The sequence below is a fragment of the Capsicum annuum genome, chromosome 10 (genome assembly GCF_002878395.1).
Source record: "Capsicum annuum cultivar UCD-10X-F1 chromosome 10, UCD10Xv1.1, whole genome shotgun sequence".
Taxonomy (NCBI): Eukaryota; Viridiplantae; Streptophyta; class Magnoliopsida; order Solanales; family Solanaceae; genus Capsicum; species Capsicum annuum.
In genome coordinates, this window is record NC_061120.1 from 187,203,862 (window position 1) to 187,275,950 (window position 72,089).

Below are 72,089 nucleotides of genomic sequence, written 5' to 3' on the forward strand. Positions count from 1 at the left end.
TCACTGCATCGCACCACTGAGCAGTTCCCCAATTGTCCAAATCTAGTAAAGGACCGGATCCTGGGGCATCGCGCCAAGGCTAGAAATTAGGCTCTAGTTCTAGAATTTTCTCAAGGGTATTTTGGTCGTTTCCACCCGTTCTTACCCTCTGTGTATATATATCCAAATAGAGAAGAGAAATTCATTTCTCTCCAATTTCTTTCCAAGAACATTCAAGAAGCTAGCGTCTTCTCTTAACCCAAAAATCCAATCTTCTCCAAGAAAATTCAAGAACCTTCCATAAATACCTTTAAATGGTTCAAGATTTAAGATATCTAAGTCAAGGCATCAAGAAATTTAGTTCAAGAGTGCAAAAAAAAATTTCCAATCAAGTTTCTTCATCTCAAAAATCATAATCAAGGTATGTGGGGTTTAAACAAGGACACTTCTTTCGTTCTTGTGCCCAAAGATTTAATTTTTATAGTTAAATTTCATGATTTTGCAAAGTGGGTTTACACCCAAATTACTTTATCAATGATTTATGAGAATTGAGCTATTCAAGATTAATACATATGACTATTCCATTGTTTTATTTCTTAAATTGATATTTATGCTATGAATTATATATTGATATTATGAATTGATGATTTCCAAGTGATAAATGATAAGAGTCATGATTTTAAGCTTTTCCATGAGAAGTTGATCATTGAATATATATTGACATTTAAGCTTGAGAGTCAAAAATGAGTCCCATGATATTTTCTCGAAGATTTTGATACTTGATATGATTGATAAGAAAATGTACTTGATGATGAGAAAGATTATTTGAGATTGAGTCGAGTTAGGAATATCCAAGTTTTTATGATTTACAGATAAGATATATATTTATGATTTTGGTCTCTATGATAGACCCTTGAGTTGATTGAGGTGGATTTCCTAATGCGTTCTGAGCTGAGTCTTAGAGGAGTATTTAGTATCGAGCGGGAAATGTGGTATCTCCCTAAAACTATGTGCCACCATAGGATTGATATTGATAATTGTGGGCCAGAGGCCAAGTATGAGATTGTGATCACGAAGTTGAGGTTTTACTTCCTGAAAAGATTACGACGCTCCCGCCAATGTGGGGTTCTCTCTTTAGGAGGGCAAAAAGTTGGACTCCATGCGGCTCACATGGTTTAGTTTATGTTGGTTATAAGAAACTCCCAAGTTCATAATAGTCTAAGTTTCTTGAGTTACCGAGTCACTCTAAGTCATGAGTCAAAGAGTTTGAGTTGAGTCCAATGATTTATGAGATTTATGAAGCATGTGTTACTGTTGATGATTTATGAGAAACTATAGTACCATTTAATTCAAGCGAAGAGAGTCATTATTGTCAGTATGTATGATTTTATTTTACACTTATAATATTATTAAAAAATATTGCATACACCCCCACATACTTAGTACATTCCCAAAGTACTGACCCTCATATATTTCTAAGCTACAGTGTCTTGTAATGTAGGTGCAAGTTGTAGCACAGATACCACATTCAGTCAGTTTGCAACTTTCAGTTAGCAGGTGATGAGTTCTTTTGATTCAAGGGCTTGAGTTAGTTATACAGTTCGAGAAGTATTGTATTTTCTTATTTTAGTCATATTGAGCTTGGATAGTTTGGAGTCATGACCCGGCTATCTAAAGTCAGTACCAGAGAGGCTTCATAGACAGTTAGTCAAAGTTAATGTATTCAATTTCAGTTTCATTTTGTAAAGGTAGTGTTGTAATCTTGTAAAGTTCACATTTGTATTGATCAAGTTCTGAGAAGTTCTATGTTTTAGCTGATTGTATAGAGATTTAAGCATTTTATTCAGGTGCTTATGAGTTATGCTAGGAGGAGGGTTAGCTTGGGGTTACTTTTGCCCCTATGATCGTGTGACATGTTACAATGCTCTACAAAACTGAGAAGTAAATTGAGTACCTCTATCCGAAATGATAGACAAGGGAACTCCATGCAACTTGACAAACTCTTGGATGTACAACCTAGCATAATCCTCAGCTGTATAAGATGTATGCACGGGAAAGAAATGTGGGGACTTAGTCAGCCTATCTACAACAACCCATATAGAATCATGATGATGATGTGAAAGAGGTAAACCAGTCACGAAGTCCATATTCATCTCTTCCCACTTCCAAGTGGGTATACCAAACTCTTACATCACACCACCAGGTCTTTGGTGCTCTACCTTAACCTATTGGCACGTTGCACACTTTGCTACAAACTCAGTTATATCCTTCTTTATACCATTCTACTAATAGATTTCCCGCAAGTCATGGTACATCTTGGTAGCATCGGGATGAATGGAATACCATACGCCATGCTCTTCAATCATAATGCTCTACCTTAGATTCAACTCCCTCTAGGTAAACACATACTGTAGGCTCTTATGATCAGTAAACACATCAACATGGACACCATAAAGATAGTGTCTCCAAAATTTCAAAGAAAAGACCACAATAGCTAATTCAAGATCATGGTTGGGTAGTTCTTTTCATGTGGCTTCAACTGTCTAGAGGCCTAGGCTATAACCTTACCTCTTTGCATCAAAAAACAACCCAAACCACCTCTAGAGGCATCATAATACACCACCAAACCATCTGTACTATCAGGCAAAGTCAACACAAGGGCTGAAGTAAGTCGAGTCTTCAACTCCTGAAAACTCTTCTCACGAGAATATGACCACTCAAACTTAACTTTCTTTTGGGTCAACTGGGTCATGGGAGATGCTATATAAGAGAAACCTTCAACAAAAAGGTGGTAGTATCCAGCTAGACCCAAGAAACTTCTAATGTCAGACGGGGAAATTGGTCTAGGCTAATTTCTTATAGCTTCTGTCTTTTGGGGATCAAATCTAATGCCTTCGGCTGAAATAATATGACCCAGAAAAGCTACTGATCTTAGCCAAAATTTACACTTACTGAATTTGGTGAACAACTGGTGATCTCAAAGAGTTTACAAGACAATTCTAAGGTGATCTGCATGGTCGTTCTCAGTACGGCAGTACACAAGGATGTCATCTTTGAAAACAATGGCAAACATATCAAGATATTGCTTGAACACTTGATTCATGAGGTCCATAAAGGCTGCTGGGGCATTGGTTAGCCCGAAAGACATGACTAGAAACTCAAAGTGACCATAGCATGTTCGGAAAGCTGTCTTTGGGATATCACATTCCCTAATTTTAAGTTGGTGATAGCCGGATCTAAGGTTTATCTTAGAGAAATAATTTGCACCTTGCAACTGATCAAATAGGTCATCAATTCTCGAAAGAGGATACTTATTTGTAACTGTTACCTTATTAAGCTGACGATAGTCAATGCCCATACGCAAAGAACCACCTTTCTTTCATATGAATAAAATAGGTGCGCCCCAAGGAGAAATACTGGGCCTTATGAAACCTTTGTCTAAAAGATCTTTGAGTTGCTCTTTCAAATCCTTAAGTTCTGTAGGTGCTATACGATAAGCTGGGATAGAAATAGGCTAAGTGTAGGGAAGAAGGTCAATCCCGAATTCTATCTCTCTATCGGGAGGTACCCCTGGGAGGTCTTCTGAAAAAACATCAGCAAACTTATTAACAATATTGACTGCCTGAAAGTTGGAGCCTCAGACTTAGTGTCTTTAACTTTAACTAGGTGATAGATGCAACCTTTGGATATTAGCTTTTTGGCTTTGAGATAGGAAATAAAATGGCTCTTGGGAGATATCGAACTCCCGGACCACTCAAGAACTGGTTCATCAGGGAACTGAAACTTGACCACATGGGTATGACAGTCTATAGATGCGTTACAGAAATAAAGCCAATCCATACCCAGAATAAGGTCAAAATCCGCTATGTCTAACTCTATCAAATCAGCAAATATGACTCTATGAAGAATAGTAAAAGCACAATTTTTGTGTACTTGCTTAGCAACCACTGACTCCCCTACTGGTGTGGAAACTAAGAAAGGATCAAGAATATTTTTGAGACTCATTTTAAAATTCACAGCGACTAATGGGGTCAGATAAGAGAAACTTGACCCGGGATCCAACAACATATAAACATCAAAGAAAAATACATGGAGCATACCAGTAATAACATTGGGAGAGTTCTCCTGCTCCTGATGGGATGGTAAGGAATATAATCTATTCTGGCGCTGACTGCCAGTAGTGCTAGATGAAGTGTCCTGAACAAGGGCGGGATGAGGTACAGGAGCTGGTGCACTAGTAGTTTGTGCCTGAGGTCGAGAATCTCTATTCCCCTGCCTAGCATGTGAAAAATCTATAAGTTTGTGTCCCATCTTGCCACAACCAAAACAAAATCTCTGATCTGCTAAACACTCACCGGGATGATCTCTACCACACTTAGCACAAGGAGGATAGCGGGGTATGTTACGTACACTGTTCTGCGACCTAGACATAGAAGACTTGTTCCCTTGCACCTGCCGGCCTCTAGGCGCAGGAGCACTAGTTGATGAAGGCACTGGTATAGATGAATGACTCTAGAACTATGGGGGGTTCCCTCCATGGTACCTAGCCTGACTATACCTATACTGCTCAGATCTAGTCCTCTTGTTGCCCCTCACTCTATCTCTTTCCCTTATCTTATCCACCTCTATCTACTATGCATGCATCATAAACTTAGCCAGATCCATATTTCTATTCAGCATCACCGTCCTACACTTTTTCAGTACCAAACCAGAAACACCTGTCACAAACTTGCTCATACTAGCTCGGGTGTCAAAAATCAAATCAGGAACATACTTGGCCAACTTGTTGAACTTCAAGTAGTACACCTTAATAGTCATGGAGTCCTGCCTTAAGTTCATAAACTCCTCAATATTTGCTTTCCTCATCTCAAGCGAAAAGAACTTGTCCAAGAATGCATCTTGGAACACCTTCCAAGTCATAGGAGCAATACCCTCACCTCTAACCTTCCTCCACGATACAACCTAGTCATAAGCAATATCCTTCAACCTGTAAGATGCTAGCTCAACACTTTCTTCCTTAGAAACATACATCACCTGTGTGATCTTTCTCACCTCCTCAAGATATAACTAGGGCTCGTCGTCAGCCTTAGACCCATAAAACTCTGGCAGATTCATCCGCATAAAATCACAAATCCTAGCAGCAGGTAAATCACCTTCCTGATGATTTGCAACTGCGGCCTAGTTATTTTCCTGAATATTAGCGGTGACTGCTTAAGCTAACGCCCGAAACTCAGCATGAGACACTTTCTTATTCAAGGGGTCAATGGGCTGGGGTTGCTCATTATCGTTTCTGTGGACATTCGGTCTTTGGGGAGATATTTTCTGAAATAAAAGAGCATGAATTATTAAATAAGAGGGACAACTATAGGCATGATAAAATCTAAAAGAAAGAATAACTTTTTCCTAAAATGTTTTGTAGCCTCTTGCTCATAGATGTGGTGTGCTATACACCAATGATCAAGATTCTACTCAATGTGGCTTGTCAGACACCTTAGAACTCCTTAAACCTTAGGCTCTGATACCAAGTTTGTAACAACCCAAAATTAACTCCCGGGATGTCACACGGAGCTTAAGGCTACAAGTATCCCCAAGCTAACCCTTTGAGCCTATTACTACATATAATAACTCAATTCGAGATGAAATAAAAAATACTGGTACTGTCATATCAAATGATAGCAAAAACGAAGAAAATACTCGGTCTAAAAAACCATAAAATAGGAAATCTCAACATACTAACAATCTGATAACTAGTCTGACAAAACCTCTACTAATCCATGAACTAGAGAGCCATTGGGACAGGTCCCTAACTGACTCAAACTTAACTGAAAGCAATAACATATCTACTAAAATATAGAAATGTTTGAAGATAGGTCCTCGAACCATAAGGACTCACCACTTTGGAGATGTAGACAAAGGTACTCAGAAATCACTAGCAAGGCTGGGACTGAGCACCTTAACCTACATTATAAGATAATGTAGCACATAGACATATATTTGAATCAGCACTTGGGAATGTGTTGAGTATATGTTGGTGTATGCATTTACAGGAAACAATATCCATACTCCTTAATCAAATCATCTATGCAAATATAAATGACTCACATAGCTTGAATACGTCTACAGTATAAAGCTTATAAATCATGTAGAATGAAGCATGTAACACAAATCTCGTGAGTCATTATACTTTAGCTTTAAAATCTGAACTCTTCTCTTATTCTCATTACTCGAAGACTAAACAAATCTTTAAACAATACTTTCAAACTCATGCTTATATCTCATGGAGAGTAAACTTCTTTAATGCTCAAGAGCTTCTTCTTCGGAAAATTTTACTTCAAGAAACTATTTTGAAAATCTTACTATTAGGGAAAATCAATTATCTCAAAGCTTTAGGGAAAATACTCTATCTCAAGGGAGGTTCTCTTAACCGACATAAACCATGCGAGCTACATAGAGTCCAACGTCTTGTCCTCCTAAGAAAGAAACCTCACATTAGAGAGAGGTGTCATACTCTTGCCAGGGAGTATAACCTCAACTCAGTGATCACTTATCTCAGCCTCGGGCCCATAAATCTCAATCCTATGGTGGCATGTAGTTCTAGGGTATAAAACCGTAGTAACTTACCCAACTCAGTGCTAAATACTACCCCCTTTAGTTAGCTACGCTCATCTCATGGAAATCTAATTTTTAAAATAATATTGTGGGTCATAAAGTACCCAACTATAAAATTTGTAATCTCATGTAGTAAAGTGGATTTCAAAGCTACTATTACCATTAAGGTCAAAAATTTCTCAATAATCTCAAAGTACTCAAATCATGGGTGCTTATAGCATAAAAGTTAATGAAATTGCCAATCTTATCAGGGCATTAAAAGGGAAAAGACCCAAAAGATCCTTTTAAAAATGATTCTAAAATACTGAACGAGATTTGTGATCGTTGGAGTGACGGTCCGTCAGATCATCCATTGCATGTTGGTCAGAAAAAGGCTACACTGCCTTAGTTGTGACGATCCTAGCAATAGTTCGTCGCTAGCTTGATGGTATGTCGTCTTGGCCGTTGCACTTGGTCCAGAAGAGGGAGTCACTGCCTTAGTTATGACAGTCCAAGCGATGGTCCATTACAAACTTGACGGTCCATCAACCTGTTCGCCGCACCTAGGTAGTTCCAACAACTCTCAGTAAAATGGCCATAACTCCTCACCCCGATACCAGATTGAGACAAAACTGGTATCGTTAGGAAGCTAGTTCAATTATTTACATGACAAAAAGTCAATATTAGTGAAATTCTACACGGTTTAAAATATTTCTCACTTAGAAAGTTAGCCCTTACTCTTCTTAAAGATGAAACTCGACTTAAAGAAAATCTGGGGTATTACACATGTCCTGATCACGCTCTTCTTCTTTCCTACGCTACTCTACTGACATTACACTAGACCCAGTATTGCTTGCTACCTCAGAATCCCTAGTATGCTAAGCTCTATTTGTCTTCATCATTCTTTCTAACATCTCCGCAGCCTAAGTAAAAGTAAACTCCATAAAATTTCCTCCTGCAGTATTACTATAACACCCCAAGAGTACACCCTTGGCGTTACATGGTGCTTACTGTCCCGAGGGACCACAAGCTAACCCACAAGCTGGTACCTGCTGTGAGCACTAAATAATATAATAACATATTTAGAAGAACAACTGATAAGCCGTAAGGTTTTAGTAACTGAAAACAATACTAAATCATGAATCTAAAAATGTCTGCTAGAAACAACTCTCTGAAACTAATGAAATAATAACAAAACTGACAGACTATTTGTACCAGTTTGAAAAGCTTTTACTGACTGACTGTGGAGCTGATAAGACAAACCCCCAGCTAACTCCTTCTGAATAGAAAATACTGAACTAATGAGATAGCTGAGATAAATAGACCATGTCCTCAAAACATGAGGACTCACCACTGCTATGACTAAAAATCTAGAATGTCTATGCATAATTCGGGAATTGAGCATCCAAACCTATGATATGACACATCACAGTGCAAGAAATATGTATTCAATTAGTACTTTAAATGTACTAGTATGTTAAATAAGGTAGGCTGATATATATGGTTTCATGTGCATGAATAATAACAGACTGAATAAATAGCATGAAATACTGAATAGAACATATGAAATCTGTAAATACTGAACATGCATGAAATTTGTAAATACTGAGAATGTGTGACTAAGCATAAGTATATTCTGAATATAATTTGTAAAATAAAATACTAAAATCTGATAACTAAATTACTGATAACTGTATGCTATGGTCAAGAGGTTGAAACTAAATTACTGAGTTAATTACTAGACTGAGACTGTGGAAGCTATCATCTAATCGACATGCCCCAATGAGCAATTTAGGGCTGAACCTGTGACCCCAGTTGGAAGGGTGTCAATACTATGCCACGGGTACTAATACTGGCTGTGTGGATCCACTAAAGTATTGTCCTAAAGTACCTACACTGATGGGTAACCCCTATGAGGTAGTCAGTGTAGGTAACCCCTATTAGGTAGTCAAGCCTAAACTGACGGGAGACTCCTCATATCCTACGCTGGATACATAGTTTTGGAATACATGAACTGCTATAACGACTCTGCCTATCTGACAGGGAAGCCTCCATCCCTGCACTCATTCGGTGCTAAATCCTACTCCTAACTGAACTGACTCAAAATACTAAATTGTTCTAAGTTTAACTGATTATGATGACTGACTGAACTGATAATGCTCATAACATATTCTAAAACTATTCTGAAGATACAGAGACTAAGTAAATAACTAATTTTTCAGGTTTTCATAACCCCCAGGACTCGTTATCAATAATAGCAAAATAGTACTAGAACTTTGGGGACATAATATGAAAGTATTTATTCAAAATTTCATTCTTGTAGGCATTTCATCAAACACATAATATGCATAGTGTAAGCTAAGCATGGTAATAGTGTAAAGCTTGTAGAAATAGCATGATTTCAACACCAACATCACCAATTATGAACTAAATTAGTGAATAATAACATTAAAACATGTGGGGTTTAATAACAGCAACAATTTCATATAAACATGGTATAGAATTACAATTCATGGAAGTTCATGATTAAAATCACAATTTAAAATCATAATAACTTGTAAAGATCACAACTTGAAATTTAAAATTTGGTACTTGGGCTCCATGGGTGAAAGGAACCCATAGATGAACACTTAACATACCTGGGTTAATGAATTCGTGAGAATTGACAGTGAATTCTTGAGATTTGATCTTAAATTTTGAAGGCTAGGGTTTTGTTATTGAAAGATAATTAATTTCTTAAAGAGGATTATAGAGTAATAGGGCACATAATTCCCCTTTAGGGTGTTAATTACGTGTTTTGGATGGATTTGGGGCTTTGGGAAAAGACCAAATAGTCCCTAGAATTTTAAGTCACGGATTGGAAATCTTGATTTTGTATGCCGGAGCAATGCGGTGCTTATCGCATTGGGCCACTGGAAAAGGACAATCCCCATTTTTTTTAATGACTCAATGTGGTACTATCGTGTTGTGCCACTGGAAACGGACAACTGTAAACTAGAAGTTTTGCGCGATGCAGCGCCATTGTGGTACCTAACTGAATGTGAATTTGACCCTTAGCATGACTCAGTGTTATCGCAGTACTCCACTTAAGAAGGACGAACGTGAAATTATCCATCCCCGCGATGCGGCCTTATCACATTGGGCTACTATTTTGCACTAAAAGTGTCATAACTTCTCACCCGAGTATCGGATTTGGGAAAAATTGGTATCGTTGGAAAGATAATTCAATTTACTACCATTTAGTGGGTATTGAGTTGGAAAATTAAGAGTAGAGAAAAAGATATGCTTGTTTGAAATTGACTAAAGCAACATTCTTATCAAAAATTCAATCGGCAAGGAAGATTTTGGTTCGTCTAATAACTGGGAGTTATTTGATGCCTTAATATACCTCAAACTCACTCATAAAACTGTCAAAGATCTATAATGTACTATCCATCAGCTTGAAACATGGAGCTAACATTGGTTTGGATTTTTGGGGTATTACAATTATCTACAACGTGTTTTAGTCATTCTTTCTAACATCTTCACAACCTCAGTAAAAGTTAGCTCCATAAAAGATCCTCCTGCAACATTATCTACAATAATCTTTGCGAGTGAATTCAAAGCTCTGTTGAATATTTCCATCAAGGATTCATCAGTCATCTTATGGTTTGGGCATTGAGCCAACTTCATTTTATACCTCACCCAAGTTTCCAACAAAGCTTCATTAGCCAATTACCTAAAGTCAATGATCTCATCACTCAACTGTAAGATTATAGAAGGCAAAAATAACCTTTCTAAGAAAGCTCTTTTCAATTGCCTCTAGTTTGTTATAGAATCGGGTGCCAGCTCATTCAACCATATAGTTTCCTCCCATACAGAGACAGTGAAAACAATCTTAGACAAATAGCATTTTGTCCCACTCCAGGATTATCAAACTACTTACAAATGTTGATGAAATTCACCAAATGCAGATGTGGATCATCACCAGGTAATCCTCTAAAGAGTCCTTTCAAGTTAAGTAGTTGGATCATAGTACTGGTGATATTAAATTTCACCCCTAGAGCTAGTGGTGTTGGAATAATTTCCCTTGTAGCTCCAGCTCCATCCAAATCAACATCATCCTCATCATCCAAAGAAAAATACACTACAGGTTGTTGGTACATTCTACCTCTTGCTTCTCGATTCTGATTTATTAGTACAACATTCTCAACACACTGCCTATTTACAGGATCAACCAACTCATCATCACCCAAATCCTCATCATTGTCATTGGGCACACACCGGGGCAATCCAAAATTCTATTGGTTGATTTGAGCATTACCCAAAACAGCTAATCTTTTAGCTTCTTGTTAATCAGCCATTCTCTTGATTAGTTGAGGTTCTGGGATGACAGGTAATAAAGGTTCTCCAAACCTTCTAGTTCGCGACATATACAACAAAGAGCCTATAATGATCATAAACAACGCATAAAAGTAAAATTAGAAAACTTGACCAAGAGTCAATTAACACACATATACTTAATTGACAACCGTATTCCCCAGCAATGACGCCAAAATTTGATACTCCCAAATTACAACTCTCTTATAAGAGTGCAAGCAGTCTTTGTCAAATATATAACCCCACTAGGTTGGGATAGAATCCCACAGGGAATATGGTGTTAATTAAGTTGTATGCAGATTAGTTGACTTTTAATCATTTGTTTCCATAAAACAAAAGGAGGGTTTGATTCAGTTCACAAGTTTATAGTTTCATTTTAAACAAGATGAGATATGTGCAGTAGTATTTGAATTCAGAGAAATAGCAAACTGGGTTTATGTCTACCTTTTAGTTTTCAATACTTTCTAACTATGGGATTTAAGAATTCATATGTGCATTGTACTTATAGAGAAATGTATTCAATAGCTTATTCCAAACGTTTCTCAATCATCAAGGACTAATTCGCTTTAGCTCTCTCGAATAAAAAATGTTTATACAATTATACGGAGTCTCCAAGTTGTTAATCCTATTAGGGAATTAACATATGAAATAGAGGTTAGAAACCTTATTTTCTTATCACTACTCTCTTTTTTGAACATCAACCTTTCTATCAAACAAGTTGAGTTTTAATGGCACATTCTCTATGTTTGCAACCATGAGATTTCAAGATAAACGAAGATAGTACGATATAAGTAAATCAATGCATAATGAATTCAAAACTCATAGTAATAGATTGTATGCTATAAGGCTTCCATAACCCTAACTAATAAACTTAGCTACTCAGGAGTAAAACGGAAATCACAATAGGAATATTCATCATACCAAAAGGTAAAAACGATCTTGGTGGAGATATACGTGAACAAGATGAAGTTGCATTTTTCTCCCTTGTGCTAAGTCGGCAATCTCAATTCAAAAATAATACAAAATAATACGTGAATTGTCAACATGAGTATTTTTAATAACTTCTCTCTCCAATTGCCTTCTAAGTCCCTATACTAAATTTAAATGACTAAATAGTCTTGGACAAAGTTTTTAGGCACCATATTTGATCCAACACGCTACTTTCCCTTGTGTCATCTGTCATCCGCATTCCATAGTACCATTATGTCTCCATCTACCTTATTAACACCGAAAATCATTTTAATCACCTAGGTTAGCTCAATTACATAAAAGTAGAGTAAAAACATAAGAAACTAAGAACTTTTTTCTCAAAATTTAGCTAAAATATGGGTAAGTTATGGTGCTTAGGCGTATAAATACACCCAAGATCACCACCCCACACTTAAATCTTTGTTCATCCTCGAACAAATATTTATTTATGCATACTACACAATACCTAACCCTTACAAAGGAAAAATGAGATGCTTAAATTAGGCTCACACAACAATTATGCACAAAAAGTAGATTTATGAATAATTACTAGAAAAGACCAAACGTCAAGAATAGACTCATTAAGTTGGAAAACTTATGTGTACCGTTTAAGCAAAGAAATCATATAACTTACTCAACTTTCATCAAACATATGCCCTCACAATAAGAAGTTACCCATAATTACTCACAATATCTCAATTTCTAACAAGATGGTTATAAGTCTACAATCGCGCTCGCTCTCACAAAGAATTCTCAAATTACAACTGATGACCATATGTTTGCCCTTAGTATAGTGCTCCACTAATACCGGAATGTTAAGATTAGGATAAAATAGGTCTTTTATGGGTGTAATGTAGGCTAAAGAATGGGTAGGAACTATTTTGGCCAGTAATAGTGACTATCTTCCCTAAGCTCTTTAATACACAACATTATGCAATTAAAACCAATCTCTAACAACCAATTTTTACCTCTACAACCTTCACAAATTTATTTTTCACCCCATCTCATTAAGCTCACTCACATATCTTATGGCAGGAGTATTTACTATGCTAACATTATTCCACTTTGAACAACCATTTCTTTCTCTTTTTTTTTTTATTTTTATATCACTCCCAACCACGAATCAAAATTTCTTTTACACACCAATAACTATACTCTCAGGTTTCACTTTCACCTTTTCCCTCTTATTTTCAAACTCCTTACACAATAAAGAAAAACTTTCTAAGGCACTTAGAAGTTTTGGATCAAGTTAAAGTCAACCAAAGAAGGGATTAGACTACTAATGAGGTCCCTAAAGAACAAGCTAAAGGCTCAACGGGGCTAGCTAAGATAATGCACAAAGGTAGGTCAAAGAAGGTATGAACAATGGCTATCAAAGAAATACCTAAATCATCTCCTAATCTCACAATCTTTATTTGCTTTGCACTTATGCTAGGCAAGTTCTACCATCAATTGCAACAAGGAATATACAACAGACTTACACACTTATGGCACTATAACGACTCAAAAATAGGTCCCGAGGCATCACACAGTGCTCAAGACTACGAGTAGTCTCAAGCTAACCCTCTAAGCCTTGTACTAAAGCTGTAACTCATAATACAAGAATCTAAGCATGCAAAACAATAATAAGCTACTGAATACTGTCTGAACTCAACTAGAATTAATTAAGCATAACGTCTGAAATTATTTAACTAGGAAATCTGAATAACTAACACTGTAAGTTTGAAGTATATCTAATAGTCAGACAAGCCTCTAACACTGCTATCTAGAGAATCGCTGGGACAGACCCCAGCTGACTCAAACTAACTAAAAATAACTAAATAAGCTACTTTGAAAAGCTGGAAATCTAATTAACTGGGTCCATGAACTATCAGGACTCACCAACTATTGGGATGTAGATAAAGATACTCGCAGTCAATCACGTTGCTGTAACTGAGCACCTGAACCTACATTATTAAACAATGCAGCACATAAACATATATGTGGATCAGTACTTTTGGAATATATATGGGGTAAATGCATAAGTAAAATAGTGATGGAATGTATATCTTTCTCATAAAAAATGCATGCTAAGTATAAATGGATCACCTTAGCTTGAGTAATTGAAAGATATAATCATAAATCATGAATGAGAAAATATACTGTATGAATACTGTGATCCACCACACTTAGTTCTAAGTCTGTACTTGAAAATCATGCATGCTAAGTGTATGAAGGACTCACATTTATCATATGAAAACTAAAAGTTATAGTTCTGTAAGTATTGTCTTAAGTAGGACCATATCTGAGTAAATTTGTGAGCCTTTACACTTAGTTTTCCAAAAGCAATTCTGTTATTCTATTTTTAAGACTTAGGTTTAAGGAGGTTCTTCTAACCGACATACACTATATGAGCTATCATAGTGTCCAACGTCTAGTTCCCATAAGGGAAAACCTCATATTAAGGAGAGGTGCCATACTCTTGCCAAGGAGTATAACTAGAGCTAAGTGATCACAATCTCTATCTGTCATCCATATACATGGGAGGGATCTAAATCTGTACCTATGTTGGCTCATAGTTCTGGGGCATGTGACCTAGGGCACATACCCAACTCGGTGCTAAATACTACTCCCCTTTAATTTATATGCTTATTCTATAGGAAATGCACTTTAAGACTAGCATAGGGATTTACAATGAAAACCATTTATGCATCAGTTTACTTCAAACTGTAATAAAACTAACTGTGTGGATTCCATATCTTAGTTGAGGATCAAAAGATCAAATTGTGTTCAAAATCCGAATATAAACTAGTCTTAGGGTGCTTAAAAGTATAATCTTCTTGAAATATCAATACTTACACTTAGGGCTTAAAACCCATGCTTTAAGCTCATATCAAATTATCACAAATTCATGCTCAATAAAAATATTTTGAAATTCTTTAATAATTCTAGTCAAGATAATGAAATTCAATTCTCAATCCATAAAATCATGCCACATGCATAAATATGTCAAAGGAAACACACAACTCAACATTTAAATCACTTGTAACTCAAAATCTTTGAACAATGATAATTAGGTATGAAACCTAAGCTGAAATTCTTAAAATTTCATTAAAAAAATCAACTCTAAAACTAGTTCTGGGCACAATAATGAAAGGAGTATCCTTGTTCATAACCCCATATATCTTATTCGATTATTTGGATGTAAAAGATTGAATTTTGAATTCCTAACAATGTTCTTGAAGTTTTTGAACACAAAAACTTGAATTCTTTGTTATCTTGAAGAAGGAATGGTGAAACTTTGGATCTCTCGGACTCAAGGTTGAAGCTTTAGGGTTTTCTTGGAGAGAAATTTGGTGAATAAAGAGCGTAATATGCTTAGAATAAGGTTAAATCATCTATTTTCATGAATTAGGGCGAGAGTAATTGGCTTAAATGCCCTTCTAAAATATAAAATCGCGAATGGAGTCCGATTTTGCACCTCAGCGCGATGCGGTGCTATCACGTTGTGTTACTAGAAATGGACGAGTGTGAATTTGCACTTCACCGCGATGCATTGCTATCGTGTTGAGTCACTCGAAATGGATGAGTGCGAATTTGTACTTCACCGCAATGCATTACCTGTTCTATCGAGATTTTTGGCGTGATATGGGCCAATTATAGTGAGCTACTGGAAAGGACGATTGTGATTTAGGGGCTCATCGCGATGCGGTATAATCTCGCTAAGCTACTGCCTCACACAAAAATGACATATCTTCTCACCTGGGTATCGGATTAAGGCAAAATTGGTACCGTTGGAAAGCTGACTCAATTATCTACAATTTGGTGGGTATTGAGCTAGAAAATTCTACATACATCAAGAGTTACACAATTTCAAAGTTGACCCTAATAGAATCAAACACCAAACTTTGGACAAATCTAAGGTTCTTGGCTTAACTTGGTTCTAAGTGATTTCTATGAATATTCTTCACCTACTAAACACTTCACACACTAGAAGTTGAACTGAACTAGGAAAAGTATGGGGTATTAAAATATCTCCCCCTTGGGAATATTTGTCCTTGAATGAGACTAGTTAAGTTTAGGATACTGAGGAACCGAGACTATATACTAGCGTGCACAATTGTAAATAGAATTGCATGACACAATCTAAAACATAGTGAGTGACTGAACTAATCTGTGAATGCATGAAACGGCATTAAGATAATCACATGGCTAAAACTGAGACTAGAAAAGAAATGAGTAAAAGAAGAGTATCATCTTAGGCTGAATTTGAGTTTGCATAGAAGATGTGAGGATACTTGTTTCGCATGTCTACTTCTGATTCACAAGTGGTACCCTCAACAGACTGATTCCACCAAAGAACTTTGACCAAGGGAACTTTTTGTTCCTTAGTCTACAAATTTTGTGATCAAGAATCTCCACTGGAAGTTCTTCGTATGAAAGGCTATTCTGAATACCTGTGTTGTTTAGAGGGACTACAATAGCTGAATCATCTATACAGTTCTTCAATAAAGATACATGGAACACTAGGTGAACTGATGACAAGTCTGCAGGTAGCTCAAGATCATACACTACCTTTCCCACACAACTTAAGATTCTGTAGGAACCCATATATTGGGGACTAAGCTTTCCTTTTATGCCAAATATCTTTACCCCCTTCATGAGTGAAACCTTTAAATAAACCAAGTCATCAACTTCAAACTCAAATCTCTCTTCCTTATGTTTGCATAAGATTTCTAAAAAATCTGAGCTGCCTTCAATCTCTCTCGAATTAACTGGACTTTCTCCATGGCTTCAAACACCTTATCTGGACCAATCAAAATGGCCTCACCTACTTCAAACCAACCGAATGGTGACCTACACTTCTCCCATAAAGAGCCTTAAATGGGGCTATCTGAATACTAGAATAATAATTGTTATTGTAGGAAAACTTGATCAACGATAAGTGGTCATCCCAACTGCCTTTGAAGTCAAGAACACATGCCCTCAATATATCCTCTAGGTCTGAATGGTCCTCTCTGCCTTACCATCTGGTTGAGGGTAAAAATTTAAGCTGATAGTAATTTAGGTAGCAAGACCCTTCTGAAAGGCTTTGAAAAATTGAGAGGTAAACTGAGTACCCTTATCTAAAATAATGGACAAGGGAGCTCTGTCCAATCTAAGAAGCTCTCTAATATACAACTTAGCATAATCTTCAGTAGAGTAGGATGTGTGAATTGGCAAAAAGTGGGCTCATTTGGTCAACCTGTCTACAATAACCCAAATCAAATTATGCTGACGACGTGAATGGGGTAATCCTGTCACAAAGTCTATGTTCACCTCTTCCGACTTCCAAGTAGGGATACCAAACTCTAACAATGTGCCACCAGGTCTTTGGTGCTTTACCTTAACTTGTTCGCAAGTGGCACACTTGGCCATAAATTCTACAATTACTTTCTTCATACCACTCCATCAATACACTTCTCATAAATTGCAGTACATCTTGGTGTCTCCTGGGTGAATAAAGTAATGCACATCATGCGCTTCTACCATTATCCGCTGCCTCAAATTGTCAACGCACGACACACACAATCTACTTTGGTATGTAAACACACCATTTCCCCTTTGGGATAAAACCTCTACCTTTTGGTCTTTAGCTGACCCCTTCACCTTGACCAAATTAGAAACCTTATCTTGCTTCTTTTTCACTTTAGAAACTAGAGAATATTCTGAACAACTCTGAACCCAAATATTCCCCTCAGCTTAGTCAATCAACCTCACACCCAATCTAGCTAACTGGTGAACTTCTTAATATAATTCTCTCTTATCATTCTCCATATGCGTAACACTGCTCTTAGACAGTTAACTAAGGGCATCTGCCACGATATTGGCCTTACCCGAATTATATAACACACTCATGTTATAATCCTTCAACAATTCTAACCACCTTCTCTAACGAAGATCTAACTCTCTCTGAGTAAACACATATTGCAAGATTTTGTGGTCCGTAAATACATCAATATGCACCCCATAAAGATAGTACCTCCAGATTTTCAATGCAAATACAACAACAGCTAGGTCAAGATAATGAGTAGTCTAGGTCATTTTATGAGGCTTAAGTTGTCTAGAGGCATAGGCTATAACCTTACTTCTTTGTATCAAAACACAACCCAGACGAACTCTAGAAGCATCACAATAGCTAATGAATCCATCTGTACCATCAGGTAGCGCTGAAACTAAGGTTGAAGTGAGCCGAGCCTTCAACTCCTGAAAACTCTTGTCATAGGAATCTGACCACTGAAACTTAACTTTCTTTTAGGTCAATCTATACATGGGGGACACAATAGATGAAAACCCTTTAGCAAAACATCTATAATAGCTAGCTAAACCTAAGAAACTCCTGATGTCTGATGGAGAGATAGGTCTAGGCTAGTTTCTCACTGCTTTAGTCTTTTAGGGATCGACTCTAATGCCGCCACCAAAAATGATATGGTCGAGGAAAGCTACTAATCTTAGCCAAAATTTACACTTGCTAAATTTGGTGAAAAACTAGCGATCTCTAAGAGTTTGCAACACAATTCTAAAATGGTTTGCATGGTCATCCTCACTAGGAGAACAGATAAGAATATCATCGATAAAGACTATGACAAACAAGTCCAAATACTATTTGAACACTCTATTCATCAAGTCCATGAAGGCTACTGGGGCATTTGTCAGCTCGAAGGACATGACTAGAAACTCAAAATGACCATAATGGGTTTTGAAAGATGTCTTTGAAATATCACACTCCTTTAATCTAAGCTGATGATAGCTAGATCTAAGGTCTATCTTAGAAAAGTACTTTCACCTTGGAATCGGTCGAATAAGTCATCAATCCTAGGAAGAGGATATTTGTTTTTTATTGTGACTTTATTCAATTGAAGGTAGTCTATACACATTCAGATAGAACCATCTTTCTTATACAAGAATAGGATAGGAGCGCCCCATGGAGAGACACTAGGCCTTATGAAACCTTTATCGAAGAGGTCTTAAATTTGCTATTTCAACTCCTTAAGCTCGACTGGAGCCATACGATATAGAGGAATGAAGATGGGTTGAGTATCTAGAAGAAGGTCAATATCAAATTCTATTTCCCTATCGGGAAGAACCCCTAACATATCTTTGAGAAAAAATTCAGGAAACTCATTGACTACACAGTTAACTGAACTGTGGAGCCTCAGACTTAGTGTCTTTGACTCAAACTAGATGATAGATACACCCCATTGATATCAAATTTTTGGCTTTAAAATATGATTGAAATGAATCTTGGGAGACACTAAATTACCTTCCCACTCAAAGGATGGATCATCAAGTAATTGAAACTTCACTACTCGAGTGTGACAATCATAGATACATAACAGGAATAGAGCCAATCCATACCAAGAATAATGTCAAAATTGACCATGTCTAACTCTATCAGGTCTGCTAATATGATCTTATGAATGATAGTGATAGGACGCTTTCTATAGACTTGTTTAGAAATAATTGACTCACCCACTAGGGTGGAAACTAAGAAGGCCTTAGGGAGTTTTTCAGGACCTGCCCCAAAATTCACTGAAACTAACGAGGTCACATAAGAGAGATTTGACCCACGGTCCAATAGTACTTAAACACAAGATGAAAGACACAAAGTATACCAGTAACAACATCTAGTAAATTCTCCTACTCCCGATGGAATGGAAAAGCATATAACAAATTCTGGTATTGACCGCCACCGGTACTGGATGATACACCCTGAGGAGGGACTGGGTGACCTAGAGGAGCTAGTGCGCTAGTAGCCTGTGTCTAGGGATGAACATCTATTCTTCCCTTCTTAGCATACAAATACTCTTTGATTTCATGACCCAACTTACCATATCCATAACATCCTTACTATCCCAATAAACACTTACCAAGATGATTCTTACCATATTTAGCATATGAAGGATAAATGAGTTTTCCACCCATATTACTCTGAGATCTGACCATAGAAGTTCTACCCCACAGCTTCTACCTGGTTCTAGATACGGGAGCACTGGTTGAAGATAGCGCTGGCATAGATAAATGACCCTAAAACTGTGATCGATTTCCCCCTCCAGACCTCTTCTAGCCATAGTTAAACTACCCAATTCTAGCTTTTTTATTTCCCCTGTCTCTCCCCTTTAACTTTTCTGCGTCATTCTATTGAGTATGAATTATCAACCTAGCAAGATCTATATTCCCAATAAGCATGGAAGTCCTACACTTATTGACCACTAAACTAAATACTCCAGTAACAAACTTACTCATATCGGACCTAGGGTCAGCCATCGTGTCAGAGGCATACTTAGAAAACTGATTGAACTTAAGGCAGAACTGCACACTTTCGTGTTCAGAGCATTGTCCGAGTGAGAGTACTCATTTACTGACATCAAGACCAGTCTCAGGTTCATGAACTTCTCTACCTTAGAATCTCTCAACTCATGCAGAAAGAATCTATCTAGAAACGCCTCCTGAAATACCTGCTAACTTATAGGAGTTGCATTCTCACCTCTTCCATTCTTCTATATTAACACCCAATCATATGCCATATCCTTCATCCTATAGGATTCCAAATCCATACTCTCCTCCTCAGTAACATACATAATTTGGGTGATCTTTCTCACCTTATCTAAGTAAAATTGTGGGTCCTTACTTGCTTTTGACCCAAAGAACTCAGGCAGATTCAATCTCATGAAGTCACAAAATCTGGCTACATCTAAATCACTATTTTTCTGAAGTGATACTATAGCCTGATGGTTGCCTTGAAAATTGGCAGTCACATCTTGGGCCAGTGCCTGAAAGGCATCCCAAAATTTAGCATGGGTTACATTCTCATTCAGAGGGTCAGCAGGCTGGGGTGGCTGGTTATCATTTTTCTATGCATTAGCTCAGCAAGGAGGAATATTCTACCATGTAAGAGCATGACTTAAAAGTAGATAGAGACATTATAAGCACGATAGATCATGAAAGAAAAAAATGATTTCCTAAATTATTCCATAGCTTCTTGCTCATAAATATGGTGTGCTTCACACCCATAATTAAGACTCTACGTAACACGGCTTGTTAGACTCCATAGGACTCCTTAAACCTTAAGCTCTGACACCAAGTTTGTAACGCCCCAAAAATGGGTCCTGAGACGTCACACGGTTCTCAAAACTACGAGTAGTATAAAGCTGACCCTTTCAGCCTTCTACTAAAGTTGTAACTCATAATACAAGAATCTAAGCAAGCAAAATAGTAATGAACTACTGAATACTATCAGAACTAAACTAGAATTAAGTGAGCATAATGTCTGAGAGTTTTTCACTAGGTAATCTGAATAACTGACACTGTAAGTCTGAAATGTATCTAATAGTTGGACAAGCCTCTAACACTGCTAACTAGATAATCATTAGGATAGACCCCCAACTGTCTTAAAATGACTAAAAATAACTGAATAAACTAATATAAAAGGCTGGAAATCTGATTAATAGGGTCCCCAAACTATGAGGACTCACCAACTATCAGGATATAGATAGAGATACTCACAGTCAATTATGCTATTAGAACTAAACACCTAAACCTACATTATTAAGCAATGTAGCATATATATATATATGTGTGTGTGCGTGCGTGTGGATCAGTACTTTTGGAATGTACTAAGCATATGGGGGTGAATCCATAAGTAAAACAATAATGGAATGCATATCTTTCTAATAAACAATGCATGCTAAGTACAAATGGCTCACCTTGGCTTAAGAAATTGAAAGATAAAATCATAAATCATGAATGATAAAATATACTATATGAAAATTATGAGCCACCCACTTAGTTCTAAGTCTGTACTTTAATCTATTTTCAAATCATGCATGCTAAGTATAGAAAGGACTTACTTTTATCATATGAAAACTAAAAGCTGAAGTTCTGTAAGTATTGTCTTAAGTAGGACCATATCTGAGTAAATTTGTGAGCATTTGCACTTGGTTTTCTAAAAGTTATTCTGTAATTCTATTTTTAAGACTTAGGTTTAGGGAGGTTTTCTAACTGACATACACTATATGAGCTATAATAGTGTCCAACATCTAGTTCTCATATGGGAAAACCTCATGTTGAGGAGAGGTGTCATACTCTTGCCAATGAGTATAACCTGAGCTATGTGATCACAGTCTATATCTGCCATTCATATACATGGGAAGGATCTACCTACGTTGGCTCATAGTTCTGGGGCATGTGACCTAGGACATATACCCAACTCTGTACTAAATACTATTTCTCTTTAATTTATATGCTTATTCTGTAGGAAATCCACTATAAGACTAACATAGGGGTTTACAATGAAAACTAGTTATGCATCTGTTTACTTCAAACTGTAATAAAATAACTGTGTGAATTCCATATGAGTATCAAAAGATCAAATCATGTTCAAAATCTGAATATAAATTAGTCTTAGGGTGCTTAAAAGCATAATCTTCTTGAAATATCAATACTTATACTTAGGGCTTAAAACCAATGCTTTAAACTTATATCAAATCATCACAAAGTTCATGCTCAATAAGAAATTTTTGAAATTCTTTAATAATTTTAGTCAAGATAATGAAATTCAATTCTCAATACATAAAATCGTGCCACACGCATAAATATGTGAAAGGAAACATGTTACTCAACATTTAAATCACTTATAACATCAACATCTTTGAACAATGATAATTGGGTATGAACCCTAAACTGAAAATCATATATTTTCATGAATAAATCAACTCTAAAACTAGTTTTGGGAACAAGGATGAAAGGAGTATCCTTGTTCATAGACCCATACATCTTATTTAATTATTTGAGTGCAAAAGCTTGAATTTTGAATTCCTAACGGTGTTCTTGAATCTTTTTCTTGAAGTTCTTCAACACTAAAACTTGAATTCTTGGTTATCTTAAGAACAAATGGTGAAACCTTGGATTTCTTGGACTCAAGGTTGAAGCTTTAGGGTTTTCTTGGAGAGAAATTTGGGGAATAAAGAGCGTAATATGCTTAGAATAAGGTTAAATTGTCTATTTTCATGAGTTAGGGCAAGAGTAATTAGCTTAAATTCCCTTTTGAAATTTAAAATTATGACTTTCCTATTTTAAAGCTTGGCATGACGCAGTGCTATTGCATTGCGTTACTGGAAACGAACGAGTGCGAATTTGCACTTCACTGCAATGCGGAGCTATCGCATTACATAACTGGAAATGGATGAATGTGAATTTGTACTTCACTACGACGCGTTACCTATTCCACCATGATTTCTGGTGTGACACAGGCCAATTGCGGTGAGCTACTAGTGTAATACCCCAAAAATGGGTCTGATACGTCACAAGGTACTCAAGACTACGAGTAGCCTTAAGCTAACCCTATAAGCCTTCTACTAAATCTGAAGCTTATATTAAAGAAATATAGATATATAATCAAAGATAAAATGTGGAATTCTTTCTGAGCTACACTGAAATTGTCTAAACATAATATCTAAAAATATTAAACTTAGAAGTCTAAACAATCAACACTAGAAGTTTGAATTATATCTTGTAGTCTGACAAGCCTTTACTACTAATAACTAGAGATCCACTGAAACAAGTACCCCGCTAAATCAAACTGACTGAAAAATACTAAATTAACTTCTGTAATAAACTAGGAAATCTGAATGACTAGATCCCTAAACTATGAGGACTCACCAACTGTCGGGATGTAGATTGAGATGCTCGAAATCACTCACACTGCTGAAACTAAGCAACTGAACCTATATTATTAGATAATGTAGCACATAGACATATATGTCGATCAGTACTTCTGCAATGTACTGAGTACAAGGGGGTGAATGCATAATTAAAATAATATCTTAATGTTCGTATAAACTTGTAAATAATGCATGCTAAGTAATAATGGCTCACTCAAGCTTGAGTAATTGAAATATGAAATTGTAAATCATGAATGATAAAACATACTATATGAATGTTGTGAGCCACCACACTTAGTTCTAAATCTGTACTTGAAATCTATTTTCAAATCATACATACTAAGTGTAAAAGGACTCATCTCTGTATCTGTAAACTGAAAGCTAAAATTTAGTAGCTAATGACTTATATAAAATAATATCTGGATTAAATCGTGAGCCTTTACACTTAGTTTATAAAAGCTTTTTTATTATTCTTTACTCTTTTTTGTAGGCTGTAGGGAGGTTTTTCTAACCAATATAAATCATATGAGATAACATGGTTTCCAATGTCTAGTTTCCTTATGGGAAAATCTTACGTTGGGGAGAAGTGTCATACTCTTGCCACGGAGTATAACCTAATCTAAGTGATCACATTTGTATCTGTCATCCATATAGAAATGGGAATAATCTGATATTTGAACCTACGTTGGCTCGTAGTTCTGGGGCATGAGAGCATACCCAGCTCGGTGTTAAATACTACTCCCTTAAATCTGTGTTCTCATTCTGCTGGAAATCCACTTTTTCAAACTAGCATAAGGGTTTATAATGGAAACCAATTATACATCTATGTGTTTCAAATTGTAAGCAAAGCTAAATCTGTTTTTTGTAAACTATAATAAAACTGTAAAGTGGATTTCATATCTTAACTAAGGATCAAAAGATCAAATCTTTATAAAAATCTAAAAATTTCTAATTATAGGATGATTAAAGCATTGTCATTCTTAAAATATCAATGTTCAACTAGGGCTTAAAACCCATGCATCAAATTCATGTCAAATCATTATAAAGTTCATGGTTGATAATGAAAACATTAATAATTCAATTCAAAATCTGAAAACTACAGCAATACGCATAAAAATTCAAAAGTAGACATGCGATTCAACATCTAAATCTCTTAAGATCTCATAATCTTCAAATAGTAATAAGAGGGTATAAACTCTAAACTGAAATTCATATACTATCATATAAAATTCAACTTTAAAACTAATTTAGGCACAGGGATGAAAGAATTATCCTTGTTCATAACCCCACATACCTTAATAGATGAATAGATGAAGAATCTTGAAATTTGAGTTCCTATTTGTGCTCTTGAAGATTGATTCTTGAAGATCTTGAATTGGGAATCTTGAACTTTGGATTATCTTGGAAAAAGAATAGTGGAATTTGGATTTCTTAAGGTTTAAGTTTTGAAGCTTTGGGCTTTATTGGAGATAAATTTGATGAAAAGTACGTATAATGTGCTCAGAATAGGTTTAATTCTGTGTTTTACACGATTTGGGAGCTTGAGAAAAGACTAAATTGCCCTTTGAAAAATTAAGTTCGGAACTGGAATCCTGATTTTAGGCTTTAGCACGATGTGCCGTTATCGCAGTGGCTTACTGGAAAAAGGACAAGTCATTTTGGGGTCTGACGTGATGCGGCGTAATCACGTTGCTCCACTGGAGAAGAACGAGTGCCATTTTGCACTCCATCGCGACGCGGTGACTGTCCCATTGAGAATTTTAGCGTGATACAGGCAAGTCACAATGAGCTACTAGAAAGGGAAGAATGGGAATTTGGCCTTCACTGTGATGCAGGATAATTGCGGTGCTTCACTGGAAATCAAACAATTGTGATTCTTCACCTTACCGCAAAGCGGGGCTACGCGGGGCCCCACTACTTTTCACTAAAATTGCCATAACTTCTCACCCGAGTACGGATTAAGGTGAAATTGGTATCATTGGAAATCTAATTCAATTATCTACACATCAGTATGTCTAGAGCTAAAAAATTTTACTTGTATCAAGAGTTATTAATTTTTTTAAAGTTAACCCTTGACACACTAGGAGTTAAACTGAGTTGGGAAAAATATGAGATATTATAATATCTCCCCCTTGGGAACGGTCGTCATCAAATGAGACTAGTTAAACTGAAGATTCTGAGGGACTGAGGCTATATGCTAGCATGAACAACTGAAACAAAACCGCATGACTGAATCTAACTCATACTGAGCAACTGAACTAATCTGCATGAATTTACATGAAGATAACTATATGGCTAAATCTGAGACTGGAAAAGAACTGAATTAAGGAAGACTGTTACCTTAGGCTGAATCTGAGTTTTTGGAGAAGAGGTGAGATACTTGGTATGTATGTCTGCTTCTGCTTCCCAAGTAGCACCCTCAACAGACTGATTTCGCCATAAAACTTTGACCAAGGGAACTTCTTTGTTCCTTATTCTATGGATCAGATAATCAAGAATCTCTACTAGAACTTCTTCATATGAAAGGCTATTCTGAATATCTATGTTTTCTAGAGGGACTACAATAACAGAATCATCCATGCACTTCTTCAACAAGGACACATGGAACACTGGGTGAACTGCTGACAAATTTATAGGTAGCTCAAGCTTATACGCTACCTTCCCTACATGACTTAAAATCCAGTAGAGGGTGAAGAGATTTTGCAAAAGGGGAAGCTTACTCCCGGTATGTAGGCCCCTACTGGATTTTAAGTCATGTGGGGAAGGTAGTGTATGAGCTTGAGCTACCTGCAGACTTATCAGCAGTTCACCCAGTGTTCTATGTGTCCTTATTGAAGAAGTGCATGGATAATTCTGCTGTTGTAGTCCCTCTAGAAAGCGTAGATATTCAGAATAGCCTTTTATACGAAGAAGTTCCAGAAGAGATTCTTGATTATCAGATCCATAGAATAAGGAACAAAGAAGTTCCCTTGGTTAAAGTTTTATGGCAAAATTAGTTTGTTGAAGGTGCTACTTGGGAAGCAGAAGCAGACATGCATACCAAGTATCCTCACCTCTTCTCCAAAAACTCAGATTCAACCTAAGGTAATAGTCTTCCTTAATTCAGTTCTTTTCCAGTGTTAGATTTAGCCATATAGTTATCTTCATGTAAATTCATGCAAATTAGTTCAGTAGCTCAGTATGCTTTAGATTCAGTCATACAGTTTTGTTTTAGTTGTGCATGCTATCATATAGCCTCAGTCCCTCAGTATCTTCAGCTTAACTATTCTCATTCGAGGATGAATGTTCTCAAGGGGGAGATATTGGAATACCCCATACTTTTCCTAGTCCCATTTAGCTCCTAGTGTGTCAAGGGACAACTTTAAAAATGTATAAATCTTGATACATGTAGAATTTTCAAGCTCTAGACCCACCAAATGGTAGAAAATTGAATCAACTTTCCAACGATATCAATTTCACCTTAATCAGATACTCGATTGAGAAGTTATGGCGATTTTAGTAAAAAAAGTAGAGCACCGTATCGCGGTGAGGAGTAGAATCACAAATGTTTGATTTCCAATAAAGTATCGCAATTATCCCATATCATAGTGAAGTCCAAATTACCACTCATCCTTTTTCAATAGCTCATCGTGATTGGCCAGTGTCGCGCCAGGTATCGCGGAGGAGCATAGCACCGCATCGAGGTGGTGTGCAAACTGGCACTCTTTCTTTTCCAATGACACAATGCGATTATGCGGCATCAAGCCAGAGTGCAAAATTGCACTCGTCCCTTTTTCCAGTAAGCCATCGTGATAAGCACCGCGTCACAGTGGGGCCCAAAATTAGAATTTCAGTTTTGAGTTAATTTTTCCAAAGGGCAATCTAGTCATTTCCCAAGCCCCCAATTCAAGAAAAAAATTAGACTAAACCTATTATAAGCATATTATGATTACTTTTCATCAAATTACTCTCCAAGAAACCCTAGAACCTCAAAACTTAAACCTTAAGAAATCCAAATGCCACCATTCTTTTTCCAAGATAACCCAAAATTCAAGATTCCCAATTAAAGGTCTTCAAACATCAATCTTCAAGAGCACAAATAGGAATTCAAAGTTCAAGCTTCTTTAATTATTCATCAATTAAGGTATGCAGAGTTTTTCAACAAGGATAATTCTTTCATCCTTGTGCCCAAAATTAGTTTTAAAGTTGAATTTTATATGAAATTATATGAATTTCAGTCTAGGGTTTATACCCACTCTTTACTATTTGAAGATTATGAGATTATAAATGATTTAGGTGTTGAATTGCATGTCTATTTTCATATTTTTATGCGTATGACACTAATTTCCAAATGTAGAATTGAATTATCAATACTTTCATTATTTAGCATGAACTTTATTATGATTTGACATGAATTTGATGCATGGGTTATTAGCCCTAGTTTGAATGTTGTTATTTCAAGAAGATTATGCTTTAAAGCATCCCATGATTTGTTATATTCAGATTTTGAACAAAGATTCAATCTTTGATCTCAGCTTAGCTATGGAATCCACTTTACAGATTTAACTACAGTTTACAATAAATAGATTCACAGGAGGTTTTCATTGTAAACCCTTATACAAGTTTTAAAAGTTGGATTTTCTATAGATTAAGCATACAGATGAAAGGGAGTAGTATTTAGCACCGAGTTGGGTATGTTTACATGCCCCAGAACTACGAGCCAACGTAGGTACAGATTATCAAATTATTATCCTTTCTATATGTATGACAGTTACAGATAGGATCACTTAGAATAGGTTATACTCTGTGGCAAGAGTATGAAACCTTTCCCCAATGTGAGGTTTTTACCATAAGGGAACTAGACATTAGACTCCATGTTAGCTCACTTGGTTTATGTCGGTTAGAAGAAACTCCCTATAGCCTACAGAAAAGAGAAAAGAATGAAAGAAAAGCTTTCATAAACAAAGTGTAATGGCTCACATCTTTATTCAACTATTACTTTACATAAGACATTAGCTACTAGATTTCAGCTTTCAGTTTACAGATATAAAAGTGAGTCATTTCTACACTTAGACCACATGATTTAAAGATAGAATACTAGCATAAATTTTAGAAATATGTTTTATGACTCACAATATTTAAAAAATATAGTTTATCACTCATGATTAATGATTTTTAGCTTTCAATTATTCTAGCCAATGTGAGTCATTTATACTTAGCATGCATTACTTTACAAGTTTATATGAACATTGAGATATTGTTTTACTAATGCATTAACCCTAATATACTCAGTACATTCCATAAGTACTGATCCACATATATGTATATGGGCTACATTGTCTTATAATGTAGGTTCAGGTGCTCCGTTTCAGCAGTGTGAGTGATTTTGAGTATCTCCATCTACATCTCGATAGTTGGTGAGTCATCATAGTTTGGGGAACCAGTTATTAAAAATTTCTAGTTTATTACAGTAGTTGATTTAGTATTTTCTAGTCAGTTTGAGTCAGCTGGGGACTTGTCCCAGTGGCTCTCTAGTTATTAGTAGTAGAGGCTTGTCAGACTGCTAGACATAGTTGAGATTTCCAATATTACTTTTCTAGAATTATTTTAATATTTTTAGATATTAGGTTTAGATGATTTCAGCTTATTTCAGAAAAACTTCTGCATTGATATTATGTTCATTTTCTTAATATGAGTATCTAGATCTAGTAGAAGGGTGGGTATCTAGATCTAGTAGAAGCTTTCATACTCTTGAGCACTATGTGACATCTTAGGACCCATTTTTGGGGTGTTACAGGATGTTATTATAAAAGGAAAAACTGGGTCGGGTCAACCCGGTTTGAGTTTGATAAATTAGTTGAATTTTGTATGGTTTGCGCTACACTATGTATCGCCCACTATGACTTTTGACCCGCACACTCTATCGCGTAATTGAGGCATTGAGTGTATGTGGTATTGTAGGTGCTTAAATGTCATCACCTAAGTGTAAGTATGCATCGTCCAACTTATCGCCAACATTACCCTTTGTTCCGCACACATCATTGCCTAAATAGGCTTGGGCGCCTCATAAGGGATCGCCTAATTGAACCATTGAGCTTATGCGGTGGATTAGGTGTCATATTAGCCATGGACGACTTAGGCTTGGGCACCGTACAACCCATAGCACACTTGTGTTTGGGCTCCGCACACCCCATAGCCAATATGAGGCAGTGTTGACATGTTATAAGGCCAAGACATAGAGAAAAATCAAGGTTCCAGTGTTGCAAAACGAACTCGTTTTGGACCCAACTTTTTACCACTTTAACATACCTATAATGACTCACTTTTAACCCAAATTCAGTACCTATCACCTCCTTAGTACTTCATACACCTACACTTAATAAAAAATAATTAAAAATGATTAGAAGGGTGGGTTGCCTCCCACCAAGCGTCATAGTTTTGATCGTGGCTTGACTCTGATTTTTGTATTTTTATTTAACATGATAAAATCTAAGTAAAATCATGGGTTGCCTCCCATGAAATGCCTGATTTAATGTCGCGGCATGACGCGATTATCTTGACTACTCAGAATTTGTCAAGATAAACTGTTCTTAATCACTTCACCGAATCTATTGGGCCGATGTATTGCTTGACTCAATGCCCGTTTACTTTAAAGAAACTTCCATCTTTAATTTCCAGTTCAACTACTCTAGATGAGTAGACTTGCGTGACTTTAAAAAGGCCAGACCATTTAGATTTGAGTTTACCTGGGAAGGGCTTGATTTTGGAGTTGAAAAGCAATACCCAATCGCCTACCTAAAAATCCTGTTTCTCAATTTTTTGATCATGGTACTTCTTCATTCTCTCTTTATACAAGTCAGCTTTCTCATATGCAATGAGATGGAATACATCCATCTCATTCAGCTATCCCAACCTCAATTCAGTCACTTTCTTCCAGTCCATGTTCAATCGCTTAAGCGCCCACAAAGTTTTATGTTCTAGCTCAATCTGAAGATGGCATGCTTTTCCATAAACTAGTTGGTATGGTGACATCCCAATGGGTGTCTTAAAAGTTGTTCGATATGCCCATAAGGCATCATCGAGCTTTCGAGACCAGTCACTCCCGCTCGCATTTACTGTCTTGGCCAAGATTGCTTTAATTTCCTAGTTCGAGACCTCCACTTGCCTGCTATTTTATGGGTATTAAGGAATGGCCATCTTATGTTGTTTCACACTATACTTCATCAATGCTGCCCAAAACATCTTATTGCAAAAGTGTGATCCCCCATAGCTTATGATAGTCCATGGTACTCCAAATCGGGAGAAGATATTCTTTATTAGAAAAGTAACCACTCTTTTCCCTTCAAGTCAGCCAAAGCAACAGCCTCAACCCATTTGGACACATATTCCTTATCCACTAAGATATACTTTAGCCCATAGGATCTCACGAACGGCCCCATGAAATCAATACCCTAGATGTCAAATAGTTCAACGTCTATCATCTTAGCCATAGGCATCTCATGATGTTTTAAGATCAAACCTTATCTTTCGCACTGATCATATCTCTTTACAAACTCGTAAGTATCCTTACACAGTGTTGGCCAATAGTAGCCACTTTGCAGCACCTTTCTCGTCGTACAATCACCTGCATGATATCCCCCAACATGGGAAGCATGGCAGGCCTCCAATATACTTAGCATATTAACTTTCGGGATGCACCTTCTAATAATGATGTTAACATAACGTATAAATAAGTATCTCGTGGCATCATGAATAAACTTCTTTTTATGATGGAAAGATAGATTCTCCAAAATAATATCACTAACAACAAAGTTGGCGAAGTCAGCATACCAAGGCACCATCTTAAGAGCAGCCATTAGAATTTGTTCATCCAAAAAAGCATCATCAATTCAAGCTTCTCTGCAGTGGACTATCCTCGCTCTATTCTAGCTAGGTGGTCTACGACTTGGTTCTCACACCTCTTTCAGTCTTTGACTTCAAAGTCAAATTCCTGTAGCAATAATACCCATCTAATAAGCCATGATTTAGCATATTTCTTCGCTATTAGATATCTCAATGTAGCATGGTTGGTGTGGACCACCACCTTGTCCCCCAACAAATAAGATCGAAACTTCTCAAATGTATCAACAACTGCTAGAAGCTCCTATTTAGTGACTGTGTAATTTTTCTACGTCCTATTCAACACTTTGCTAGCATTGTATATGGGGTGAAACATCTTCTCCTTCTTCTGACCAAGGACTACCCCAAGTGCTATCTCACACGCATCGCAAATTTTTTTGAATGGATTAGACCAGTTCGAAGCAACAATAATAGGAGCAGCAACCAACTTCTCTTTAACTCATTGGAATGCCTTCATACAATCATCATCAAATAAAAACTTGGTCTCCTTCTCCAATAATTTACAAGTGGATTTGCAATTTTAGAGAAGTCCTTTCTAAATCTTCGGTAGAATTCTGCATGGCCTAGAAAACTACAAACTCCTTTCACCGAGATAGGAGGAGGTAGTTTTTAGATAACTTCTACGTTAGTCCGGTCAACCTCAATCCCCTTTGTTGAAATCCAATATCCAAGCACTATGACCTCTTTCACTATGAAGTGTTATTTCTCCCAATTCAACACGAGATTGAACAATTCACACCTCTGTAGTTCTCTACTCAAGTTCACCAAGACCAATTCAAATGAATCACCCACTATAGATAAATTATCCATGAACACTTCCAAAGTGTCGCCCACTATGTCAGAGAAAATCAACATCATGCACCTTTGGAATATGGTCGATTCATTACAAAATTCAAACGGCATTCGCTTGAATACAAACGTTCTATATGTGCATGTAAATGTTGTTTTATCCTAATATTTCAGAGGAATCAAGATCTGATTATATCTCGAATACCTAATCAAAAAGCAATACCAACACCTTCTGCGAAGCAATCAAACATTTGATCCATGAAGGGCATTGGAAAATGATCTTTTAGTATCCATGAGTTTAACTTCTGGTAGTCCATGCAAACTCGCCACCCAGTCACTAGCCTAAGCGGAATCAACTCTTTTTTTTCATTAGCAACCACAGTCATGCCTCCTTTCTTAGGCACACACTGTACTGGACTAACCCACTTGCTGTTAGAGATTAGGTACACTACCCCTATGTCGAGCTACTTAATAATCTCCTTTTTCACCACTTCTTACATTGGTGGGTTTAGCCTCTACTGATGCTCAATTGTAGGTATGTATTCTTCCTCTAACTGGATCTTATGTGTACAGATGCCCAGTGGAATACCAATAATATCTATAATCATCTATCCGATAGCCCTCTTATATCTCCTGAGCACCAAAATAAAGGCCTCAACCTATTGCTCTACCAAGTCTGCTACAATAATAACTGGTAAGGTGTTTCCACTACCTAGAAATATATACTGCCAATGTCTTGGCAACTCCTTCAGTTCAAACACTGGTAGCTCCTCAATAGAAGGTTTGGCCGTGGTGTTGGATAATTTTTAAGGTCCAAGTCTAGTTTCTTGGGGGAATAAGAATATTACCCCATTCTTGTCAGTGCACACACAGTCTCATCATATTTTTCTATCCCACCGCTATCAAAGTTCATCAATATTACAGCCAATGTCTCAATAGTAAATCTCTCCATAACTGATAGTTCTTGCTCATTTTCATAGAATAGTTCAAAAATTGAAAATACACTCATATCTTTATGATGCTTCATTATTTGACAAACATCACACTGACCTCTTCATTATTAAGTCTGAATTTTAGCTCATTCATCTAAAAGTCAATTAATACACTTCTGGTTGCTAAGAATGGTCTACCCAAGATTACGGGTACCTCAAAATCCACCTCACAATCCAGAATTACAAATTCTGATGAAAACTAAAATTAGCCACCTTGACAAGAACATCATAAAGAATACCAACCGACCTTTTCACCAATCTATCTGCCATTTGAAGCCGTAAATTTATGGGTGTAGGATCTCCCAAACCCAGCTTCTTAAACCACCAATGGCATAAGATTTATACTTGACCCAAGATCACAAAGCGCCTTTGCAAAATTAAATGATATCATGGTACATGGAAAAGTGAATTCTCTTGGATCTGCCTTCTTCGATTGTCCAATATTTTCATAACCCATTTTTAAGCCTTAAAACTATTGTGTTCTCTCAAAAGGGTCACTCCTCTTCCCCAAACTAAGGTTGAAAGGCAGTGTAATTATACTCCAAGCTTGCAACTAAAGGAAGTTAAGAGTAGTACCTCTGGGAGTAATGTAATAGCAAGAAGTTAATACTTTTCCTATAATAGTGTATTAGGGAAAGTCTAGCATTTATGTGTATAGTGATACTCCCATTGTGTTGAGAGTCGTGGTTATAGATTAGATGAAAGGATATGTCCGTAAGTCTAGGATTGTGACTTTGATCTAAGGAGGAGATGATGGACTAAGGTACTTCATGAATTTTCTCATGGTGGCAAGTTTCAGGAAAGAATCATGATAAATATATTCCTATTCTAGTAAACTCATCCTACTTCAATTTTAGAGGATATTCTACTAATGTCTTACGTATTCAAGTCATGCCTATGCCTAAGGTTTGAGTTCTCAATGAAACTTATGTCCATGTTCTGACCTCCAAATTAGAAGCAATAATATCCCTCAGCAATCCAAGCTTGAAGTACTCAAGCTCTATGTTATGATGCTCGTGATCTATAAATCCATGTCTCATATTATGCTTAATTCAAGAAACTATGCATTCTATATGTTACCGATTCAATTTATCTCAGGTCTAACCCAGAGAGATAAGTCTATGCAAACTCATGGCCATTCTCAACTCTTAAAATGAGAAGCTATAGCTTATGGAAAAAATCCTTGTCTTATCCCTTTGATATATGAATCCCAGATTTATGCTATACGACTCATGATATATGCGCTCATGTTTCTCACTGTGCCCAGTCCTAGGATCTCATGTTGTGTTATGTTTATGCCCGAACAACTCTCTATTAATTATCTAGACATTTTATATATGAAGTACTTCAGGCCTATTGTATCACATCTTATATCTTGGGCCCTAAATGTTGGAGAAATGATCTCAAGCCCACTCAAGAACAAAATATTAGAAAGGAAAAAGGAACTAGCAGGGAAGTAGAATTGCAGAGAATTTTTCTGAAATTGCAAAACTTTTTTCACATTCTCATTCATCACTGATAATGCCTTATAAATAGGCTTACAACTCCACTAAAAATTGAAAAAACAAAGGGAATTAAATACACTAAATAGGCACTAACTTAGTAGTGTTTTCAACTAACAAGAGAAACTTAAGGACTATACAACAACTACTCTACACTAAGTCAAAACTAGTAAAAATGTTGAAAGAAAGTTACAGTAACTTTTCTTTTTTTTAATCACTTATTCAACATTCCCCCTTGATTCAAAATCGCTAACACCAAGCAATAATTTGAAGTATGCATGTTTCTAATAGGGCAGTACTTTTGTGAATATATCTGCTACTTGTTCATTAGTGTTGCAAAACTTTAATATGATCTTTTCTTTTTTCACCATTTCACAAATAAAATGGAAGCAAATGTTAATGTTCTTAGTTCTTCCCTGAAATGCAGGATTTTAGTTATTGAAATTATGGATTTGTTTTCATAATAAATTTTTGTTGCTTTTTCTTGATTTTGATTAAGATCGGCCAAAATTCTCCTGAGCCAAATGCATTGAAAAGCTGAAGAAGTTGTTATGATATACTCTTCCTCTGAAGTCGGCAATTTGTCGTTGCTTGTTTCTTAGAAATCCATGTTATTGCGCCTGATCTGAGACTGAAAGTGTTGCTTGATGTGTATTTTTATCATCCACCGATCCTCCCCAATCACTATCAATATAGCCTACCAATTTAAAATTTGAAACATAAGAGTACCAAATACTATGTTCCAGTATTCCAGCAATATAGTATAGAATCCTTTTTGTAGCTCCAAAATAATTCTTTGATGGATTGCTCATAAACCTTGAAATGACACCAGTCGAGTACGAAATATCTGGTTGAGTACGAGAAAAGTAAATCAAACCTCTAACCCGACTTGTAAAACTTCTTGCATTGACTTTCCCAGTACCATCTTGCTACTGTAATTTTTCATTCATATTCATGGGTGTTGCTATAGATTTACAATTGACCAACCCAAATCTTTTAAGAAGGTCTAAGGCATATTTCTTTTGAAAAACAAATACGTCACCTTCTATTTGTTTCACCTCAATCCCAAGGAAGTAATGCAACAAACCCAAATTTATTATATCAAATCTACTCATTATAGTAAATTTAAATTCAGCTACAATTGAGTGAAATAAACCCATATAAATTATATCATCAACATAGAGGCATACAACAAGATGATCATTCTTACCTCGCTTTCTTAAGTATAGAGAAGGCTCACTTTCACTCCTTTCAAATCCATTTTGAACAAAATACGAATTGATTTTTCTATACCAAGCGTGTGGCACTTGTTTCAACCCATAAAGTGCCTTCCTCAATTGGTATACCTTTACCTCTTGGCCATTGATTTTGAAACCTTGAGGTTGAAAAACATAAAACTCCTCTTCCAGTTCACCATTCAAGAATTCTGACTTAACATCAAGTTGATAATGTGACCATTTAATTGAGCAACCAAGGCAAAAATTATTCTAAATATTTCAAATCGGCAATAGGGGGATAATGTCTCTTCAAAATCAATGACCTGCTACTGCAAGTATCCCTTCACAACAAGTGTTGCCTTGTGTTTCTATCGTTTCCATATGCATGATACTTTATTTTGAATATCCACTTTAATCCAACAACATTGTTCCATTTGGAAAGTCGGTGAGATACCAAGTTTTATTTCATTGTATTGTCATCAATTCTCCCTTCATTAAATCCTTCCACTCCTTTTTTTTTCAATTAATTATTCATAAAATAAAGGATTTGAAAGAATAAAAGCAAATTGACAAGATTGATTAGAATATCTTGGATTCTCTTTTCAGGCTCTTGTTGATCTTCTGAGTGAAATTGGCTCAGTTGAAGGTTCTTCAAGTGTTACAAATGTCTCTGGTGTAATTGCTTCTTCAAGAGAATCTGGAGCAACCTCTTGTCCTTCCTCTGGAGAGACTTCAAAGGGTATCAAAATCTCTTGTTGTACCTATTTTTCACTCCAATTCTAACTTGACTTTTCATTAAATACAACATTTTTGCTTATTATTACTTTTCCACTAACAGGGTTATATAACCTATATTCTTTGGATTACAGAAATAACCAATGAAAATACATTTTTATGATTTTTCATTGAGTTTTTGACGATTTTGGGAGTTAACCAAAGCATAAGCAATACACCCAAAAATTCGCAAATGGCTTACCAAAGGACATACCTTTCCAAGCTTCATATGGCATTTGATTCATCACAGCCTTTGTAGGAGATAGTTTTAGTAGCTACACTGATTTTCAACTGTTTCTACCTAGTATTGGTTTGGAAGTCCCTTGCCTTTCAATAAACTTCTTTCCATCTCCATAATAGTATGATTCTTGCATTCAGCTACACCATTTTGCTCTGGTGTGTAGGGTACAGTAAGTTCCCTATGAATTCTAGTTTCATCATAAAAATAGACAAATTCATTAGATAAGAACTCACCACCTCTATCTATTCAGGGTGTTTTTATGCACAACCCACTGTGATTCTCCACTAAAGCCTTGCATTTTCTAAAATTCTCAAAAGCTTTTAATTTGTATTTTAGGAAATACACCCAACTCATGCGACTGAAATCATTTATGATGAGTAAAAAATATTGAATTTTGCCAAAACATTCAGTATTCATTGGACCACATAAATCTGCATAAATTAATTCTAGGCAAGTAGAAGCTCTCCAAGTCTTTCAAATAGGAAATGAATTTCTACTTTGCTTCCTATAAATGCAACCTTCACATAAGACAAAAGAACTAATTTTTGGTAATCCAGTGACCATAACTTCTTGGCCTAGCAACTTTATCCCCTTGAAATTAAGATGCCCATACCTCAAATTCCATAATTCAGAGTTATTTTTTCACCAGTAACCAAAGCAAAATTGTCTATATTTGAAACTTTTAGCAGAATATTTTGTTTTTAGCCATGAGCACATTAACCATTGTTTGGCCTAATTTTTTTATCTTTAATAACAAATGCTCCAGCATCAAACAAAATTGAATGTCCAATAGACATTAGTTACCCAACACTCAACAAATTATGTGCCAAACAAGGAACAAATTGAACATCATAAAGAAGCTTTACTTTAACATGACTGTTTTTGATTGCTATTCTTCTTTTACCTTTCGCTTAAAGGTTGTTGTTATCACCAAGCCTGACTGTCAATTTTTATATCTCTTCAAGTTTCTTGAATATTGACTTCATGCCAGACATATGGTTAGAGTATCCACTATCTACAAACCACATATCACTTGCAACTTCATTAGTATCAATAAGCCATGAATAACTTACTTTATTAGTTGTCTCATCATAATTCACTTGTTTCTCTTTATACCAGCAATATACTTGTAGATTCCCAAACCTCTTGCAATGATAACATTGTTTGCTTCTTCTATTGTCTTTTCCTTATTGAAGTTCCTTTTTTAAAAGCCTCTTACCTATCCTCGACCTTGATTATTTCCATGAAATGCACCTCTCTATCATCCTTTTCCTATTGTTGCCTTATCATGATCTCTTGAATTGGGTGCCTCCACCTTAGATTGAAATATATTTTCTTCTTGCTTTTCTGCTAACCTGTTTATCCTTGCCTCATGGTCTTGTAAAAAACCCATTAATTCATCGAATAAAAATTTCAATAAATCTTTAAACTCCTCAATTGTAGCCACAACATGATCAAATTTAGGGGTTAAACTCCTTAAAAAAATTTCCACAACAGTTTACTCAATTATGTGATCTTCGTATGATCTCATTTACCTAATAATAGCCATTGCTCTAGATAAGAAATCTTGTACAGATTTATTTTCTTTCATGACTAAAGCTTAAAACTCATACCGAAGAGTTTGGATTTTTACAACTATTACCTTTGAGGATCCTTGAAATTTAGTTTGCAAAATTCTCCATGATTGACTCGAAGTGGTGGCTGCTATAATTCGAGAAAACACCGTCTCATGGACTGCCTATTGAAGGAAGAACAATGCATTTGCATCCTTCTTTTTGTTTTCCTTCAGTTGCTTCTCTTTATTCAAATATGCACACCCTATCTTAGTCAAGTCCCAAAGATCTTGTGACTTAAATAAAGTCTTCATCTTGATGCTCCCAAAATGATAACTTGGTCCTGTAAAAATGAGGGTGCAGGCTAAGATATGTTTAAATAATTTACATTGAAAGCCATGGTTTTTTCCTATTAATAAATCACCTCAATCTAAAACTATCTCTGATACCACATATGTTGGAGAAAGGATCTCAAGCTCACTAAAGAACAAAATATTAGAAAGGAAAAGGGAACTAGCAAGGAAGTAGAATTATAGAGAATTTTTTGAAATTATAAGATTGTTTCACTATATTATTCATCACTGATAATGACTTATAAATAGACTTACAACTCAACTAAAAATCCAAAAATAAAGGGCACTAACTACACTAAATAGGCACTAACTCAGTAGTGCTTTTAACTAACAAGAGAAATTTAAGAATTAAACAACAACTACTCTAGACTAAGTTAAAACCAGTAAAATGATTAAAGAAAGTTGCAGTAACTTTTCTTCTTTTTTAAATCACTTATTCAATGCAACCTTGAGTAAAGCAACAAATATAAGTTATGATTGGATAGTTTCACTTCTATTCGTGATCTTGTTCTCTAGTCTCTTGATGACCCTCCTTATGTTAGGATGATAGCGGTTATGGAAGCATCTAATGCTTTAGATAAGGGAGTAGATGTTCTTGATTGGGAAAACATTTGTGTGCTTACTCGAGCTAAGGTTATAGGTGAAGGGGAAGAGGGAGGTGAGCTTTTGTTATGCAAAATAGTTAGAAAGAGGATATGTGGCAAAAATCATCATGAGAGTGATTGAAAGTTACTGGTTTTATGTGCAGAGATCCATAAAGTAGGTGTAGTAAAAATAGGATTGAATGTTGTGATTGATGAATACATAAACCAATGTTCTATATGATTAGTACTCCTTGATTTAAGACCTACATTTGTTTGATTATAGTGATAAGGTGAAATAATATTCCTAAAGAGATGTAGTGTATATGATCCTATAGCTTAAGATAACACCCTTTAACTCCGAGTTAGGCTTTAACATAGAAGTACTTTGCAGTGGGACTCAAACCCTTGTAGTTAGGTGTGTTGTGAGGGAGTTATAAGCTGGAAATGAAGAAATGTGTTGTTTGTACTAGATTGAACAGACAAGTACTATCTCTAAATTTAAGGTATAGTCATTGTATCATGTAAGATGGAGAATACCTCCATTTCTATGTTGCGTAGAACTTTATTTCATGTTTAGTATTAATGTAAATCAAAACCTATGGTCACTAAATAAATTCATGTCTTACATTGTGATGATTACGATCCATAGAACTCATGTCTAAGGTCATATCTATGTCAATTCTCATTATCTCATGCTTCGTACTTACATGATTCAATTGGGGTTGTTATAAAGCTCTTTTGATGTCTTAGTATGTTTTGTTGAGGGGGAATTCCTAATGTGAAATTACATCTTTTGTCCCATACTTCTCGAGATTTAACAAATTTCTATCCATCATTCGAGGACAAATGATCCCAAGGGGGAGATAATGTAACACCCTATATTTTTGGGCTAGAGTTTGAACCGTCCTTCCTATGTATGTAGACTTGAACCTAATAGTTTCTATTTAGAAATAAGTGTGAATAATAATTCTTTAGGGTAGGAACATCTTTGGAGATGGATTAAAGTCATAAATATCTCCTAGCTCAAAGTTAAGTTGAGAATTTTCCTATTTATTGAATTTTAGTATATGAGTCTTCTTGAGTCAATTTACAAGGACCATTAATCATAAAATATAATGCATTCTACATCCTATTATATATCAAATTAAATCCCTTCGAGTCCTCTTTTCAATGCCACCGACCATTTGTTAATTAGAGTTTGGAGTAAATAGTTGTGAGGGTTTTAGTGAGACACTGTCCAGGGTGTATGATTGGGGTCATGAGGCAATGTCGGTGCATCATATTTGGGTTCCGAGGCAAAGCTGGAGTTATAATTTTTTGTCCGCGGTGTGATCCTTCATTCACAGATGTTAAAACATATTTTTTCCACTTCAATTAAGGGAAAATGGTCCTTTCACCCCACATAACTCCCTCAATTCATCATATAACCTTAAATTCATCAAGAACTAATTGAAAGCCCCCAAACCCTTTTTTCTTTCGTCCCAAGAACAAAAATAAGTGGTTTCTCAATTCTAAAGCTTGTAGATTTCCAATTCAAGGTTTTTGTTCAATTTTCTCCCGTCAAACGGTATGTAGAACTATCCTAACATTCATGGGCTTGAAAAGTATGTTTTATGATATCCCAAATTATGTTTATATGTATATTACAAGGCTTTGAAGTTGATTGAAAAAAATCATGATTTATAAAATCACTTTTTATAATGGATCATGCATTTTCTATACGGTTTTGGATGAAATAGAGATTTGATTTGTTTATATACGTGATGGATTTTATAGTGTTTGAAGTGATTGAACTATGAACCCCATTTTTTGATAATGATTATGAAATTGACAATTGTTGTGGATTATCAAATGAATATGAAAAGATTGATGTTTATAAAGCTCAATTATTATATTATGGACTGATTTCGTATCTGATTTTTAGAGAGCATTTAATGTATGTAAAGATACTCTTTGTTTCTCATGAAACTCGTATGGATTAAGAAAGAAATGACCACCTAAGAGTATGTAATGAAAGGAAATTGTTTTGCCTAAACTTGTACGCCCTTTTTGAAAGAGAACTTTTTTGTGATAATTGAATCATCTTGGTGGTCAATAATAAGTTTATGAAAAAGAAGGGCTATGGATACGAAATAGTAAGATATGATATGGTATGATGTGATATCACTTGCAAGTCTAGGTATGATGATACCATGTTAGTAAATGCCCTTAATAGAATAAGACATGAACTTTTATAAGCATGATCAATGATTTTAAGAGGTTAAAAATGGGCTTAAAGAGAGTTAGATGATTATCCGAAGAAGGCACGAGTTCAAATAACTCATTATCGGAAACTGTGTTTTGGCGATGTGGGTTTATTATACTGTGAAATCTGGATTATACGTTTGTTATGTGCTTTTGGCGTACTAGAGATTATGTACCTCAATTCTTGTGGCAAACTTGGATTGATGACTTGGCTGCTGAGTTAAGGGAGGATTCCATATAGATCATAGGATTGTAGAGATATAGGGTTTACCATCTAGCTTAAAACTAAAACAAAGATTTGAGTCTATGTTTTATGAGGTTGACTGAAGTTTCTAAATTTTCCCATGTATTTATATGTCTATCATGTTAAATTGTTTTACATGAAATATATGTTGTTTTGGATTATTCTGCATACCAATACATTCCAAGTATTGATCGTCCTCGTGGACGCTACGTTGTATTATAATGTCAGTTCCGAGGTACATTCCTATGGTCCATCACATTAGTAGAACATTGGGATATGATAGAGTTGGTGTGAAATCCATTTTTTGGAAGAAATTTATTCAAATGTTGACTTCTTTCAGTTTGTGGTCCAGTTAGGGGCCTTGTCCTAGCATAGACAGTTAGTAATTAGTAGAGGCTTCGTAGATGGGATTTGATTATTGTATTGTCATAACATTATTGACATAATTTGATTATAAGGTTTTCCTTAATTTAATTATATCTTCAGCACTTTAATTTATGTATGGATTATGTTTATAATAGTATGTTAAGAGGTCTGTCAGGCCTTTCTGGTTTGAGATACCCGCATTGCCAGAGACTTATCTTGGGTCGTTACAAGCTTGGTATCAAAGCAAGGTTTAGGGTCCCAAGGTGTATACGAAGCCATGTCTAGTAGAGTCTTGCTTATGGGTATGTGTGCACCACACTTATAATAAAGAGGCTATCAGGCATTTAGGAGATGTTTTTCATTCATTCATACTCTAGTTTGTGCTAGAGCATCTTCCATATGAAAGTTATCCAAATTTGTTCCTTACTCTAATTTTAAAGGCCATGATTTACTGTCGAGGCAATACAAGTGCAAAGTCTTAGAGTCTAAATGATGTGGTCTTTTTCAGTTGAGTTATCAAAAAGGTTATAAAATAGCACAAGGACTTGAGAGGAGTCCGTTAGTGCTTCAAAGTGTGTTGATCCAAGTGTATGCCCCTATCTATACTAATCTTGCATTTGAGCCTGAGGTATAAAGTGTTTTCAGTACCTTTTAGAATCCTTATTGCAGATGTCATGCTTAAGACAGAGATATGTAGTAGGATGTTGGAATAATATTTTCACCCGAGAGGTAAGTAAGTTAAGGAGTTATAACTTATGAGTAGTAAGATAATCCCGAGGTTAGTATATGAAGACACAAGTTTAGAAGTTAGAGTGAGGCTAACTTTTGAGTGAATAAGGTAGTTTTAGTTGTATAACCTTTGAGTGAAGGGTGGTATGCCTCTTATGGTGATTGGCCAAAGTTGTAGCAATATTAATAGACGATTGTGTACACTTATCCTCCCCATACCCCACTTGGTAGGAATATACTGGGTATGTTGTTGTTGTTGTTGTTGAGAAGAGGAGGTGACAATAAACCTCAAATCTTTATGTCAGAATAAGAATATTACATTTCTAATATAATAAGAATATATATATCCCATATTTATCAGCTAAACATAATGGGTAACTCCCTGAGACTACCCCCTGGATGTCACACGGTGCTTAGAACCACAAGAGATCCTAATCTAACCCATCATATTGACATAACTCGTGAGCAACTGAATAAAATACATAAAACTGAAAGTAGAAAGTGGAAGAGATGTCTTTTGCTGAACATGTTCAATACAAAACTATTTAAAAAATCTAGACTCTGGTTATACAAAACAAAACTAAAATTAAATATATCAACTCTAATTGACTGTCTACGAAACCTCTACTAATATTGACTATAGGTATCTAGGACATGATCCCTAGCTATCCCTAATCAATACGATTGAATAATAATGACATTGGAACTATAGTTGACACGAGTCCTTGAATCAAAAGAACTCATCACCTACTAGCTAGAAGCTGTGAATTGTCTGATTATGATGTGTGGGCTACAAACTATACCAGCATTATGAAAAATGAAGCCATACAATCGTATATGTTTCAGTAGTTTTGGAATGTACTGAGTATGTGGGGGTGAATGTAATAAGTAAAACTGAAGTTGAACATACTTTCAAATCATGTATGCTAAGTGTAAAAGGACTTACCTTGATCATGAATAAAACTGAAAGCTGAAATATCATAAAACTTGAATAAAAAAGCATAATCTAATAAGCTTAGTGAGTCATTACACTTAGTTTCTAAAATCTTAAATTTTATGAGAGATTCTTATAACCGACATAAAGCATGTGCGCTATCATGGAGTCCAATGTCTTACCCACATTGAGGAGATTTGTTCTACCCTTGCCATCAAAATAGAACCTTAACTTAGATTGATCACCAAACTTAACCCATATTGGGAAAAGAAGGGGACACTTTCTGGAGAGGCCCCTAAAACCTACAGTGGCACATAGTTTCAATAAAATAGGATGCGCTAAACCCACATTCCTCTCTCGGTGCTAAACACAACTCCCAACATATATACTTATATGATCATACTTGTAAATTCCACCTTAAATCCCACATGGGCTTATAAATTGAAAATCAACTATGCTTCTCTTACTTAAATCAAATTCATGAGGAAACTTGTGGATTTCATGTCTTATATGAGACCATAAGATTAAAACGGAACTTTAATCATGTTGTAACACTTGTAACCTGAACTTCTTGTAAACTCAATAACTTATGCTTGAACTTGTATCATTCATCTTCTCATAGAAACTTCATATCAAAATGTCAAACTTAATACTTAAACTTAGTTTCATATATAAAACATAAGTAAACATGAAATCATATGCAAAACAATGTTTAATTCATGAGGAAGTATCAAAATCTCAAAGCATAAGGAAAGTGGGTATAAACTCTTGTAAGTCAATTTCTTCAAAATCAATAAAAAAATCAACCTTTTGGTAACAAGGATGGAAGAGTATCCTTATTTAAACCCCACATACCTAAATTTCTTGGTTTCTAAAGGAAAACTTAAATTTGAATCCTTAGAAGAGAAAATTAAGAAAGAAATCTTAACTTCTTCTCTTGAGAGTGGAGAGGAGAATGAGCTTTAAAAACTAACTAAGAAAGGGCAAATAACATTTATTGGCTAATTTAAGTCATGGAAGAGGAGTTTTATGTGAGGAAAAGACCAAATTACCCCTAAGGAAACTTTAAAAAAGTTGCAAAAAATTTCAATCAACAACAAAGTTGACGGCTCATCAATTTGGTGATGTCTAGTCACCCTAGTCGTCACTATCAAGCTGGATTTTTCCATTTACTAGTTAAGGCTGATGATTTGAGTTAACGGCTCATCATCTTAGTCGTCACCTAGTTGACAGCTCATCAACTTAGTTATCACCTTCTGACAGACAAACACTCCCAAGTAAAGTAAGTATAAATTTCTTCTTCGATATCATATTAAGGTGAAATCAGATCTATTGGAAAGAAGACTCGAAGATCTTTTATTTTATATATAGGAGTCCACCTAATTCATTATATTATCAGAGTAATGGTCATTGGAACTTGATCCAAGTTGAAACGTCAGAAGAGGTCAGTGAAGGGATAGAACATGAGAACCTAAAGAATGAAAGAATACTATACATAACTTTGATATATAACTGAGGCCTGAGGAAAAGAGTATCAAATGCATGAATTATTTAATGAGATGTAAAATGAGGACATACATGACATAATGTTAATTTCACTAGTCATTAAGGGTGCACCATGAGTTCTAGTAACTAAGAATACTCTAAAACATGGGTTCATATTTATCATAAGTTTCTCAACATAATACTGGGGTTCATAGATTTATGAGGGTTGACTCAAATCACAAAGTGAAGTTGTTACTTCTTTACTAAGAGATAATAATGAACTTGAATCTGCATAAAGTTTACAAGCATTGGTCACAGGCATGGATCTATCACACAAGACATAGATAAGGTGTCATAATGATTGAAATCCAAGAAACGGAATACGCTAGAGAAACAATGGATCAGTATCTCATCACCGCTCTTATTGATATGCATCATAATATAATTCTCAAACCTTGATTTGGTTTTTCACCCTATCATCCCCCCTTATATTAAATCCAACATTCTAAGCTTATGGGTCTATTCCATATCCTCTAGACTAAGCCATAATTTCTTCACTTTGATTGGCTACACATAAATGCTCAAACTCACTCGAATAAACTATATCTGGACAATACTAACTTCATTCTTGGATATTCCCTTAATATATACCATCCTTAACTTTCTCTAGTTTTAATAATCATCATAATATACTTATGCTCTTATCCACCAACATATATTTCTATCTAAACACATAATCTATCTTTTCTTCATAGCTTACTAATACCACACCTCTAAACTTATATTTTTCTCTAAACCATGAGAATCAAAATTATACTAAAAGACTTAACATCCTCAACTTATAACTCCCAAATTAGCTATCAAGAATACCATGTACATTATCAATATCCTTATTCATACTTAGCAACTCATAGGTACTATCTAAGCACACACAATATTTTTAAAAGCTTAGACAATAATGCAGCCTCATATCCCCTGGGGTACACCGCTACATCATACCTACACCATCATACTTAATTGTGAAATAAATGAACTTAAATTCTTGTTGTTGACACCTAATTTTTGTCCTTCATGGCTAAGTTTAATCCTGAGTTCCCTCGATTTGAAATAAAATCAAATATTTATTTATCCGAATAAGTGTTTCCAAAAATACTCATTTGGATAAGTTCTGTCAATTAGGTGACAAATTATACATTTCTATATTTACGTATACGAGGTCGTATAATTTTGGTTGCTTAAATAATTATTTTATCAAAAAAAAATAATAAAAGGCTACCTTGAAAATTTATTCAAGCGGGTTAAATTTTGATTTAAACGTGTAAGTTGTTCTTCAAATTAATTATTCGGAAAGTATCTATTCGATATTATTAATACAAGAAACTCAGGATTAAATTTATTATTAATTTGTTTCAAATTTTGATTCAACTTAGTGAATTTATTGGATTCGGTCATAATTGAAATCTATTTGGTCACAATTGTTATGCAGTTAGCCAATGGACTAATTAATCTAGCTAGATTTTAATAAATTGATTAAAATTTTAATTCATTTAGGCTAATAAACTGATTAAAATTTTAATTCATTTAGGCTATCTCTTAAATAGTTTAATCCCAAATAACAATTAAATGTGTAAATCTACCTGAGACCTAAATTTTGGCTGATCCAGTTGGCCCAACAATAATTAAAACCTCCCTAAACCAAGACAAACCCAGTCGGACCCCCTTTGTTTTCCTACTTAACCCCTCTCCCCCATCAGAATGGAAGAAAAAAACAACATTACGCATAAAGCAACAAAATAGTTTTGGCCTCTTAGTGCATGCATAAGAGCCTTTTTCCTAGTTCAGTTCAGCGCATAGTGCATGCATAAGAGGCTTAGAACCTGAAAATTTCACAAAGTGTTGGGGACTTAGTCTTATTTTTGGTGTCTTAACTTCAACGATTTTTAACCGTCCTTCCTGACCTCAAGACATAAGTTTTTGAGTTAATTCATGTTCAGGGGTGTAAAGGTCATGTCTCGGAGAAGTTTCAGATTTTTTGGACGAGGATGGGGTCATGTTTGGATTTTGATTCCAACAGTTCAACGAGATTGTCGCACGTCCTAGTGGTATAGCGATGAGGCCCATACCGCATCGCGGTGATCCTTCAATAGGCGTTCCATTTACAAAGTTAATCCCTGAGGGGCAATCATGTCTTTTTCCCACCGACCCAATTTGTAAAAACATGGGATTAAACTTCTATTCGGGCATTATTTTCCCTAATTCTCCAAATTAATCTCAAATACAAACCCTTTCCTTCTCCAAGTTCATCAAATTCAATCCCCTTCCCTCCAAGAAAACCAAAAATTTATGTTTTCTAATCCAAGAACATTCAAGAAAGCTTTCAAGATTGTGTTTTCCTTTTAAGTTTTAGGGTCTAAGGTATGTGTGATGGTCATCCATGGGCTCTTTTCACCCATGGAGTCCACGAATCCATTTTAATATTTTAAAATATGAATTTTACATGTTTATGATAATTAACTCTATGAAACTCTTATGAATTTTTATTATAAACTAGGTTTACACGTGTTTTTCGATGAGTGAGTCTTTACATATTTGAAAGATGAAAATTTTCAAGTTAAAATCCCTAATTCATGGTTTTAGTATTGTAACTATGTTTTAATCGCATGTTTTACCCATTCTCATGCTTAAATTCATGACTCCCAAGTGTTTGAAGAAATGTCTAAATGTTGGGTTTTGAGCAATGATCCTCTATTATATTGTTTTTAAGCTTTCATATGTCATCATTGTTATTTCTATTTAGTGCTTGTGGGTTATGAACACTCGATACCTAGTTGTTTACATAATTTTAGTATCTTTCAGAATCTGTGTGCATTGTTGTTTTCAAAATACCATGACCTGAGCTTACCAGCTTCAATGCATACACTAGTTATTATTTCAGTGTCATTCAGGTGGGAGTAACCCTTAGCACCGATCGAACCCAAGGATGGTGTATTTCACCGTCAGTTAAAGATGAGGCACTAGTAGCAGTACCTAAGTTCTACACCTATGGCGCCACCATAGATTTTGAGGGATCTCAGCGTGACACTGTCATCCTTCAGGACATCAGCTCAGCCTTGTGGATTCCACATCGTCAGTCAGTTTTTGTACCCTTGGCAAGGCACCAGCACCCTTCCAACTGGGGTTACATGTTAGATTAGCCTATCAATTATAGGTAGCTCCTAAAGTCTCAGTTTAGTATTCAGTATAGAATTCAGTTTAGGTTTTCTTGACAATAGTACACAATCTATTAGCTATTCAGTTATTTGATTTTAGTATTTCCATTTACAAACTATTTCAGAATATGTTGTATGCTTAGTAATGCATTCTCAGGTTTTACAGCTTTTCACTCATTTACATTCAATTATCTCATGCTATTCATTCAGTCTTCACTTTATGCACATAAAACCATGCATTCTAACCTAACCTCATCTCATATACCAGTACATTCAAAGTACTAATCACAGACATTTTCTTTGTGCTATGATGTTTAATATCATATCTTCGGACGCTCAATTTCCCGACCGCACTTAGACATTTCGTTAGTCAGCAGAAGCAGCAGTGGTGAGTCCTCATATTTTGAGGACCTATTATGTTATTTTAGTGTTTTTGTAATTCATTTCAGTTAGATAGTTTGGAGTTAGTTGGGGTCTGTCCCATTAGCTTCACATCAGTCAGTCAGAGGTTTTTAGACATTTCATACAGTCAATTTGTTGTCAGTCTTATCAGTTAGATTTTGTATTTTCATATATGTTTCAGACTTGTGGATTCTGATGTATTTTTCAGTATTTAAACCTTATGTCGTATTTATTTAATTTTTGCACATGTCTTTATTTATCTATTTTACTCAGTGCTCACAGCAGGTACCAGCTCATGGGCCAGCTTGTGGTCACTTGTGACAATAAGCACCATTTTTGCAACTAAGGGGCAGCCTCGGGTTGTGACAAAACTTGGTACCAGAGCCTAAGGTTGTACAGTGTCCTAGGGAGTCTGAAAGTCACATTGGAGTTTTGTGCATGGGTGTGAAGTGCACCAAACTTATGGACAAGAGGCTACAAGACGTATTAGGAAAAAGTTTTCCTTCTTTTAGTATTCATATCATGCTAAAGAGCATGATCTCTATTTAAAATCTCTTTCTAATTCATTCTTCCTTCTGTTTACAAAATATGCCTCCCAGAATGAACAACGAAAGAAGGAATGGGAATCAACCCACACCTCTGCCTAATTAGGAAGATCCCCTGAATGAGCATGTCTCTCACGCTAAATTTAGAGCTTCATTCACTACCTTAGCTCGCTCAGAACAACCAGCAAGCTATTATCCCAACCAATACAGTGGCTAATACAGTCGCATCTAGGATTTGAGACTTTACCCGAATTAACCCTCTTTTGTTTTCGGGATCCAATTCTGATGAGGATCCATAAGAATTTCTTGATATGGTTCATAAGGTGACTAATATCATGGGTGTCACATCTATTAAGAGTGTAGAATTAGCTACTTACCAGTTGTAAGATGTATCTCACACCTAGTATAAGTAGTAGAAGGAGGATATGGGTGCAGATGCAAGGCCTGTAGAGTGGGAAGAGTTTGCCACAACCTTTTTATATAGATTCTTCCTTTTGGAGTTGAGGAAATCCATGGTGTTGGAGTTTATTAATTTGAAGCAGGGTAATATATGTGTGAACAATTACTCATTTAAGTTTACTCAGTTGGCGAGGTATGCTCCTTCAATGGTGGCTGATAATAAGTCTAGAATGAGTAGTAACTTTGTTTTTGGTATAGCTGATAGTGTGATAAAGAAGTGTAGAACTATAATATTGATTAAGGAGATGGACATATCTATGCTTATGGTCCATGCTCAATAGATTGAGGAACATAAGCTTAAAAAGAAAAAGAGAGAGAATAAGAAGGCTAGAATAAGTAGCTTTAACTTTTCTTAGCCGAGGTCAGGAGGTGGTAACTATTCTCTATTCCATAAGAACTTCTCATCCCCAGCTCTATCTTCAGCTAGTGCACAAGTGATAAAGTTCAAGGATGATAGTCGGTATAGGGTACGAGGCTCTAAGTCACAGGGTAGTGGGAACAGTCGTCGTACTAACCTATTTTGTTAGAGATGTGGTAAAAATCATCCAAGCGAATGCAAGGCTGGTAGTGATATATGTTTTGGCTCTGGCAGGCCAGGCCACAGAACTAATGAGTGCCCGACGGGTATGTGGAAAGGTAAGAATGATCGCCAACAGGGTCAAAATAGTTCTTTAACAGCACCAGCAGGTCATCCAACTTAGCAGAGCACCACATCCAGTTTCACCGGTGGATAGAGCCAGAACAGGCTATATGCACTTCAATCCTAACAAGATCAGGAAAGTTCTTCTAATGTAATTATGGGTACGTTACAGATTTTTCACCTTCATGTGTATGTTTACTATACCTGGAGCCTCACATTCTTTTGTAACCCCCTATATAGCTGTTGATTTCGGTGTCAGTCCAGAATCTTTAGCAGAACCCTTCTCAGTATTTGCTCCAACAGGTGTCTCTATTATAGCCAGGCTGGTATATAGGAACTTTTTGGTCACAATATCCCAGAAAGTAACCTCAATTGACCTTGTGGAGTTAGAGATGACTAATTTTAATGTCATTCTTGATATGTATTGGATCCACTCATGTTATGCCTCAGTTGATTATAGAAATAGAATTATTTAATTTCAGTTTGCTAATGAACCCATTATTGAATAGAGGGGTAGTACTTCAGTGCTTAAGGGTCAAATTATTTCATATCTTAGAGCGAGAAAGATGATATCTAAGGGGTGTTTTTACCATTTTTTTGAGTCAAATACTCTAGTTCTAAGACTCTGACTCTTGAGTCAGTTCCAATAGTGAGCAGATTTTCAAATATGTTTCCTAAAGATCTTCTCAAAGTTCCCCTTAAGAGGGAAATTGACTTCAGAATAGATCTACTTCCAGATACCTAACCTATCTCTATTCGACCTTACATAATGGCACTAGTCGAGCTTAAGGATTTGAAAGAATAGTTAAAAGGTATCTTAGATAAGGGTTTCATCAGGCCCAGTGTTTCCTCATGGGGCACTCCAGTCTTGTTCATGCATCAGAAAGATGGTTCTCTCAGAATGTGCATAGATTACCATCAGCTAAACAAAGTCACAATCAAGAATAAGTATCCACTCCCCAAAATTACTGACATGTTTGACCAACTTCACGGTGACAGTTATTTCTCTAAGATAAACCTCATATTCGACTATCATCAGCTCAGAGTCAGAGAATGTGACATTCCAAAAACAATTTTTAGAACTCGGTATGGTCACTTTGAATTTCTAGTTATGTCTTTTGGACTCACGAATGCCCCAGCAGCTTTCATGGACTTGATGAACAGAGTTTTCAAGAAATACTTGGACATGTTCATCATAGTCTTCATTGATGATATTCTTGTCTACTCTCGTAGTGAAAATAAATATGCAGACCATCTCAGAATTGTATTGCAGACTCTTAGGGCCCATCAGTTATTTTCCAAATTTAGTAAGTGCAAGTTTTTTATGAGATCAGTAGTTTTCCTTGTCCATATTATATCCGATGATGGCATTAGAGTTAAACCTGAAAAAAATAAAGCAGTAAGAAATCGGCCCAGACCCATCTCTTCATCAGATATCAGGAGTTTCTTGGATTTGGTTAGCTATTACAGGCGGTTTGTTGAAGGGTTTTCATTTATTGCATCCACAATGTATCGATTGACTCAGAAGAAATTTAAGTTTCAGTGGTCAGATTCTTATGAAAAGTATTTTCAGGAGTTGAAGACTCGATTACCTCAGCCTGACTTTTGACCTTGCCAGATGGTTCAGATGGATTTGTTGTTTACTGTGATGCTTCCAGAGTTGTCCTTGGTTGTGTGTTGATGCAGAGAGGTAAGGTCATAGCCTATGCCTTTAGATTGCTTAAAATCCATGAAAAGAATTACCTTAACTATGATCTTGAGTTAGTAGTTGTTGTATTAGCCTAGAAAATTTGGAGGCATTATATTTATGGGGTTCAAGTTGATATATTCAATGATCAAAAAAGTTTGCAGTATGTGTTCTCGCATAAAGATTTAAATCTTCATCAGAGAAGTGTTAGAATTATTGAAAGATTATGATACTAGTGTGTTGTATCATTCGGGCAAGGCCAATGTAGTGGTAGATGCCCTTAGTAGATTGTCTATGGGTAGTGTTGCTCATGTTAAGAATGATAAGAAGAAGTTAGTTCAGGAGGTTCATCAGCTTGCTAGATTAGGCGTTCGGTTGGCAGATTCAGTTGAAGGTAGTGTTTGGGTTCAGAATAGTTCAGAATCATTATTGATTGCCAAAGTAAAGAATAAGCAAAATAGGGATCCCAGTTTAGTTAAGTTAAAGGAATTAGTTAGAGATCATAAAGTAGAGGTTTTCTCATAAGGGGGAGATGTTGTATTGCAATGTCAGGGTAGACTATGTATGTCAGGTGTAGATGGTTTGGTTTGAGACAACAAATCCTTACAGAAGTGCATGGTGCGCGTTACTCTATTCCCCTAGGAACCACTAAGATGTACCGTGATTTACAGGAAATCTATTAGTGAAGCGGTATGGGGAGGGATATTGCAGAGTTTGTAACTAAGTGTCCTAGTTGTCAGTAGGTTAAAGTTGCGCACTAGAGGCCTAGTGGTATAATGCATGAGCTCAATATTCCTACTTGGAAGTGGGAAGTAGTTAACATAGACTTTGTGATGGGATTGCCTCATTTGTGTTTTCATCATGATTTAATATGGGTCATTGTAGACAGAATGACAAAATCATCCCATTCCTTATTAGTTCATACTTCTGACTCAGCAGAGGATTATGCAAAGTTTTACCTTAAGGAGTTGGTTAGATTGCATAAAGTCCCATTGTCCATCATTTTAGATAGAGGTACACAGTTTACTTCTTAATTTGGAAGGCTTTTCAGAAAGGTCTTGGTACCTAAGTTCACCTCAGTATAGATTTTTATCCTAGATAGATAGTCAGGAAGAGAGGTCCATTCAGACCCTAGAGGATATATTGAGGGCGTGTGTTCTTGATTTCAAGGGAAGTTGGGATGATCACTTACCCTTGATCGAGTTTGCCTACAATAATAGGTATCACTCTAGTATCCAGATGGATCTATTTGAGGCTCTCTATGGGAGGAGATATAGATCCCCTCTTGGTTGGTTTGAGGTAAGTGAGGTTGCTTTAGTAGGGTTGGATTAAGTGTTTGATGTGATGGAGAAAGTTCAATTGATTAGAGAGAGGCTTAAGATAGCCCAAAAATGTCAAAAATCTTATGTAGATATGAGGAGAAGAGATCTTGAGTTTGAAGTTGGGGATTTAGTGTAAGACCCCATAAAATCCTAAGCTTAACTCAGACCTTTAAAGCTTGTTAAGGGGTCCCAGACTTAGAAAATTTTAGCCAAGTATCTAGACTCAGTGTTATTTTAGCCTTCGTAGGTTGGCGACTCTATTTCACGACCCTCATGTCCTTAAAGTAATGATTTTTAGGTTGAATCATAATTAGGTATGTAAGTGGGTGTTCCTAGATAGGTTTTGAATTTTTTGGACTTCGTTTGGATCACATTTGAAAGCTCAAACCAGTGGATCAACGCGATCTCGATGTGTCGCGTCACCCATCGCGTCGGTGAGTATTTTTTCCCAACTCCCAGTGTTTATTCCAGTGAACCGACGTGGACTCGATGCGGCGTGTTAGCTATCGCATCGATGCCAATGATGCGTCATGGAAGTCTGCGGATCGCTAAATCAGTTTTCAGTCATTAAAAAGTTGCATCCTCAAGGGTAATTTGGTCATTTTCCACCTTATGTCAGCCCCCAAAACACAAAATTAAGACCCTTTAGAAGTAAAATCCATTCATCTTTCTCAGAAATTCTCAAGAAGCAAACTCTAAGATCTCTAATTCAAGATTCAACCTTCAAGAACACTCCATCATTCTTCACAAATTTGAATACCAAGGTATGTGAAGTGTTCATCCAAGGGTTTCCTTCCACCCTTGGAGTTCAAGAAACTCTTTCTAAATACAAGTTAATTGATTTCATGGATTTCATGTTGGATCTTGAATGTATTAATGATTATGATGTTAATGGTGATCTAATTTCATGATTTGCCCCAAGTTTCATGCAAACTAGTTTAATTGTGAATTGAATTCTGTGAACTGCATGAAACTCTTGAATTGCAAGTTGAATGTAGAATCCATGATATTACTACATGTTTATTGATATATGAAATGCCCATGCTCCCCAAGTGTTTGTCAAAATGCTTATGTGATTAGACTAGTCCAAGCATAACATGTTAGTGTGATATCAATCATGCACAAGCTCATGTATAACAAGTGTTTAACCAAAGATGTCTAAGTGATTGTATTATTAGCAAGCTAGTACCATGATGCTACTAAAGTGATGTAGTGATTTACTTTTCATGTTATTGAGTCCTGGGAGTATTTAATACCCAACAATTTAGATGCTTACCTAGAGCCATTGTCAGTTATAGAATAATCTCAGTCATGTCACAATCAGTAGTACACTCAATCAGTTACAGAACTCGGGAAAAACTCAGTAGACTTAATATCAGTCCAGTCCAATCCAGTTTAGTATCCAGTTCAAACCTCAGTAAATTTAGTCAGTTATTAGAATTGAGTAGTATTTCATCAGTCAACAGAACTCAGTGAACTCAGCTAAGTTCAGTTAGATAGTATAATTAGTAACAGTTTAGTCAAGCCTAGTATGGCCTAGGAATCAGTTTAGTGTCTATGCAGTTGGGAGTAGGATTCAGCACTGAGCGAACCCAGGTATGGGGGCATTCCTGTCAATAGAGGGTTTGGCCCTTAGTAGCAATCCCTGTGTTACAGAACTCCGTAGCTAGCGTAGGTTGAGATATCTTTCTGCCAGACTAGGGTTGATATATCTCATACGAGTTTTCCTTCCAGCAAGGGTTGGCGAAAGAGTTTCCTATCAGAGAGGGTTAACTCATAGTTGTCTTTACCCGTGGCACGATACTGATACCCTTCTAACTGGGGTTATAAGTTGGACCCCGATCTATTCAGAAAGGGGCAGGTCGGCTAGATGAATACCTCTCACAGTCTTAGTTTCAATCTTCAGAATCGAACTCAATTCAATTCTACAGAAATCAGGACTGTCAGACATAGTCACTCAGTTTAATATGGAACTTAGAATAGTTCTACAGAATCAGGACTATCAGATACAGTCGCTCAGTTAACAGTAATACAGCATCAGTAAACTCAGATATTAGTAAATTAGTAATTCAGAACTCAGTATCTAGTGTTATCATGACCTCAGTTACAGTTTACGTATTCATGCACGTACTCTCATTCAATTATACTCATATTATTCAATCCGTATTGTTCATGCATATGAACCCATGCATCTCAGCCTACCTCACTTAGCATACCAGTACATTCAAAGTACTGACGCATATCTTTCTTTTGCGCTATGATGTCTTATATCATAGGTTCAGACGCATGGTCTCCCAATCACACTTAGCAGCCCGATCCATCAGTAGCAGACTAGTGGTGAGTTCTGATAGCTCCATTTGAGGCGCTCTATGGAAAGAGGTGTAGATCTCCTATTGGTTGGTTTGAAGTGGGTGAGGCCGAAGTGGTAGGGCCTGATTTGGTATTTGATGCCTTAGAAAAAATTCAGTTGATCAGGGAAAGTCTTAAGACAGCTCAGAGCCGACAGAAATCATACCCCGATATGTGGAGAAAGTGTTGACATCCAATTTTGTCTCACTTTTTTTTCAAGTCATCTCTTTGCGCTTCTAAATAATTTTAATAGCTAAAAAAAATATATGTATGATATTCGTATAATTAGGAGTTTATGAAAGTCCTGCAACAATTTGTACTTTTAAAATTAAGAATCATCGACCACGTTATTATTGTTGTTGTTGTTGTTATTTATCATTACAATTTTTCTATGTTGTGAATTATCATCGTATTCCTTATAAACTTTTGCATAAAGCATTATATATTTTTATTAATTAAATGAAGTATTTTTGTGGTTTTATAATTTATAACTATTATCGTCCAATTCTGAATTTATCATACAACTTCGTTTAAATACTTATAATATCGAATAATTTTTTCTTATACTATATATTATTTATTCAGATATTAAAAATGTTATTTGCAGAAGCCCTAAGAATGTGAGAAAGAAAAACATTTAAATCAGTCCATCGAATATTTTTACAATCTTGACCCAAATTAAGGCCTGATCCATCGAAGCCCACCTTTTTTCTCCCCTTTTCCACCCCATTGACACATAGACGCCATGTTTGCGCCATATACGACACCAAATGGTCATAGCACACGTCAAACATATTCTTGTTACACTCCTTCGATGCCTTGCGCACTCTTGACACTCTCCTTGCCACGTGTCTTCTTCTTATTAGCCAGTCAACACCCATTTAAAATCCTAGGGTCCCTTTTACCATGAGTTACCCTAAATACCCTTAATTAAACTATCCAAAATACCCCAATTACCCTCAAAGCCCTAAAATGTACTCATTTTCTTCTCAAAAGCCCCGTTGGTACTCTCCCATTTTTGGAGAAAAGTCACTCTTCTTTCATCATGACAGATTCCCTCTCACCATTTTCATGCAAATATGGGAAAACACAGAGACGTTTCATCTTTGTTTTCTTATTTGAAGCTTCAAAACCTTCATATCCACAGGTTACAGTGAAAGATCCCATTTGCAGAAATTCCTGCCAAATCACGTGAAACTTTAGCACTTGCTAGACAAGTTTGACTCTTTTAAATTTTTGAATTCAATTCCTGCCCAAGGGGAGAACCCTAGTTTTTCCTCTATATAAAACTTGCGTTTGGAGTTCATTGAAGAGGGGATTCTGGGCAGCCGCTACTCCCATAACTCTTGAAATCGTTATTTTTTCTTGCTAAAAAAGGGCCACGAATTCCAGAATACAAAGTCAAAACTTTTTTTTAAAATGTTCATCCATCTTTTCTTTCCCTAAGTTTGTTGCACAATTCAGGTCTGAAGTCGGAGAGTTTGAGTGTAGATTTGCGATCTAAAATCTCTAGTTCACTGCCCCAAAAAAGGTCAGCAAACCTTCACTTTCTATTCTCACGTTCCCACTTTCTCTTGTACTTTTAAGCAAAGTGAGTGTTTTGTTTACTTTGAAGTGTATGTTGTAATGTTTTCGGTACTCATGTATATATTTGATTAGAGTAGATTATAGGCATTCACTTGGGTTTGTTATTTAAACGGTGGAACGTGTTTATGCGGATTTTGTTTGTTCTCTAATGTGCCTCAGTTTTTTTTTGTTGGATAAAAGAAGTATAATCTGGTCTAAATGACTTTTAGACATCGTTCATGGGTAGGTCGAGTTTCAGATTACAAAGGTCATTGCTGTCGAAAAATTAATATTGATGAACTAATTTTCATTGTAGTTTGATGTTTGGGAATTTGGTCATTCATCTATCGTGGTAACGAGTTAATAAAGGCCGTATGTGTTTTACTGTGTCTCCTTTCGTATCTCTACGTTGCGTCTAGAAGTGTCTTTCTTTCTGAAAATATGCCACATACGTCATGTTTACAACGAAATTTGAATCTGTCTCAGTTGAGAAGCATATATGTATCTGGTTCCAAGTGATTAGACAAGATGCTTTCGTTGAGTTCTCTTGAAAAAATTGGGACTATGAATTTGGCCTCACTTCTTTGACTGAAATAATGAACCTGCTTTCATATTTTTGATCTTTTTTACTTGAACTTGTGTGTTATGGACAATGTAATTTAATATACGAGGGAGTTTTCATTTCAAGAGAAAAAAAAATATAGTGTCATGGGCATGTTCAATGTTTTTTTTTTTTCTCTAGAAACGTTATGTTCTCTTATTCTCTGGAAAAAGAGTTATACATGTTCATATGTTATTTTGAGCTGCCTCTAAATCATTGGTTCAAGTTTGAGTTTACCCTCTCCTGCTTTGGTATTTGTTTACTCGTCATACGAGCCTTGAATTATATTCTACCTTCGCTATTTATTTAGATATTTCAAGTTCAAGCTTCTTTCTAAGCTTTATTTTTCCTTTTCTTGACATGTACCTTTCGGAGAAAAAAAATGGAGTCTTCCTAAAAGACTCTCGTTGCCCGATCAGCCGTGGCGAGAGATACGAAACCATTGCCATCTTTGAATATGTTCTCCCTTTCGGTCATTTATCTTTTCCTCTTGCGGTTACTCCAAACATAAGGAGAATTGAAAGATGGCGAGACAAACTTAACACATGCATATCTCCTCTTATCTCTCCCGTTCGAACCAAAAAAAAATATAAAGCGAAAGCGAGAGAGACACTCCTGTCATACCCTTTCCTTGTTTATATGTTTTGTTATGAATATCTTACTTTATTGTTGTAGTTAGTTTCCCTAGAAGCGTCTTATCTTCCGGTGCCCTTTTTTGATCTTTGGATAAGAATATTTAGGCCTAGACCTTTACCTTAAAGAGATTATTTGGGACTTGAAATCTTTCTTTTTTTAAATCAATTTCTGTAAATATTTGGACTTATCTTTTACTTTAGTCTACGGCTTAGCTTAAACCTTTCATTTTTGTTTGATCTCGTAAATACTTTTCCTAATATTTTGTTACAACCTATTCAAGCCGTAAATAACATGTTTGGAATCTCACAAGGATTTGAGCTTTTCTTCACAGCAAAACTAGATTTCCCAATCAAAAAAATCATCTTTGGATAAATTGCCCTTTTCCTTAAAAATTTAAATTTTGCTATTAATTTTCCAAAGACTAAGTTGCTAAAGTTAAGTCTCACATTCTGTTAAAAATGTTATTCGTATAGAAGTTCAAAAGTTAGTACTTTTCTTTTCTTTTGTTTAGAAAAAAAAAAATGAGTTTCTTGCATTTTATTACATTCCTTAAGAGTAAGTATTCAAAGTTGGGTTCTCAAAAATAACGTACAATCTTTACGATACACCTTTTCAACAAAATGCACGAGTGTTTGGTTTGAATGGTTTTTTTTTTTCTAAAAGAATAAATAAAATAAAGCTTTTTATCTAACCTAAGTTTGATCGATTAACCATAGTTAGCGGATTCTCTAGGATGTCTAATCCCTTCCCTATAGGATAATTAGAATCGTTACCTAGAATCACTTAGTTAAGTAGACCTTAAAATGAAGTCTTTAATTTCTCTTAATCACATAGTTTATAATAGGTGTCCTAATTCATCGTAGAATTAATTAGGTGGCGACTTCCTTATTTAAATCAGAAGTTTTCCAATATGTTGTACACTATTTTGATCACGTATTAAAATGGGGTACGACAAAAAGGATCTCGAGTTAGAGATTGGTGATTATGTGTATTTGAAGATCTCTCTTATGAAAGGAGTGAAGAGGTTTGGCAAGAAGGGGAAACTCAGCCCCCGATATGTTGGTCCTTACCGAATTCTCAGTTGTTTCAGAAAGGTAGCTTACGAGCTTGAGTTGCCTTCAGACTTAGCTTCAGTCTATCCAGTGTTCCATGTCTCCTTGCTAAAGAAATGTATAGGTGACCCAGCAGTTGTAGTCTCTGTAGGGAGTATCAACGTTCAGAACAGCCTCTATTATGAGGAAATTCTAGTTGAAGTTAGTGATTTCCAGATTCACAGACTGAGGAACAAAGAGGTCCCTTTAGTCAAAGTTTTTTGGTGGAACCAGTCCGTTGAGGGAGCTACTTAGAAAGAAGAAGAAGATATGAGGACCAAGTATCCTTACCTCTTCTTGGCAAATTCAGACTCAGCCTAATGTAACAGTTTTCCCTTGAACTTACTCAATTTCATGCTCAGATTTTCTTTATAAACTTTGTATCAGTTACCATTACATGTCCAGTCATACATTCATGAGTTCGTTTAGTCAGATATTCATGCTTCAGATATGTATGTTCAGTATAAGAAACTTAGCTTATCGGCAATCCCAGCCATGTACTCATGCATCAGATATGTATGTTCAGTATGAAATTTCAGCGTATCAGTAATGTCAGTCATGAAATCATATTACAGTTGTGCATGTCTCATATTTAAATCTAGCCTATCAGTATTCTCAGCTTAGTCTGTCTCATTCGAGGACGAATGTTCCCAAGAGGGAAATATTGTAAGACCCCGCAACATCCTAAGCTTAACTCAGACCTTTAAAGCTTGTTAAGGGGTCCCAGACTTAGAAAATTTTAGCTAAGTGTTCAGACTTAGTATTATTTTAGCCTTTATAGGTTGGCGACTCTATTTCATGACCCTCATGACCTTAAAGTAATAATTTTTAGGTCGAATTATGATCAGGTATGTCAGTGGGTGTTCCCAGATAAGTTTTGAATTTTTCGGACTTCGTTTGGATCATATTTGAAAGCTCAAACCAGTGGATCGACGCAATCTCGACGCGCCGCATCGCCAATCATTTCGATGAGTATTTTTCCCCAACTCACAATGCTAATTCCAGTGAGCTGATGCAGACTCGATGCGATGCATTGGCTATCGCATCGATGCCAACGACGTGGCACAATGATCTGCGCATCGCTAAATCAATTTTTAGTCATTAAAAAGTTGCGTCCTCAGGGGTAATTAGGTTTTTTTCCACTTTATGACAGCTCCCAAAACACGAAATTAAGCCCATTTAGTGACAAAATTCATTCATCTTTCTCAGAATTTCTCAAAAAGCAAACCCTAGGATCTCTAATTCAAGATTCAACCTTTAAGAACACTCTATCATTCTTCGTAAATTTGAATACCAAGGTATGTGAAGTGTTCATCCAAGGGTTTCCTTCCACCCTTGGAGTTCAAGAAACTCTTTCTAAATACAAGTTAATTGATTTCATGGATTTCATGTTGGATCTTGAATGTATTAATGATTATGATATTAATGGTGATCTAATTCTATGATTTGTCTTAAGTTTCATGCAAACTAGTTTACTTATGAATTATATTCTGTGAAAAACATGTCAAACTCTGAATTGGAAGTTGAATGTAGAATCTATGATATTGCTACATAGTTATTGATATGTGAAATACCTATGCTCCTCAAGTATTTGTCAAAATACTTATGTGATTAGACTAGTCTAAGCATAACATGTTATTGTGTGATATCAATCATGCACAAGCTCATGTATAACAAGTGTTTGACAAAAGAAGTCTAAGTGATTGTATTATTAGTAAGCTAGTACCATGATGCTACTAAAGTCATGCAGTGATTTACTTTTCCTGCTATCGAGTCCTGGGGGTATTTAATACCTGACAATTTAGCTGCTTACCTAGTGCTAGTGTTAGTTACAAAATAATCTCATTCATATCACAATCAGTAGCACTCTTAGTCAGTTATAGAACTCAAAAAAAAACTTAGTAGACTCAGTATTAGTCTAGTCCAGTTCAGACCTCAGTAAATTCAATCAGTTAATAGAATTAAATAGTATTTCATCAGTCAACAGAAATCAGTGAACTCAGCTAAGTTCAGTTAGACAGTATAATCAGTAATAATTTAGTTAAGCCTAGTATGGACTAAGAATCAGTTCAGTGTCTATTCAGTTGGGAGTAAGATTCTGCATCGAGAGAACCTAGGGATAGGGACAATCTTGCCAGCAGAAGGCTTGACCCTTAGTAGCAATCCCTGCATTACAAAACTATGTAGCCAGTGTAGGTTGAGATATATTTCTGCCAGACTAGGGTTGATACATCTCGTACGAGTTTTCCTGCCAGCGAGGGTTGATGAAAGAGCTTTCTGTTAGAGAGGGTTAACTCATAATTGTCTTTACTCGTGGCATAATACTGACATCCTTCCAACTGGGGTTATAGGTTGGACCCCAATTTATTCAGAAAGAGGTATGTCGGTTAGATAATTACCTCCTATAGTCTCAATTTCAGTCTTCGAAATATAACTCAGTTCAGTTCTACAAAAATCAAGACTATCAGACACAGTCACTCAGTTTAGTACGAAACTCAAAATAGTTCCACAGAATCAGGACTGTTAGATATAGTCACTCAGTTAATAGTATTAGTAAACTCAGATATTCGTAAATCAGTAATTCAAAACTTAGTATCCAGTGTTATCACGACCTCATTTATAGTTTACTTATTCATGCATGTACACTCATTCAGTGATACTCATGTTATTCAGTAAGTATTGTTCATGCATATGAACTCATGCATCTCAGCCTACCTCACTTAGCATACTAATACATTCAAAGTACTGACACATACCTTTCTTTTGCGATATGATGTCTTATATCATAGGTTCAGACACACAGGCTCCTGATCATACTTAGCAGCCCAATCCATCAATAGCAGACTAGTGGTGAGTCCTCATTGTTTGAGGATAGATTTAATATTCCAATATTTTAGTACTCAAGTTATTTTAGTAGTCGGAGTTAGTTGGGGGCTTGTCCCATCAACTCCTTATTCAGACAGAAGACGCTTTTCATACTAGAGTATTTCAGACAGATGTATTAGTATTCAATTTTTAGTACTCAATATTTATTTACAATTTTGAACCTTATGGCAAGTTTTTCCCTAATTTTTGCATAATACAATATTATTATTCAGTTATTGCAGCAGATACCAGTCATGGGTTAGTCTGTGGTCCCTCAGAATTATGAGCACTATGTAGTGTCTAGGGTACAGACTCAAGGTGTTATATTTTTTATATTTGAAAATCTCACCCATTAAAAGAGTGAAAAGATTTGGCAAAAAGGGGAAACTCAGTCCCTGATATGTAGGCCCTTACAGAATCTTAAGCTATTTTGGGAAAGTAGCGTATGAACTTGAGCTGCCTGCAGACTTGGCATATGTTCATCCAGTATTCTGTGTTTCCTTGTTGAAGAAGTTTATTGGTGATCCAGCTGTAGTTGTTCCTTTAGAAAGCACAGATGTTCAGGATAGCCTTTTTTACAAAGAAATCCTAGTCGAGATCCTAGATCGTTAGATTCGTAGAATAAAGAACAAAGAAGTTTCCTTGGTCAAAGTTCTTTGGAGAAATCATTCCATTGAGGAAGCTACTTGGGAAGAAAAAGTGGATATGCATACCAAGTACCCTCATATTTTCTCCGCAAATTCAGACTCAGCTTAAGGTAATAGTTTTTCTTAGATTTTCTCTTTTTTATTCTCTGTCCCATCTATATAATCATCTTCATGTTATTGCATGCATTCACAAATTAGTTCAGTCATCCATCATGTTTCAGACTCAATCATGTAATCATGTTTTAAGTTATGCATGTTCAGTACGTAATCTTAGTTCCTCAGTATTCTCAACTTAATCAGTCTCATTCGAGGATGAATGTTCCTAAGGGGGAGATATTATAACACCCCATACTTTTTCCTAGTTTAGTTCAGTTCATAGTGCATGCATAAGAGGCTTAGAACCAGTAAAATTCATCAAGTGTTGGGGACTTAGTCTTATTTTGGCCTCTTAACTTCAAGGCTTTTTAAACTGGCCTTTTCAACACCAAGACATAAGATTTTAAGTTAATTTATGTTCAGGGGTGTAAGAGGCATGTCTCAGGAAAGTTTCAGATTATTCAAATGAGGATTGGGTTGTCTTAGGATTTCGATTCCAGCAGTTCAACGTGATTATCGCGCGTCGCAGTGGTATAGAAATGAGTCTTATACCACATCGTGGTGATTTTCAATCAGTGTTCCAGTTATGAATTTAATCCCTGAGGGGAAATCATGTATTTTCCCACCGACCCAATTCATAAAAACACGGGTTTAAACTTCAGTTAGGATATTATTTGCCCTAATTCTCCAAATTACTTTCAAATACAAACCCTCCCCTTCCCCAAGTTCATCAAATTCAATACCTTTCTTCCAAGAAAACCAAGAATTTGTGTTTCCCAATCCAAGAGCATTCAATAAAGCTTTCAATATTGTGTTTTCCTTTCAAGTTTAAAGGTCTAAGGTATGTGTGATGTTTATCCACAGGCCATTTTCACCCATGGAGTCCAAGAATCCATTTTTATATTTTAAATTATGAATTTTACATGTTTATGATGAATTATCTCCATGAAACTTTTATAAATTTTGATTATAAACTAGGTTTACACGTGTTTTCGATGAGTGAGTCTTTACACATTTGAAAGATGGAAATTTTCATGTTAAATCCCTAATTCCTGGTTTTAGCATTGTAACTATGTTTTAATCGTATGCTTTACCCATTCCCATGCTTAAATTTATGAGACCCAAGTGTTTGAAGAAATGTCTAAATATTAGGTTTTGAGCAATGATCCTCTATTATGTGGTTTCTTAAGCTTTCATATGTCATCATTGTTATTTCTATTTAGTGCTAGTGGGTTATGAACACTGATACCTAGTTGTTTACATAATTTTAGTATCTTTCAAAATTTGTGTGCACTGTTGTTTTCAAAATACCATGACTTGATCATATCAACTTCAGTGCATACACCAATCAGTATTTCAATGTCATTCAGTTGGGAGTCACCCTTAGCACCGAGTGAACCTAGGGATGGTGTCTTCCCCAGTCAGTAAGGGATGAGGCACTAGTAGCAGTCCTAAAGTTCCAGACGTACGACGCTACCATAGATTTTGAGGGATCTCAATGTGATACTTTTGTCCTTTGAGACATCAGCTCAACCTTGTGGAGTCCATATCGTCAGTCAGTTATAGCTAGCTTCCAACTTGGTAAAGTACCAGCACCCTTCCAACTTGGGTTATGTGTTGGATCAGCCTGTCGGTTATAGCTAGCTCCCATAGTCTTAGTTTAGTATTCAGTTCAGGTTTGCTTGACCATAGTACACAGTCTATCAGCTATTCAGTTATCAAATTTTAGTATTTCTATTTACAGACTATTTAAGAACATATTATATTCTTAGTCATGTATTCTCAAATTTTATAGCTTTTCATGCATTTACATTCAGTTATCTCATGCTATTCAGTCAGTCTTCACTTTATGCACATAAGCCCATGCATTCCAGCCTAACCTCATCTCATATACCAGTACATTTAAAGTACTGATCATATACATTTTCTTTGCGTTATGATATTTAATATCATAGCTTTGGACGCTCAGTTTTTGACTGCACATAGACAGTCCAGCTAGTCAGCAGCAGTAGTAGTGGTGAGTCCTCATGTTTTGAGGATTTGTTATGTCATTTTAGTCTTTCTGTATTTTATTTCAGCTAGACAGTTTGGAGTTAGATGGGGTTGTCCCATCAACCTCACAGTCAGTCAGTTAGAGGTTTTCAGAAATTTTAGACAATTAGTTAATTATCAGTCTTATCAGTCAAATTTTAGTATTTTCATATATGTTTCAGACTTTTAGATTCAGATGTATTGTTTTCAGTATTTAAACCTTATGGCGTATTTTGTTGATTTTCACACATGTATTTTATTATCAATTTTACTAAGTGCTCACAGCAGGTACCAGCTCATGGGTTAGCTTGTAGTCACTTGTGATTGTAAGCACCGTTTTCACCATTAAGAGGTAGTCTTAGGTTGTAACAGTCATCCTAATTAGGAAGAAAATACAATTTAGTTAGGAGTATTATAATAACCCGTATTGCCATAGCTTAATTTAAATCTCAGTACATGAGTAATCCTATATAAAAATTTTAAAGTACTTAGGATTTTTCAGTTTAGAGCTTACCATTGTGTAGAAAATCTAGTCAGCTTTCCAATGATATAAAGTTCACCCAAATCCGATACCCGGGTGAAGAGTTATAGCCATTTTTATAAAACAGTGTACCACCTGGTACTTCACCGCATCGCGGAGAGGGGGAAAATGGAAAATGTCAAAATCCAGTGAGCCAGCACGATCCCACCGCGTCGCGCCAATGCCTAGTTTCCCAATTTTCACTTTCTAGTATAATTCTGTAATCATGGTGCATCGCACCAAGGGTTAAATTCGCATACAGTGGGGTACCGTGATTGTACCGCATCGTGCCAAGCTTCCAGTTTCTAGTGAGCTGGCGTGATTTCACTGCATCGCGCCAGCGTACAAAATTGGGATTTTCAGTTAGTTATGAGTTTTAATTCTGAGGGAATTAAAGTCTTTTTCTCTCACCCCAGTCAGCCCAAACACATAATTAAGCCCTAAAATAGCACTAATTTCTCATTATTTCATTACTTAAGAAATAAATCATTCTCTCTCAAAGGGTAGAACCCTAGCTTCAATAAATCAAGAACAAACTCAGGAATTTCTCCAAGAACCTTCAAAAATTAATTTTCTCAGGTATGTTAGGTGTTCATCTATGGGTTCCTTTCACCCATAGAGTCCAAGAATCCCTTTTTAAACTACAAGCTTAATAATTCATGATTTACATGCTTAAATTGGATTGTATTCATATTTATGATATTAATTGAGTTTCAATCCTTGATTAATTATAAGTTCTATGAAATTAAAATAGAATGCATATTAGATTGGATAATTTCCATGTTATAACCCTTGAATTTGCAAGTTTGGATGTGGTAATTACAATGATATATGTTGCCAATGATTATATGCATTAAGTTGTGCTCCCCAAGTATTTGATAGAATGTCCATGTGAATTAAATGGTGAAATCATGACATGCTAGTATATGTATGAGCTTATGTCCTACAAGTGTTTGATAAAATGTCTCTATGAATGGGTTATTAATAAGTGAACATTGTTATGCTTTTCAAGATCATGCTATGCTTTATTTTCATGCTATCAAGTCCTGGGGGTATCAAATACCCAACAATCTAGTTATTTACCTAGAGCTACAGTAGTTATAGAATAGTCTCAATTATGTTCCAAAATAGTAAGTACTCATGCAGTTATCGAATTCAATAAAACTCAGTATCAATCTACATCAGCTCAGTATAGTAATCATTGTCATTCAGTTGGGAGTAGAATTCAGCACCGAGTGAACCCAAGGATGGGAGCTCACCTGCAAGTAGAGGGTGTGATCCTTAGAAACAATCCTTGTGTTCTAGAACTATGTAGCCAGTATAGGTTAAGACATCAACCTACCAGTTGAGGGTTGATAAGGTGTTTTAACCTGCCAGTTGAGGGTACCACTATTCTCATTCAGGGCACCTGCCAAATGAGGGTGATTCTTCAATTGTCTTTACCCGTGGTACGGTACTAACACCCTTCCAAATGGGTTACAGGTTGGACCCCAGTTATCTTATTTGTGGCATATCGGTTGGATAACTACCTCTCACAGTCTCAGTTTTAGTCTCAGTATAGAACTCAGTTAAGTTTTATAGAATCAGGACTATCAGATATAGTCACTTAGCTATCAGTAATTCAGTTATCATTAATCTCAGATATCAGTTACTTAGTTATCAAAACTCAGTACTCAGCTTTAATAAGAGCTCAGATATAGTATATACATGTATATGCACAGTATTGCATACTTAGTATTTTATAGTAGTTCTAGTTAACCATGTACTCTTATTCAATTACTTCATATCATTCAGTCAGTTACTATTTATGCATATGAACCCTTGCATTCAGCCTTACCTTATCTTGCATTCTAGTACATTCCATGTACTGACCCACACTCTTTCTTTGCACTATGATGTCTCATAACATAGGTTTGGATGCTCAGGTTCTTGACCGCGCTTTGACAGATTCAGTCAGCAGTCCCAGATTCAGTAGTGAGTCCTCATTTATCAAGGATATTCTTTTATTTTAGTATTACAGTAGCTTCAGTATTTTATTAGTTAGAGTTAGTTGGGGGCTTGTCGCATCAACTCCACATTCAGATAGTTTAGTTAGAGGCTTTTCAGACTAGAGTAGTTCAGTCAGTATTTAGTTTTTAGATATTATTGTTAGATGTTATTATTATCAATATTTAGATTATGAACCTTATGTATTTCAGCCTATGTTCTACATTATTACAGTATCATTATTCAGTGCTCATAGTAGTTACCAGTCATGGGTTAGCTTGAGGTTCTTCGGGGTCGTAAGCATTGTATGGTGTACGGGGTACAGACTTAGGGCCTTACATACTTGGTATCAGAGCCTAAGGTTTAACAGAGTCCAAGGGAGTCTGAAAGCCGCGTCTAGTAGATTCTTGTGCATATGTGTATAGCGCGCCACACTAATGGGCAAGAGGATACGAGACATTTTTAGAAAAACTTTCCCTTCTTTCAGTATTCATGCCGTTCGAGTAAGCAGGAGCTCAAGTTAATCTCTCAGTCTAATTCATTTCTTCCTTCTGTTTATAGAACATGCCTCCCAAAATGAACTAGGAAAGAAGAATAGAAACCCAGTCAGCACCTCAGCTCATTTAGAAAGATCCCCTGGACGAGCATGTCTCCCATGCAGAATTTAGAACTGCATTTACCACTCTAGCCCATTCTATAGCAGCTCAGAATAAATGTCCAGCTATTGTTTAGGCCAACCCAGTTGCCAATACTACTGCATCCAGGATTTGGGACTTCACCTGAATGAATTCTCCCCTATTCTCAGGATATAATCTCGAAGAGAATCCACAAGAGTTCCTCGATCAGGTTCAGAAAGTCACAGATATCATGAGAGAGACATCCAGTGAGAGTGCTGATTTAGCTGCATATCAGCTATAAGATGTAGCTCATACATGGTTTAGCAGTGGAAGGTGTACCGGGGTACAGTTGTAGAGCCCATAGAATGGGAAGAGTTTTCTACTGCTTTCCTAGATAGATTCTTTCCATTAGAGCTGAGAGAAGCCAAGGTGTTAAGAGTTCATCAATCTTAGTCAAGAAAACATGAGTATGAAAGATTATTCCCTCAAGTTTACTCAGTTAGCCTGGTATCTCCCTATGTAGTAGTAGGCAGTAGGTCTAGAATGAGCAAGTTTGTGTCTGGGGTGTCAGAGAGTGTGGTTAAAGAGTGCAGAAATACGATGTTGATTAATGAGATAGACATATCTAGGCTTATGATCCAGGCTTAGTAGATAGAAGAGGCTAAGAATAAGGAAAGAGAGAGAGGTAGAATAAGAGAGATAGAACAGGTAGTTTCAATTTCACTCAGCCTAAGTCAGAAAGTGGTAACCATTCTTTGTTTCGTCCAAAGTCCTCAGTTCTAGATCCATCCTCAGGCAGTGCTCCAGTACCTAAGTTCAAAAATAGTAACAAAGATAGGGCGCCAAGCTCTAAATATCAGGGTAGTGTCAGCAGTACTCGAACAAATCCCCTTTGTCAGAAATGCGGTAGAAACCATTAGGGTGTCTGTAGGGCTGGCAGTGATATTTGTTTCGGGTGTGACAAGCCAAGCCATAGAATTAGAGATTGTCCTCAGTCAGGTTCGCAGGGTCAGTACAATCGTCCTTTAGCTCAGTTTGGTTGCCTAAATCAGTAGGGTACCACTTCCAGTGCCACTAGTGGGCAACACCCAAATAGGCTCTATGCATTTCATTCCAGACAAGATCAGGAAAGTTCTCCTGATGTGGTCACTAGTATGTTACAGATCTTTCATTTACATGTTTATTCCTTATTATATCAAGGAGTTTCTCTGTCTTTTGTAACTCCTTACATAGCAGTCAATTTCAAAGTCAGACCAGAAGTCTTAACAGAGCCTTTCTCAGTCTCTACCCCAATGGATCAGTCTATCATAGCTCGGTGGGTATACAGGAACTATCTGGTTATGATATCTCAGAAAGTCACTTCAGAATATTTAGTAGAATTAGAGATGATGGATTTTGATGTCATTCTTGGCATGGATTGTCTCCATTCATGCTATTTCTCAATTGATCGTAGAAACAGAATTGTTCATTTTTAATTTCCAAATGAACTAGTCCTTGAATAGAGGGGTAATACCACAACGCTTAAAGGTCAGTTAATTTCATACCTTAGAGCAAGAAAAATGATATCCAAAGGTTGTGTCTATCATCTTGTGAGAGTCAAAGACTCTAGTTTGGAGACTCCTAGTCTTGAATCAGTTTCTGTAGTGAATGACTTCTCAGATGTGTTTCTCAAAGATCTTCCTGGAGATCCTCCCAAAAGGGAAATTGACTTTGGAATAAACCTTCTTGTAGATACTCAGCCTATATCTATTCCACCATATAGAATGGCACCAGTAGAACTCAAGAAATTAAAAGAAAAGTTAAGAAACTTTTTAGATAAGGGGTTCATTAGACCCAACATTTCCCCATGGGCTGCACCAGTCTTATTCGTGCGTAAGAAAGATAGTTCTCTCATAATGTGTATAGACTGCCATCAATTGAACAAAGTCATAGTCAAGAATAAATATCCACTTCTTAGAATCGATGACTTGTTTGACCAACTTCATGGCGCTAGTTACTTTTCTAATATAGACCTCAAATCAGGCTATCATCAACTCAGGGACAGGGAATGTGACATTTCGAAAATAGCTTTTTGAACCCAGTATGGTCACTTTGAGTTTCTAGTGATGTCCTTTGTCCTCACAAATGCCCCAGCAGCCTTCGTGGACTTAATGAATCACGTGTTCAAGAAGTACTTGGACATAATCGTTTTAGTCTTCATCAATGATATTTTTGTTTATTCTTGTAGTGAGAATGATCACACAGATCACCTCAGAATTGTACTCTAGACTCTCAGAGTTCTTCATTTATTTGCCAGATTTATTAAGTACGAATTTTGGCTAACGTCAGTAGCATTTCTTGGTCATATTATTTCTGATAATGGCATTAGAGTTGATCCTCAATAAACCAAAGCGGTGAGAAACTGGCCTAGACCCATTTCTCCATCAGATATAAGAAGCTTCTTTGGTTTAGCTGGTTATTACCATCGGTTTATTGAAGTTTTATCTATTGCATCCCCCATGTCCAGATTGACTCAGAAGAAAACTTTTAGTGGTCAGATTTTTGTGAGAAGAGTTTTTAGGAGTTGAAGACTCGACTTACTACAGCCTCATCTCTAATATTACTAGATGGTTCAGATTTGTTGTGTACTTTGATAAATCCAGAGTAGGTTTGGGTTATGTCCTCATGCAGAGAGGTAAGGTCATATTCTATTCCTCTAGATAGCTTAAGCCCCATGAGAAGAATTACCCTATCCATGATCTTGATTTAGCATCTATAGTGTTTGCCTTAAAGATTTAAAGACACTATTTGTATGGGGTGCATATTGATGTGTTCACGGACTATGTAGGATTTTAGTATTCCCACATGGAAATAGGAAGAAGTAAACATGGACTTTGTGATGGGTTTTCCTTGTACTCATCATCAGCATGATTCTATTTGGGTTATTTTAGACAGAATGACCAAATCTGCTCATTTTGTGCCAATCCATACTTCCTATTCAGCCGAGGTCTATGCCAAACTTTATGTCAGAGAGTTAGTCAGGTTACACAGAGTCTCAGTATCTATTATATCAGATAGAGGTACCCAGTTTACCTCTCACTTTTGGAAAGCATTCTAAAAGGGTCTTGGTACCTAAGTTCACCTCAGTATAGTCTTGCACCCTCAGATAGATGGTCAAGCAGAAAGGACCATTCAAACTCTAGAAGATATGTTAAGAGCATGCGTTGTTGATTTTAAAGGTAGTTGGGATGACCAATTTTCTTTGATTGAATTCGCATATAATAACAACTATAATTCCAGTATTTAGATGGCTACATTTGAGGCTCTTTATGGTAGGAGATGTATATCTTCAATTGGTTGGTTCGAGGTCGGTAATGCCA